At 43.8% G+C, this 72,089-nt stretch overlaps 1 protein-coding gene across 1 annotated transcript; it reads left to right on the top strand.

Annotated features, from left to right (window-relative positions):
- The first annotated feature begins 26,080 nt into the window (after positions 1 to 26,080).
- On the top strand, positions 26,081 to 46,939 carry LOC126203607 (endocuticle structural glycoprotein SgAbd-9-like). The gene is made up of 3 exons (XM_049937975.1): positions 26,081 to 26,134; positions 42,591 to 42,712; positions 46,561 to 46,939. Exons 1-3 carry the CDS (start codon positions 26,120 to 26,122, stop codon positions 46,760 to 46,762), a joined length of 339 nt encoding a protein of 112 aa, XP_049793932.1. The 5' UTR covers positions 26,081 to 26,119; the 3' UTR covers positions 46,763 to 46,939.
- The last annotated feature ends 25,150 nt before the right edge of the window (positions 46,940 to 72,089 follow it).

Here is a 72,089-nt window from a genome sequence, read left to right as displayed (position 1 = left end):
AACAACAAATGGTAATGGCAATGATAAAAAGTAATAAACATATGAACACAGCAATAAAAACTGATACCATTACAAGTATAGCATTTCAGCCACGTCAGGACCAGAATGAGAGAGAAATAGATGCTTAACAAAAGTAAAACGAAGAACAGCGCTAGTTAACCATTTATGTTTACGAATAATGTTCTTTCAAGTAAACATACGAGTCACAGAAATATAGAAACACACTGCAAAATGGATTATGTAGACTACTCTTCTTTGTAAGTGAAAGATGGGATCTGAAGAAATGAAGTATGGTCCGCCTACAGGTAACAGGATACTGAATGTTGTGGAAAATGACCAAAACAAGGTAGAAGGAAAAAAATGGCTCTGAGCATTATGGGACTCAACTGCTGAGGTCATACGTCCCCTAGAACTTCGAAATGCTTAAACCTAACCAACCTAAGGACATCACACACATCCATGCCCGAGGCAGGATTCGAACCTGTGACCGTAGCGGTCGTGCGGTTCCAGATTGAAGCGCCTTGAACCGCTCGGCCACCAGCGGCCGACTTGTGACGTTACCATGCGTTTTATAAAGAGAACAATTTACAGCTCAGTGGAGAAACAAAGACTGACAAAATAAAATAATATATTTTTCAGTTACCTGACACACAAAAATATAAACTTCGTTAAAATGCTTTGTCAAGAATCACTGTTAAGAAAGAAACGATAATCATTAGGAAAGATATTGAACGATGCTGTTGTTCATTTAGGTCAGACCACAAATAAGCAATGAAAGGTAAATTAGGGTTTCTGTCCCAGCCATGCAATCCATTTGACTTATTTACTTGAGTAACATGTTGAAAAAATACTGCGCCCTCTTGACACTGCCACTAGCACCATGTGACGTGATGAGCTGTGTGCCCAGACACGTGGTGTTTCTGTTGACGAAACAGGAACGCTGCGGCAGCCACTGTGATGTAGAAACAGCACTCGGTCTTGACCATCATCACATCACTCGACTACCCAAAAACTGATTCCCATTCTCAAATCCAATGGAGCTAGTGAAATCTGCGTTACCCGACTTCTTATCGTCACAAAAACACCCTTCCCATACACCTCCAGACTCGAAAGCATTCATGAAATGAGTTTTTCGAAAAGTATATAAATCACTTCTGCATCTTGTGACCTAAAACATGGGCATTGTTACTGCCCACAGTGTTGTATTCCGGGACCTGCTGACAGCAGGCCCTTCTTCAGAACTGGTCTTCTGTATTTTCGAATCGCTGCTCAAATGATTTGATGCTCTAAAGCAAGTCAGAGCTTTATAGGTGTCTAACTTACGGTGTGACCAACACTCGGTATAACGCTTTAAGAAATATCTGAGGCCGGAAACAATGAGAAAAGTTCGAAAACATTTCAGTGCGTCATCAACGAATGGGTTGAAACTAAAATTAATGATGGGCGCAAGCGAAACGCTATCTAACCTAACCAGGTATTCTTTCAGTTACACGTTGGAAGTAGTTCCCATATGAGTACATTGATGCTTTTGTATCAGTATCATATTGTGGTCTATCAGGAACTAAATTCGACGGAAACTGGTCCAACTTCAAGGCACTACATCAAATTCTCCCCACGCTTGATATGGTCAACTTGCTCCTCTTAATATTATTTTCTTTCACAGGGTCTGGTGTGTGCTGCAAATTGAAAGGCTCGTTCAGAGGTTCTGAGCGCTTTTATAAGCACAATTTTCTTATTTCATTACGGTAACCATTACATAAAGATGTTATTTCTCTTTCCTTGTTGTATAGCCTTTAATAAAAGGGTAATGAGCAGCAGTAAAATTAAGTAATGGTATGCAGAGGGTATTAGGTCAGTAAATGAGATAATGGTAGTCTTAGGCGTGGTTTCCTATGTGGGCAGCAAAATAACTGCTGCGGCAGAAGTAAGAAGGATATGAAATGTTGTCTGGAAATAGAAACAATAGCTTTATTGAAAAAGAAAACCTGCTACATCCAAAAATGAATTCAGATATCAAGGCGTATACTCCGAAAGAATTTCTCCCTGTTTCTGCTGTTATTTGATGATGTAGGTAAGCACGAACAGTGGTAATACATGGGCTTTAACCATGATACGAGTCACAGACGTGGGAATATTACTCAAGGGGTTAACAATTAGGTTTCCTGCTCTTTTTAGACATGTAGTCATACCGCCCTATCTGTCATTCGGACTGCATTGTATCCGCATCGTTCGTGAAGAATTCCTGTTAAGGAAACAGAATCTTCTTGCCACTAACGTAGTCAAGGGCTCACAACGTCGTACGCCTTTCTTGGCAACTGTGTTGGTATGAGAATGATTTGCAGTTGTGGGACTACATTGTATCTGCTACATCCATTTAATATTTTCTTGTCATATCGATCAAATATTGTCAATAATTATCACAGAAGGAGTGGTTTTGGGTTAGGAAACGTATTTCAGTTCAAAATTGTCGCTTCATGCAAAAGGTGGTCGTACTCTTCACGTTTCACGTTTGGAGCTGTATATGTCAACTACGACTATGGTAAGGGTAGTATTTACTACTGTGCGAACAAGGCACTGCTGCGGTAAAGTGCTCAATTTATAAAACTGTAGCTGTTTGTTTCATTAGTTCCAGTTTTTCTGCAGAAGCTTGATCTTATCAATTCCTTCCGCTATTGCTCTTTTTTAAGTTCTAATGCCTAAGGGACCAAACTGCTAGGGTCATCAGTCCCTAGACGTAGAAACTACTTATACTAACTTAAACTAACTTATTCGAAGGACAACACACACATCCATGCACGGGGGAGGACTCGAACCTCCGGCAGAAGCAGCCGTGAAATCTGTAACACGTCGCTCTAGACCGCGCGGCAACACCGCGCGGCAACTACTATTCTCAAGGTCAAAACTGAGAGACTATTCTTAACCCTCCGTATCGTATGTGTTTCGAAAACCTCTCAGGATTTGCGACAGTAGTAATCTTCACGAATGCCAATTAACAACAACAACAAAACAAGACTAAGTCCCTGAAGATACTAGAATTATCAGTCAGGAACCCGAATTTGTGTCGTTCACATCATCTCGGTGTCAAACAAGACGGTAACAGTCAGTGAAGCAATAAACGAGAATATTATTGATGTATTAACTATGGCAGCTATATCCTAGTCACGTATAACAAATTTCACTGAAGCTGATGAGTATAAGTACACAATTCATTGGTAGATTTCAGCGGTGTAATGTGCTATCGGGTTGGCGTCTGGCAGCGCAGCTTCACTAGGGCTGACAGAAAAAGGCTGTGGACAGCTGTGAGGTCTTTCTGATCTGTCCAATGCCTTCCTCGTATTGCTACTATTTTTGGTACTTGGCAGACGTTTTGAAAGGGTTTGGCACGCCTGTGGTCATTCACTCTCTTTCAGGACTGGAACCGAAGGACCATGCTCAATTCCCAAAATACTGTCTTTTTATATTAACGAGTAATCTGGATAGTCGTATCACGTTCATGTGCCATCTACATCGCAAATTCAATATTGCGATCCTAGGACCTAACCTGCAATACGTTTTGTGTTTCATAATCGGAACTATCTGCATTAACCGTCATCAGAGCAATGTCACGGGACAGAATGCAGCAGTGCCTTGGTAACTACTTGGGGACCTGCTTGAGTCGTGTTCTAAGTAAAGGGTAGTTGCTGGTTCACATTGTATGATACTAGCGAGAAGTACCGACTTTTCCTTTTTCTCTGCAAACATCCTGAACTAAATTCAGTAACAAAATGCTAAGAATGTATTTGCATTGTGCCAACTCAAAGATCAACCTATTTTTATAGATTTTTATATTCACAGCCATTCTCATTCTGCATTGGAATAAACTTCATTCATTATTTGCTTGTTCTTGTTACGATTATTGTTGTCATTCTCTCACTTTCAAGAGTTTTCACATTCCTATTTAGTATCGATACACATAAAGAGTAGGTAGGAAAGAAGGGTCTGCTTCAAGTATTCCAAGCAATAAAACACATAAAACAACGCAGGAAGGGTTCGAACAACTACTTTCATGCAGAGACACGCATTCGGAGTCTGTTCATCGTTACGGGGCCAAACAAGAGAGTAACATTACTGAAACAATGATCAGGCTACTTAGTATATAATAGAGCATACAGATTTCAAGGAGGAAACGTATGAAGACGCAGACTTCCTCGTTATCAATATGTACGGCATATCATTCGTGTTAACGAAAGTAATATCCCGCTTTACCTCTTCTTACATCTCACATGAAGTGAACGCCACGAGGAATCGAATATTTGTTGACTGCGTCTCTTCTTGCTTCCATCCTTACCAACATATTTCTTCATTCTCGTGATAATCATGACATTCTATATGTATGCTGCAAAAGATTGCACGTGAACAAATTCGACATCGACGTGCAAAGAGTTTGATATCTTACATTATTTTCAATTCAAATAAGCTTCCGATGTATTTTTACTTCGTTTGTATTTTCAGATGATTTTGAACGTTACGGTAAATTATTTCACGTGCTTTAGGTTGAATGAGAAACATTGAATCATCCGTTTTGCTTTCCCTACGTTGAAATGATATAAATTCGGCGTCAACAGCCTTCTTCCACGCCGGAAGCTGAAACTTGTATCATTCTGGGTTAATGATAATTGAATGTCTCAAATGTATACATAGCCCACAAGTCGACGTCAGAAACCATCATGGAAGAACGCCGCATAAAAACCAAACGTGCGCGCGCGTCTCCACTCTGAAGAACCGCATCGGACAATCACGACAAGCATTTCGCTGAGAGCTGACTCGTAAGACAGCCGAGAATTGGCAGCGTCGTAGCAAGTATTTGTCAACACTGTGATAGTGCATTTACTTCTGGATGTAGGTCGGCATTACGTCCCTAAATTCACTAGACATTCGTTTTCCACATCGAAGACTCATACGATATAATCCACTGTAAGATGAGACACTTAGAAAGTATATTTAATTTCTGGACTCCAAGAACGGCGTTCTTCACATAAGTAGCACCTGTTTGTGTGTTTAAGGTTGCGTTTTGAGGCTCAGGCAACATCGCACTGACTATAGTCCACCTGTTGCCACTAGGATTTCGTGCTCGTACTATAAGACATAGTAGTTCCAATCTCGGTGGAAGCCACTGACTACAACCTTTTATTTTTCATTTTAATTAATGGAGTTGCTAACTGCTAGTAAAAATTCCTTATACTAAATCTGAAGAATGCCTTTAAACATCAATCTTCGTAGATTTCGACTTAGTAAATTATGTTAATATCACAGATGTCTGCTTCGCAAATGCCAAGGTGCTTCACTGTGAAATAGTTCCTGAAAAGATTCAAACCGACTGTCAACGATACGAATTTGAGCTTTGTTCGTCATATAGGTCTAACATGTCAGGAGGTTGTTTATGAAGTGCACATGTTGATTAATATAGTTCCTCTGTTCTAAATTTTTGCAATAGCATTTAACTGTAGACGTTTACTGACACCGGCGTTAGCAATTCCTTTCCGTTCTCTGAAACCTCCAAAACGATAAATTTTTCTGGTTTAAATCTGATGACCTTAACTATCACTTCCGATCAACATTAAATACTTGATGAATCCATACATGGAACTCCAAATGTGCAGTGTTCCTGCACTGCTACAGAGCATGCATTGCAAGGTATTCACACAGTTTATCGCATAGACTTACCATAAGGAATGAAACAAGAACTATAATACACTTTACACCACAGACGCTCACTCTGGCTTGACGAAAACATCCGAACGCTGACCAAAAGTAGCACAAATAATTGGGTTTGAAAGGAAAAGAAACGAGGTATGAAGCACTTATAAATGCGTCGATTGTAGTGAGGTCGTTTAACTTCGTCCCAGTCTATAAAATTAATTTCTGGCCATACTCAACTCTTGCCGATTAATGTAATATAATACCCGCCTACTAATCACGACATCTGTCTCCGTTGCTTTCGAGCGTGAATGGAAATCGTAGAAATTTTCTGTGGGGCAACATTTAATAATAAAGCGTTTTAAATCATCAAAAGCGATGAGCGGTGGCAGGCGATTTCGATAAAGAACGGGGGAGTGCAGCCCCACTGCTGTCGCCACGGCCGCTGCCGGTAGCCAGCAAATGGATCCCGTGGCTTTGCCGCATACGGCGTCCAGAGGAGGACAGTCTGCAGGAAATCTGCCGCAAAATTGTTACTGGATAAAATTGTGATATCGGTGTGTCAGAAAGCGAAATAGATTGAATCTGCCCTACCATTACGTTCACGTCTTCAGCATTCAGACATAAGAGGCTATAAAAATATTTTATGCCAGCTGCTCTCGATTCTCTGACATTATGAACAGAAACGACGCACGCTACCGCTAGACCACAGGCGTAATCGACCTACGGTTTCTCTATCATGGGACAAGTTTTCCTCCAGGAAGTGTTGCAGTCTACAGTGTTGCCAGATTGGGCAGATAACCGGACTTAGAGAATTAGCGAGTTGGCCAGTTTATTTGTCCAATGTCGCGATTGGCGCGGACTTAGCCTCTGAAGCGGCCGGCCGCCGGTCAAATTTTATGTCGAAGAGTGTGCATCTACTACTGTCTCCCTTGGAAGGCAGCCTTCATTGGTCAAAACAGATGGAACGCGGAAGGCGTCATAACCGGGCTCTAAGATGGACGAGGAAGAACAGTGCAACGAAGTCTTGTGAGCTTGTTTCGGGTGCTCAGTCTTGTGTGAGGCTCTGCTTCGTTGTAAAGAGTGAGAAGATCATTTGCAATTTTGTGGCGACGAACATACTGAAGTCGTATCTTCAATTTTCTGAGGGTAGCACAGTGCACTTCAGAGTTGACGGAGGACACAAACAGAATAACCCGTTGTGTCCCAGAACACCATCGGCATGACTTTACCGGTTCAGGGCGCGGCTTTGAACTATTCCTTCGGAGGAGAGGTGGTGTGCCGCCAATCCATGGATTGCCCTTTTGTTTCCGGTGTAAAGAGATGAACTCATGTTCATCAGCCGAGATGACGTTTGCCTCGTAATGTCCAAGCATTTCCGCACAGATAATATTTCGTTGCTCTTTATTGTCTTCTACTAGACAGCGAGAAACCTAGCGGGTACACACCTCTGAATACCCCCACTGCTGGAAGGGTGTGCCAGCAGTTCCAAAAGCGCCGTTCAATTGAGGTGTCTGATTGTGATCCGTGGATCATCTCGAGTGAAAGTATCTTCACGTTCACAAGTCACACCGGTGTGCGGCCGGCCAGTGTGTGGGAGACTTCTTTGGGATGGTGACAGACGCCTCGACAATGACTCGCCGTGCTTTTTTTCACTGACAGGTCTCTCTAGATATTCTTCAAGGGCCTATGTAAATCTGCGTTGCTCTAGCTTTTCGTGACAGCTCTCAGTTTGGAAAACATCTCCGTTACAGACGCCATTTGGAATCTTTCGTATAGCTCCGCCACCTATCAGAACCTCATGAAACTACTGCTGCTGAAATTATTATCTACAGCAAATTCTGCATTTTTTTTCAACTGAAAGTGGCTGGGAAGAAAATGTATTGAATTGTTTACTGAACGGCCTCGTATCACGCTCCTTTCATCAATTGAAGAAGTTTTAGAGAAGATAAATATTAGTGGCCTTTATGACCAACTGAAAAGAAGGAATTGAACAAAATAAATCAGGTTTGCGAGTGGTACTTGCATCTCCACAGCACTCAGTAGCTGTTAATGTTAGGCGACATGAACTGAGCTAGGATTTAGAAAAAAAACTGAATGATCGTAAGGCATTGTTGGCCGGGATGTCCCATACGGGTTCGGCCGCCAAGTGCAGGTATTATTCCAGTCGGCGCCACACTGGGTGACTTGCGGCCGGTTATGAACATGAGATGATGATGAGGACAACACAACACCCAGTCGCCGAGCGAAGAAAACCTCCAACACGTTAAGTACAACATCGGGGGACTTGCGCGCCGGTGATGAGGATGAGATGACGAAGACAGCACGACACACAGACCACGAGCGGAGAAAATCTCCAACCAGGCCGGGAATCGAAGCCGGGCCCAGTACATGGGAGGTTAGAACATTAACACCCAGCTAAGCAGGTGGACGGCGTGCAATGAATAACGTTGACACAAACGTTAAAAGGATGAAACTAATCATGTCTTAATTCGTGCGAGATGGCAGGATGGGGTCGGTGATGAAAGGAGGGAAGACAAAATTGACATCTTCAAATATTTCATCTAACAGATTGGCTAATACTTTGGAAGGACAACGCAAACTACCGAGGGTTCGAAATCCAGTATACAATTATTTGAATTCAGTAAGCTTCACGAACAGTGGTCACCGATGGTTTTCTGGTGTATTTAAAATGTTTATGAAATCAGTACAGCACTTGAACGCAAACCCCTTCAGGGAGACAAATGGTTTTATATATCGCATCTCTGATATTAAAAACGGAAGTACCAGAACCATGGTATATGTATAATATGTATTTTCGATTGAAACTATCGTTTGAATGTACTTTGATTGTAACTAATATTGATAATAATAGCGGACATTAACAATGGTGTTCATTGTAAATACTTCATATCATAGATGGGGATGATGTCTAAGAAACTGGTGAAGACAAGATTTGCGCTTGCTTCTTAGATCGTAACAATAGAATTATAAACTTCAGAAGAAGCATCGTAGAAATAATCGACTTTCCTCTCATTTTCCTGACAGTGGAAGACTGCTCATAATACTCATTAATGCATGTACTATTCAAAGACTGATTAACGTAAAATCTTTACCTGAAATGAATGTAATACATTCCAAAATATTATTAAACATTTTCGGTTTACGAAAGGACTGTTTCTACTACTCATAATCATACTGAAGTTTGAAAAACTATATTTGGATTTTATGAAAATGACATCATGAATCAAATAATTGGAATTGCTCTTTTAGGAATCCACAACGGTGATGCTCGAGACTAAATTTGTTGCTACTAAACACAGTGCAGTCCATAAAGAACCTGAGCAGGTGTGATTGTCAGTATTTTTTGTTACTTGGATGTGCTTGAAAGAGTTTCTTCTGACTCTCAAGATAGGAAAGAGATACACGTAGCGAAACAAACATTGGCGATGAGAGAAAGGAAACAAAAGACACCTTGTTATTCTACGGGTGCTAATGAATACAGTTGACGTCAGATATTGTGTTCGTTGATGTCATCTCTGGCTTCATCTTACACTGAGTCATATCAGCATTAGACGCATTATGTTGCATAGATGTACTCTTCACTAAATTACGAAATAATTTTCAAAATTTTTTATCCATTGTGTATTTTTGATTGACAAGCTCCTGAGTACAGAATGTTACAGCTGTATGTCACAACAGAAACGGTAACTAAAAAGAATGTTGTCACCAGTTTTACATAACGATGTTTCAATTCACACTTTATCCGTTGAATTAAAATTTTCATTCTTTATAAGTGCTACGTTTCCCACAATAGGACCATTACCTTCAAAACGTTTAAACGATGACTTTACTTTTACATAATGAACTACTTTCAGACTGTATTTATTGGACGCTGTGCGTTAATTCTTCACCTCATCTGATTTCAGAAATCTCACGAGAGAGCTATGACTCAAATATTTCGAAGAAACTTTCGCATGTTTAATATTTACTACGTTAACATTCTCATCATCATCTTTCAGTTTTTGTCTTTCCTTACACTGCATTAAGTCTTGGTGTGCAGTAGGTTTTCCTTAATGATCATCTATGAATGTCTACTAAATTTTAAAATTTCCTTGCCTCAGAAAGACCTTCGCGAAAACCAGTGACATCACTCTATCATAATAAGTATTGTATTGTACTGTATGTTAACCGGGGGCCTAGAAACGACAGAGAGGATCCGCTCCCGCCGCAGCCGCAGTGGTCCACAACCCCACGACGACTACCGCAGTCCACTTCACCCCTCCGCCACCCCACACTGAACCCAGGGTTATTGGGCGGTTCGGCCCCCGGTGGACCCCACCAGGGATCGTCTCATACCAGACGAGTGTAACACCAATGTTTGCGTGGTAGTGTAATGGTGGTGTACATGTACGTGGAGAACTTGTTTGCGCAGCAATCGTCGATATACTGTAGCTGCGGCGGAATAGGGGGGACCAGCCCGCATTCGCCGAGGCAGATGGAAAACCGACTAAAAACCGTCCACAGACTGGCCGGTTCACCGGACCTCGACACAAGCCCGCCGGGCGGGTTCGTGAAGGGCGCCAGGCGCTCCTTCCCAATTAACAGGGCGGGCATCAGAATAAGTAATTTAATGATTAAGAAACCCCGATTATACTTATTTGGATTTCCTGAGATTCTTTCTTGCTGTTTTCTTATTGAGAAGACTGCATCAAAATCACTCCCCCTCCTCCACTATCTGATCTACACCTCCATATCTAGTGTCCACAACTCTACTCAGATAACCATTACATTTATAAAAAATTAGTAATGAAGTAACAATTACCAATACTTATAGATAATTACAGTACAGTACGTTGCCCATACAATAACACTATTGCAACGGCGGGTGTCACTGGTCGTAATACTCTTCTCAGCTTAGATGGTTATCTACTAATATTCAAATTACTATTTCATTTTGTCACAGTATATATAGAAGTACGGTTTTAGCGGTCTGTTTTTATTGTTTGATCATTTACATGAGGATTCCAGTGGTAACCACACCTAATGGAGCACATTCAACGCATCCTAAGGGAAAGTAAAGAGGATTTCCGAACACCCTTTATCACTTTTTTCATCCTTAAATTATTTCACTGTATTGTGGGCAGTTTCATTAAAGTCGATGGACTAATTCACAGGGGATGGTACGTTTACGTCAAACCTTTTCTTTCACTCGATAAGGAAATGTTATTTAGTCTATCTACTACCATGTAAGGAAATTCATATTGAAAATTTGAGTAAGTACCGAATATTTTCAGTAAGTAGTGGCTGAATCCAAATCTTACCGATATGAATATATGTATCTCGCTTTCCACAGGTTTGCGCAGTAGGTTCTGTGCTGCTGTTGGAGTGTACAACTTATCTGTTGTCTCTGCGATAATCGTTTTTGATAAAGCTTGTCGCAACTTAAGGCCGGCCGAAGTGGCCGTGCGGTTAAAGGCGCTGCAGTCTGGAACCGCAAGACCGCTACGGTCGCAGGTTCGAATCCTGCCTCGGGCATGGATGTTTGTGATGTCCTTAGGTTAGTTAGGTTTAACTAGTTCTAAGTTCTAGGGGACTAATGACCTCAGCAGTTGAGTCCCATAGTGCTCAGAGCCATTTGAACCAACCATTTTTGTCGCAACTTAAATCATGTTCATATAATGACTTAGAGACGGAAGAATTCCTGCCGCAGCGTACAGACACAATTCCAGGTAGTGAATCAGTCACGCAGTAATACATCATGACGTTTTATTCCTTAGTAATGTGTGGATTCTGAATCCCCTTCAGAGAGTGATGTGATTCATAATGAAATGTAATGAAAAATCCACATCGAATTCTGGTGAGTAGGATACGAGAATTAATGTAAGTAGCTTCTCCATGTCTTCATTTTTGTCGTGCGTACTGTGACATAATTTCTACCATAATCATGTACGCATCCAAAGAGGATTAAGCCAGATTTAAACCGATCGTTTTTGTGCACATTTCTTTAAGAAGATGGATACTCAAATACTTATTATAAAGATAGCTGTATTTAGCATCTTGCTTTTCTCATCATATACACAAATCTAAAACACAACTTGAAGAAGTCCAAACAGGAGAACGGAGAATCACAGTACAAAAATAAGAACGGTCCGGTAATATGAGTTCAGTACCGTGGAGAAGTTAATGGTCCAGCGTTGAAATTTGCGGAATGGTTGCACTTCTGTCACTTTAAATCATTTGAGCGGTTCTCTTTAGTCGTCGTTGGTCCCATTCTTGCAGGATCTTTATCCAGCCGCAGCGATGTTGGAGATTTGGTGTTTTACCGCATTCCTGATATTCACGGTACACTCGTATAGTGGTCGTATGGGAAAATCCCCACTTCATCGCTACCTCGGAGTTGTTATATCTCAACGCTCGTGCGCCGACTATAAAACCACGTTCAAACTCACTGAAATTTTGATAACCTGCCATTGTAGCAGCAGTAACCGATCAACAACTGTGTCAGACACTTGTCTTACTTAGGCGATACCGACCGCAGTGTCGTATTATATCTTTGTGTTTGGATACGCATGCTGTACTAGTTTCTCTGGCACTTCAGTGTATTTTGTGTGGTCGCTTGTAATGGGTATCGGTAGTGGGGCAGAGCTATTTCCGGCACGAATGATTCGTGAGCTGTAATTATACACTAGGCTTTGTCGACCTCGAAAAGGCGTTTGACAATGTAAAATGGTGCAATATATTCGAAATTCTGAGCATAATACGGATAAGCTATTTGGAGAGACGGGTAATACACAATATGTACAAGAGCCAATAGGGAATAATAAGAGTGGGCGACTACGAACGGGTGCTCAGAGGCTCTTTCTTCGCTACCGTTCAGTCAGCACATTGAAGAGACGATGATGGAAATAAAAGAAAGGTTCAGGAGTGGAAGTACGATTCAAGGCGAGAGGATCTTAACGGTACGATTTGCTGATGACATTGCTATCCTGAGTGAAAGTGAAGAAGAAGTAGATGATGAGGTGGATGGAATACACAGTCTAATGAGTACAGGATATGAATTGAGAATAAATCGACGAAAGACGTATCTAATGGGAAGTAGCAGATATGAGAACAGCGAGAAGCTTCACATCTGGTTTGATGGTTTACGAAGCAAATGAAGTGAAGGTTGGTTGGTTGGTTGGTTGGTTTCGGGGAAGGAGACAGACAGCGTGGTCATCGGTCTCATCGGATTAGGGAAGGATGGGGAAGGAAGTCGGCCGTGCCCTTTCAGAGGAACCATCCCGGCATTTGCCTGGAGTGATTTAGGAAAATCACGGAAAACCTAAATCAGGATGGCCGGACGCGGGGTTGAACCGTCGTCCTCCCGAATGCGAGTCCAGTGTCTTACCACTGCGCCACCTCGCTCGGTGAAGTGAAGGATTTCAACTACCTAGGCAGGGAAATATCCAAAGACGATTGGAGCAAGGAGGACAACAAAAGCAGACTAGCATTCGCAAAAAGGGCATTTCTGGCCAAGAGAAGTCTACTACCATTAAACATAGGCCTTCATTTGAGGGAGAAATTTCTGAGAATGTACATTTGGGGCACTGCTTTGTATGGCAGTGACGCATGGACTGCAGGAAAACCGGAAGTAAAGAAAATCGAAGCATTTGTGATATGGTGTTACAGATGAATGTTGAAAATTAGGAGGATTTATAAGGTAAGAAATGGGAAGGTTCTGACACATTCGGGGAGGAATGGAATATGTGTAAAACACCAACAACAAGATTGGACACGATGATAGTGCATCTGTTAAGACATCAGGGGATGATTTCCATGGTAGTAGAGGGCGCTGACCAGGATGATAGGGCATCCGTTAAGACATCAGAGCATGATTTCCGTGGTAGTAGAGGGCACTGAGCAGGATGAAAGGGCATCTGTTAAGACATCAGGGAATGATTTTCATGGTAGTAGACGGCACTGAACTAGATAATAGGGCATCTGTTAAGACATCAGGGGACAATTTCCATGGTAGTAGGCAGCGCTGAGTAGGATGAAAGGGCAACTGTTAAGACATAAGGGGACGATTTACATGGTAATAGATGGTGCTGAGTAGGATGATAGGGCATTTGTTAAGACATCAGGCGATGATTTCAGTGGTAGTAAACGGTGTTGAGTAGGATGATAGGGTATGTGTTAAGACATCAGGGAGTGATTTCCATGGTAGTAGAGGACGCTGAGCAGGATGATAGGGCATCTCTTAAGACATCAGGAGATGATTTCCATGGTAACAGAGGGCACTGGCTGGATGAAAGGGCATCTGGTAAGACATCAGGGGATGAATTCAGTGGTAGTAGGTGGAGCTGAGCAGGATGAAAGGGCATCTGTTAAGACATCAGAGGATGATTTTCATGGTAGTAGACGGCACTGAACCAGATAATACGGCATCTGTTAAGACATTAGGGGATGGATTTCCATGGTAGTAGAGGTCGCTGAGCAGGATGATAGGGCATGTGTTAAGACATCAGGGGATCATTTCAATGGTAGTAGAGGGCGCTGAGCAGGATGGTAGGGCATCTGTTAAGAGTTCAGTGGATGAATTCGGTGGTAGTAGAGGGCGGTGAGCAGGATGTAAGGGCATCTGTTATGGCATCAGGGGAAGACCTCCATGGTAGTAGAGGGCGCTGATCAGGATGACAGGGCATCCGTTAAGACATCAGGGGATAATTTCTATGGTAGTAGAGGGCGCTGAGCAGGATGAAAGTGCATTTGTTAAGACATCAGAGGATGATTTTCATGGTAGTAGAGGGCGCTGAGCAGGATGAAAGGACATCTGTTAAGACATCAGGGGAAGACCTCCATGGTAGTAGAGGGCGCTGATCAGGATGACAGGGCATCTGTTAAGACCTCAAAGGATGATTTTCATGTTAGTAGATGGCGCTGAGAAGGATGATAGGGCATCTGTGAAGACATCAGGGTATGAATTCGGTGGTAGTAGGTGGAGCTGAGCAGGATCAAAGGGCGTCTGTTAAAACATCCGGGGATGATCTCCATGGTAGCAGAGGACGCTGAAAAAGGATGATAGGGCATCTGTTAAGACATAAGGGGTTGATTTCCATGGTTGTAGGCAGCGCTGAGCAGGATGATAGGGCGCATGTTAAGACACCAGAGGATGATTTTCATGGTAGTAGAGGGCACTGACGAGGATGATGGGGCATCTGTAAGACATCAGGACATGATTTCCATGGTAGTGGAGGGCACTGACTAGGATGAAAGTGCATCGGGTAAGACATCAGAGGATGATTTTCATGGTAGTAGATTGCGCCGAAAATGATGATTTCAGTGGTAGGAGACGTTGCTGAGTAGGATGATAGTGCATGTGTAAAGACATCAGGGGATGATTTCCATGGTAGTTGACAGCACTGAACCAGATGATAGGGCATCTGTTATGATATCAGGGGATGATTTCCATTGTAGTAGAAGGCGCTGAGCAGGACGATGGGGCATCTGTTAAGACATCAGTGGATGATTTCCATGGTAGTAGAGGATACTGAGCAGGATGACAGTGCATGTGTTAAGACATCAGTGGATGATTTTCATGGTGGTATACGGCACTGATCCAGATAATAGTGCATCTGTTAAGTCATCAGGGGTCAATTTTTATGGTAGTAGATGGCGCTGAGAAGGATGATAGGGCATCTGTTAAGACATCAGGGGATTACTTCCATGGTAGTAGGCAGCCCTGAGCAAGATGATAGGGCATCTGTTAAGACATCAGGGGATGAATTCGGTGGTAGAAGTGGGCTCTGAGCAGGATGAAAGGGCATGTGTTAGGACATCTGTGGATGATTTCCATGGTAGTAGAGGGTGCTGAGCAGGAAGATAGGGCATCTGTTAAGACATCAGGGGATGATTTCGTGGTAGTAGAGGGCGCTGAGCAGGATGAAAGGGCATTTGTTAAGACATCAGTGAATGATTTTCATGGTAGTAGAGGGCGCTGAACAGGATGATAGGGCATCTGTAAGACATCATGGCATGATTTCCATGGTAGTGGAGGGCACTGAGCAGGATGAAAGTGTATCGGTTAAGACATCAGTGGATGATTTTCATGGTAGTAGATGGCGCTGAGAAGGATGATAGAGCATCTGTTAAGACATCAGGGGATGAATTCGGTAGTAGTAGACGGCGCTGAGAAGGATGATAGGGCATCTGTTAAGACATCAGGGGATTAGTGCCATGGTAGTAGGCGGCGCTGAGGGGGATGATAGGGCATCTGTTAAGACATCAGGGTATGATTTCCATGGTAGTAGAGGGCGCTGAGCAAGAGGATAGGACATCTGTAAGACATCAGGCGATGATTTCCATGGTAGTGGAGGGCACTGAGCAGGATGAAAGTGCATCTGTTAAGACATCAGAGTATGATTTTCATGGTAGTAGATGGCGCTGGGAAGGTTGATAGGGCATCTGTTAAGACATCAGGGTATGATTTCCATGGTAGTAGGCAGCACTGAGTGGGATGATAGGGCATCTGTTAAGATATCAGGGGATGATTACCATGGTAGTAGAGAACACTGAACCAGATTATAGGGCATGTGTTAAGATATCAGGGGATGATTTCCATGTTAGTAGAGGGCGTTGAGCAGGATGATAGGGCATCTTTAAGACTTCAGTGCATGATTTCCATGGAAGTAGAGGGCACTGAGCAGGATGAAAGGGCATCCGTTAAGACATCAGAGGATGATTTTCATGGTAGTAGACAGCACTGTTCCAGATAATACTGCATCTGTTAAGTCATCAGGGGATATTTTCCATGGTAGTAGGCAGCGCTGCGTAGGATTATAGGGCAACTGTTAAGACATAAGGGCAATATTTACATGGTAGTCGACGGTGCTGAGTACGATGATACGGCATGTGTTAAGACATCAGGGGATGCCTTCCATGGTAGTAGACAGCACTGATCTAGATAATAGTGCATCTGTTAGGACATCAGGGGACAATTTCCATGGTAGTAGGCAGCGCTGAGTAGGATGAAAGGGCAACTGTTAAGACATAAGGGGAATATTTACATGGTAGTAGACAGTGCCGAGTAGGATGATAGGGCATGTGTTAAGGCATCAGAGGATGATTTTCATGGTGGTATAGGGCGCTGAGCAGGATGAAAGGGCCTCTGTTAAGTCATCAGGGGATGATTTCCATAGTAGTAGAGGATGCTGAGCAGGGGGAAAGGGCATCTGTTAAGACATCAGGGGATGTCTTACATGGTACTAAAGGGAGCTGTAAAGGTCAAAATCGGTAGAGGAAGAGAGAGACTGTAATACACCCATCGAATAACTGTTGATGTGGATTGTAAGTTCTACTCTGAGGTGAAAAGTGGTATAGGGCGCTGAGCAGGATGAAAGGGCCTCTGTTAAGTCATCAGGGGATGATTTCCATAGTAGTAGAGGATGCTGAGCAGGGTGAAAGGGCATCTGTTAAGACATCAGGGGATGTCTTACATGGTACTAAAGGGAGCTGTAAAGGTCAAAATCGGTAGAGGAAGAGAGAGACTGTAATACACCCATCGAATAACTGTTGATGTGGATTGTAAGTTCTACTCTGAGGTGAAAAGTTTGCCCCTGGAGAGGAATTTGTGGATCGCCGCATCAAACCAGACAGAAGACTGATGACTCAAAAAGAAATAAAGTGGTCACCCTTTCACCCAACGACCCCTCTCCTCTCTTTTGTCACGCCTCCTTTGTAAACCAATAGTATTACAGAAACGTCCCAGGCTAGTCTCCTTTTGGCTTTGGCGTATTGACATATGGGCAGCTGGCCGTTGTGGCCCACGGGTTCTATGCACTTCATTCTGGAACCGCACGACTGCTACTGTTGTCGGTTCGAATCCTGCCTCGGGCATGGATGTGTGATGTCCTTAGGTTAATTAGGTTTACGTAGTTCTAAGTACCAGGGGACTGATGACCTGAGATGTTAAGTCCCATAGTGCTCAGATCCATGTGAACCATATTTGGGCATACATTCATACTGAATTATGATCTTTCAGCCCCTCTTCCTCTCGACCACTAGGTCTGTTACTAATATAATTTATTATCTAATTATTATAATTTAAGTTCCAAATTGTTGTATGAGAGCGCCCCTATGACGTTTCTGTGGCCATTACCCAGTGTGAAAACAGTGGGGAAATTAAAAAGGCCAATGTTTTTGACATTTGTACACTAATATCACATTAAAAAATTGCTCTACAATTGGCATGAAATTAGAAAAATACAAGGTAGCCCACTGGTTTTATGCTATGGTCTGCTATGTCTTACAATCGCCAGTATCAGACATATAGCAGAGACTTTAATATGCCTTTACACGTATTCAGCTGTTGCACTCGTGTAAAAGACGTGTTGTTAACATCAATCAAGGAATTGGTGGTTTATTTAATGTTTAAACAGTTAGGGATTTATTATTTATAGTTTGAACAATTACTATCCGCCACGCACCACTCGTTGGTTCTAGCGCTGTATGCTGGGAGCGGCTGTCTTGTAGGCTCACACCAGCAGTCTATTCTCAAGTCCTGTCCCACCAAAGACAGGAAGGAACTGAACAAGTAAGTGAAAGCCTATCGAAGTTAGAAGTGGGAGTCAAATGAAAACCGAACATCTGCCACAATGGGATCATGGAATGCGTCCATACAAAATTTACCATATTTATGGAACTGGGAGACGGTAATCCCGATTCCAACGGATGTCCTTACGTGTCTTCCTTCGGGTCACCAAAGACATGAAAATCCCACTGGGTTAAAGATACGGGCTGTACGGAGGATGTTCTGGTGTTTACCAGGCAGATGACTGACACATAGCGTTCCTCCGAGTGACAGTGTGGCTGCAGCATTTCTGGGCCTTTCTATTTGATTGTGCGTCACAGTTACTGTAGAGTGTCATCGCAGCACTGCACATTGTTTGTGGTTCTGTGTTCGAGGAACTCCACGAGCAGAGGACCCTTCTATTCGAAAGTCATCATGACCTTAGCGGAACTCGTTTAGACAGCTTTGGCTTTCGTTGATGTGGGTTATTTCTACTGTTGGCTTTGCCGTTTAGCCCCCAGGCTGTTGGAATGCTGTTGGACAGAATCATCCTGTTGCATGATAACACCTGCTCCCACAGTGCAAATCAGGCGACGGCTACGCTTAAGTAATTTGGTTGGGAAACACTTCGGGATACTCCATACAACCCAGATCTTTCACAAAGTGATTTTCACATCTTTGGTGACCTGCAGAAAGATACATATAGACGTCGGTTTCAGTCTGACAGGAAGTGCAATAGCGGATACGTGTGAGATCCGTCAGCAGGCGGCTTTGAACTACGAAATAGGAACTGATGGCCTCGTTTCCAGTGGATAAATGTGTTAACGAGTGTGGTGATTGCTTTATAAAGGAAACCTTCCATGGTGGAGTCGTGGCGGGTGTTGACTCTCATTTGACTGCCCTCCTATGTGCCACGTCAGTGATTTACCTTTAATGCCTATTTTTCAGAATGAAATCGATGCATATTCCGATAGAACCTAAGCCTTATCAAAGACACAGATGCATCTTACCAATCGAACTCCAGAACCACCAGCTGCGTGACGTGCGTCGACGCAGTCAGATGAGCCTAACCTTAAACTCCTAGAGCGCCAGAAGTACCTCATGTCGATGTCCTTCAGCATCTGCGTTACATCAATGCAAGGTTTTGTAAGTCCAGAGCGAGAGCGAGAAGTGCGCAATGGAAGCCGAGACTGGAGATAATTGTATTCCAAGAGTGGGAACAGTGGGAACCTCGAGACTCTTCTCGCTTCCCCACTGCAGACTTCAGTATTACAATTTCATTCGTCTTCCTCCGCAGATCGGAAGACTAACTTCCAAGCTTTTGTCTAATGGAAAATTTAACAACGAAGTCACATTTCACCTACAGTAAGTTTCTGAATGAACCGATACACGGTTTTCACATGCACTGAGAAGTAGGCATCCAGAAGTTTTACCTTACTTGGTGTCAAAGTGTCGCCATCTGCCCCCACAAAGCAGAATATCCTGGAATTGCCCAAAGTGGCTTCTCATGCCATGTAGAAAGATTGTTTCTACAAAAATAATTTTGAACCAGCACTTCAACAATGGACACTTTCGTGAAAACTGCTTTCGTGTTATGTGCGTCCAGAGATCATTATCAAGAACTATTTTCTAACCCAAACGATTCCTCTGAAATAATTATCTGGCTCACTCCAAACGCAGTCAGTGTCCTCCTTCCTCATATCTTGAGTTTTTCCCGTATCCACAAGCATAGTTACTAACACTGGACTGCCCCGTCATTTGCGTCATTACGACGCTTTCTAACGCATCGCTAAGTTGACTCCGGGGCTGCGAACCTTTGATGGAAGAGAAATCTCCCATTCAGGGCAGCCGCTAGCTAAATAGTGACCAATTTCTCCCTCCTGGTCGTTTAAATTGTTCACAGAGAGCTGCCGAAACTAGCATGCAGTTGGCATGCTAAAAGCATGCACTACCTGTAATAGAATTTACAGAAATTGAAATGAAGGAGGTGAAGTGGAACTGTGAGTGGATCACGTAAGTACTTATCGTTCTCCATGAGTCAGTTTGACATCAAAAGTACAATTTAATTACATCCTAAAGAAGCATATAGACATTTAGAAATGAAGTGAAAATAAAAGGAAGCGGTCCAGCCCAATGCTGACCCTCTTAACTGTCACCGTCTAATGACACATTTGCGAAATGGTGCTGCAGAAGAATCTTGAGAATTCTCCGAAAAATCGGCGAAGAAAGGAATATATGGAACCACTGACAGGAAGATGGAACACTATGTTAGGATATCTGTTAAGACGTCCATGGTACTAAAGGGCGCTTTAGAGGGAGGAAGACAGGGACTGAGATGCATCTAACAAATAATAGAGGACGTATGTTGCAGGTGCTAGTTGGATAAAAAGCTTGGCACAGAAGAGAAATTCATGGCGGGCTGCGTTAAACGAGTCAAATTACTGATGATACAAAAAAAAAGAAAAGAAATGAGTAACGTTCCTGAAACCGAATCGCTCCGGCCTCAGGGCGTCATTGTGGCTGTGAAGCCAAGTGATTAGTTTTAGATTCACCTTTTCAACAGTCTTACTGGACGAGATCAGTAGGCTTGTGGGTCGGTAGTTTTGTGGAAGAGACTGGTCTTTTCCTAGCTTCAAGAACATCTGATTCCTTCCTGAATTTGTGTCGAAGGCGGTGATAAAACACAGGGGTTAAAAGTTGATCTATAACTTGTGCAGAAACTAGAATGCGTTACAAAGGCGGATGACGTGAAAGTGAAGCAGTAGCTGAGAAGAATTGTAGCTAGAAGAGAGTTGTAGCTCCTCTTCGATGTAGTTCAGTCGGTACGTTGAACTAACAGGAGAGTGGACCAAGGAAAAACTTCGAAAAGGAATCAAAGTTCAGGGACAAGAAATACAAACATTGAGGATTATCGACGAGCCCAAAATTCGTCAGAGACGACAAAAAAGTGTAAGATCAGTTGAACGGCAACGCTGTGGGTGGTTGCGACACAGCTATGACGTCGCAGGCGCTACTGCGCATGTGCACCAAGTCCTGCAGCGGCTGTCTGTTTCAAGGTCACGCGCTCGAGCTCAGAGAAATTCTCAGAGCTACAACACAGATTGTTATCTTTAGTTTAAACAAATCTCACAGTAGATAAGGAAAGGATAGCTTATTTTATTTCAGTTTCTGTAATTAAATGTAATATCAACAACCACTTCAATGTCTGCACAGTCTGCTTGGCCTTTAAACCACACAACGACTGACTCACAATTTATTTTACGATGATTCCTGGCCCTCACAACAGATGGTATATTGGAGGTGAAATACGACCAGCCCATATCCCGGTTGTACACCTCGTTTACTTGAAAAGTGCGATAAGCAATAATAACTGTTAAAGGTCTCCAGTCCTGGAACTGCGTTCACAGTATCTCATGGATACCACACAATAGCAGCAGACACCCAAACCTTATCATGTTGACATGCATTATTCTTTGTACATGTGAAGTTGAGAACACATCCGCAAAACACGAACGGCCCTTGCAAGACAACTTTACACTCCCACATTAGTAGCAGTGGTAAGTTCTTTATTTTCAGTGGCCTTATAGACGGTCAGGCGAGAACGCGTAAATCTCCCCATGTAGCATGACACGTCTGCTCGCCGTCCAGTGCTGTTGCACTGACGCTGTCTAAACGAATTCATTACAACGGCAACTTATGTAAATTTAGGGTAACAACAGATTGTCATGGAAATGTATCAGGCCACCTGAGAGAATTAGAGAGGGAAATGAGACAGTAAAAGTGATCGATGAGTTTTTCAAGTTGGAAAGTGAAATAGACGACAATGGCCAAAGCTAGGAATGTATAAAATGCAGACAGAAAGTGGTGGGAGAAACATCCTGAAAAAACAGAAATTTGTTATCACCGAAAATAAATTTAAAAGTTACGTAGTTTTTCTGAAGGTATTTGCATGGAGTCTAGCCTTGTACAGAAGTGAAATATGGGCGAGAAACCGTTCAGACAAGAAGAGAAGCTTTTGAAATTCGTTGCTATTCCGGAATTCTGATGATTAGATCGAGAGGTCGAATATCAAACGAAGAAGTACTAAATCAGACTGGGGAAAAATTAATTTATAGCATGATAAGCCATTTTAAGGGCCGGAGACAGTTGTTGTTAAGGTAATTGTTATAAATATTTTAGCATACAACCACCAATACTAAGAAAATAATCCTCAGCAACGCATTTCGGGAGTCGAGCTCCCATCATCTGGCTATCTATGTTACACCTACATAACATGCACTTCAAAAGCACTTAAGATGAAAATATGAAAATGAATAAAATTATTCGGACATAAAGTCCTCGTGTTACTTTAAAAATGGCAACACTGTATTCCTTGTTCCGCTCATCTATGTTACCACACATCCTCTAAGCGTTGTTTCCTCAAGGCGGTGAAATACTGGTCACTTTAGCTCCTCTCGGTGCATTGCTGGTTCGTAGACACTCGGATCTGACAGACTGCATTGAGCCATCAGCCGTTCCACAACATTCCGAAGTTGTTACAAAGGGCGTGGAGAGACAGAACACTAATGGTTATATGTAACAAGTTGTTCACATTTATCATACTAAAGCCAACCTTATAAAAGATCAGAAAAAACGTAGGAATTACTATTCTCACCAGTTTGTGTATCGTATATTATCAAACTTAAAGCAATGTATTGCTATTTTAAAGTTCTCAAGCGGATCTAGCTCTCTGCCTTTCTTATTCACACTTATCATCTTCAAGTGCTCTTCTATACCTTCCAGTGGGTGACCTGTAACATCGGCATGCCGTACTTGCCGCACCTTTCAGTGGGTGACTTGTCTCACATATATATATTTGGTAACACTGGTACGCCATAGTTGCCGTACCTTTTCGTGGGTGACCTGTCTCATATATATATTTAGTAACCACTGGTACGCCGTAGTTGCCCAGTCTAAAGGTGTCTGCATGCTCCATATATCTTGTCGAAAATTTCCCACCTGTTTGTCCTATATGTTTATCTCTACATGTTGCATACTGCGTTCTGTAAATTCCTGCACTTTCATATCTACTTATCCTGTTGCAAACTTCAAGCTTTAAATTAATCTGACTATGAGTGTAACTGTCAACGTCAACTGGAAGTTGTATGTCCGAAAAAATGTTCACCCGTTTCTGTGAAATTTTCTCAAAATATGGTAAAGCGGCAAACTTTTTATCCCTTACTAATTCCTCTCTCATTTTCTTATGGAAGCTACGACGTACCATTTTTACGTAGTACCCGTTATTTACGTCTGTCTGTTTAACGATGTCAAAAAATTTTACCTATCTGCTGCACTCACTGAAACATTATTGGCTCTGTTTATTGATCTTCTACACACCGCTTCTTTGTAAATTTCTAGATGACAGGAATATTTGAGAATCAAAGAATCTGCTGCAAATCGATTCCTGAACATGTTGAAGGCTGGCGATGTGAGTTGTGTGAGATGGCTGAGGCTTACAAGGAACTCCTTTAGTGCGAGGTCGCAAATTCAGTCTTTGATAAGGCTCACTTAAAAGTGTTGTGTTAACGATTATGAGAAGAAAAACATCAACTGCACTACGGCTTATCATGTGCATCAGTAGAGCGACAGAAAGTAAATGTACAGAAGGTGTTGAGATCAGCCTTTTATTGGATGTATGTACTGAACTTCACAACATGGACATCGTCGACATTCAATAAATGTTCACAATAAACCATTAATTCTCACCATGAACACCGAACGAAAAATGGCGCGCCATGGGTAACAAGGTCCGCTTATCAAGATCGAAGGTGAACTCTTTGGGAGTTACAAACCGTGTAGGACGTTCAGCTAGAAACCCATTCGTAAGGAAAACATATAGAATCATACTGGTGTAACGAGGTGATGAGAACTGGTGAAACGTGATAGCATGCAACAGAATGCGAAACAGTCTGTCATGAAGCTTATAGTGATACTCGCTGTCCTTTAATGAGTAACCGGCCGCTGTGGCCGAGCGGTTCTAGGCCCTTCAGTCCGGAACCGCGCTGCTGCTACGGTCGCAGGTTCGAATCCTGCCTCGGACGTGGATGTGTGTGATGTCCTTAGGTTAGTTATTTTTAATTCGTTCTAAGTTTAGGGGACTGACGACCTCAGATGTTGTCCCATAGTGCTTAGAGCCTTTTGAACCATTTTTACTCGTCGACTAAGCAGTTCAAATACGCTCCGTAGCCTCATGCTGTGTTGACTATTGCATAACTCCAGTCCCACCCCCTGTTGCCGTTAGCAGCCAATATCTGGGCCATCGAATACCGTAAACATCATTGGCCTTTTGCAAACTCGCATTCAATAGGCTGTTTGTAAATTTTTAGGACCCGTATACATATTTAAGAACTAGCGACGCATGAAAATCGAAGGTGAATCCCTTGGGAGTTACAAGTTGTACAGGACGTTCAGCCACTCATCGACTCTTAAAAAAAGCGTATACATTGGTATTGGTGTAACAGGATCATGAGAACCGATGAAAAGTGATGTCATGCAACGGAATGTGAAAATTTCGCAGAGTGGAAATGAAGTGAAACATAAAACAATAGCTTTTCTGCGAGATGAGTCAGAGGAATGAGTGGCATCGATTACGCTCGACTGAGCGGGCAATGTACACTATGTATCAAAAGTATTCGGACATCCCCAAGAACATACCTTTTTCATATTAGGTGCATATTAGGCGAAGTGTGCTGCCACCTACTGCCAGGTACTCCATATCAGCGACCTCAGTATTTATTAGACATCGCGAGAGATCAGAATGGGGCGCTCAGCGGAACTCACAGACTTCGAACGTGGTCAGGTGATTGGGTGTCATTTGTGTCACACGTCTGTACGCGAAATTTCCACACTCCGAAACATCCCTAGGTGCAGTGTTTCCGATGTGATAGTGATGTGGAAACGAAAGGGGCAAGTACAAAACAAAAGCATAGAGGTTGACCTCGTCTGTTGAAAACTGGCTCCAAGCACTATGGGACTTAACATCTGAGGTCAACAGTCCCCTAGACTTAGAACTACTTAAACCTAACTAACCGAAGGTCATCACACACATCCATTCCCGAGGCAGGATTCTAACGTGCGATCGTAGCAGCAGCGCGCTTCCGGACTGAAGCGCCTAGAACCGCTCGGTCACAGCGGCCGGCTCGTCTGTTGACTGACAGAGACCGCCAACGGTTGAAGAGAGTCGTAATGTGTAATAGGCGGACATGTACCCAGACCATCACACAGGAATTACAAACAGCATCAGACTACACTGCGATTTTATTGCGTAAGTAAAGCAGGTGAAGGGATTGGTTGATACCACGAATTTTGAGAGATGAGGGAATCGTCAGATTGGCAGTGGAACGAAGTGTGGAGTGTAAATAGGTCCATGTGAAAACCAAGGCTTGACCACGGTACGGTAAGACGGTTCACATGGATGCAAGCTGCATTAATCACGCAGATAAGAAGAGGGTTGCACACGATATGCAAGCTAAACTAGTCTTCGGACTGAAAACTAGAACGCAGGCATCTGACTATTTTCACATTGGCACTCGTACCTTCAAATAATATATCGCAGCTGACACAACACTGTTCTACTGTTCTCTCTCCTGAGCTTATCTCCCATGCATACAACGCAACATCGCCCAAAACTGTGACCTTGGGTACGTACGCATCTCTCTCCTGGCCAATCTGCACAGTGAATTCGTCCGCCAATAACGCAGTTTCGAGAAGCAGCAGCGGTGTTTCGTCTACAACAGAGCTGCGTCATGAAAACCTTCACAGAGCGACCCTATAAAAGAAGCCCCGTGAACCGGTGCTGCTCATACCAGTAACTGCCTTACACTCGTCGACACGTCCTGCCACGTTGCACGGATAATGAGCACTCCAGCGGTAAACTTTCTCCTCTGCTTCCAGTTCTTTTTATTTTATTTTATTTTATTTTATTTTATTTTATTTTATTTTATTTTATTTATTTATTTATTTATTTTTGCACAGGTAATCTCGCGCTTACTCTCAGGATATTTCGGCTGTATCCAGTGCTACATAGCACAGCACAAAAATACGTAACCTTTAACACCACTCACGCATTGATCTTAATTCTGTTCCAACTGGCCGACTGCTGCCTGTAAGGTACTGCCAGGCGCAATGTATGATCGTGGGACATGTGATCAAAATGTCGCCAGGCTTCCAACAGTTATAGCCAGTAAATGTGTCCTGATGATGCCCCTGCTTCTTCATTCAAGCAGTTCCACATTTAGTGTCACGGGACTTAGTAGATTCCATTACAGGGGTTCCTACCTCAAAGAAATGTCAGAAGTTAGCGGGAATCGAATCCGAGTCCTTCCGTACCGAAGGCAGCGACACTAATCATTCGGATACAGAAGTATCCAGCACAAAAATGTAAAATTAATAGATTCTTTGTTTTAGTATTGTAGTGAAGGGCCCATTGTAATCATTAAATACGTTGACGTAATTATTTTATATGGACTCATTCGAATGAATCTTTCAGTGCACAACTGATCGGTGTTCAGCACTATAACTTCGCACTCACACGAGTGGCGCCCGTAAAACGCTTAACAATTCAACTGGTAAAATCCAAAAGAGTGTTACAAGAATTGTTAAAGAAATTCTGGTATTTCATATTACGTTATTAGAGTCTTCATTAGTATGAAGTCGAGGTGCAAACTAAATAAGCCTATAACGAAAACATCTAGAACTGATCGTAACTAGAATTGTTATCAACTTAAGTAACGCTAACAGAAAAAGTGTTCATCGTGCAATTCTCGGCTGGTAGGTTTTGGTGCGTACTGCAGGTCCGTGAGTCGGCCCCACACGTCATTAAGGGGTCGCTGGTCTAATGATGGCTACTCTTGACTGAAACGGGTTACCAAAATCAACAATGAATATTCGATGCGATCTATACCGAATGTTTTGTTATGCTGTTAAATACGGTCGCTGTCACTCCAATAAGGCTTCAAAAATTAGAAAACTTAAGAGCCTATTAGAAACTTTTATTTTAATGCTTGCTGTTTGAGAAATAATTTAATCAAATATTACTTAATGATTAATTATGAATGAGTAAATTTTGCTTACTTGTTACATTCCTTTTGCTATCTTCAATTTGCCTTACAAGCATGCTTGCTTATAGCTACGACATGTAATTTTCGAAACTGTAGTAGAAAATTTTGCATGAACTTGAATTCCTAGTTGCTCGAGTTGCGGCCAGCAGTTTAAACGTTCACATATAATGCCTTAATAAATCCTGTTCTTTTCACTTTCTACACTCATAACTTTAAAAACATCGAAAATTGTATAGCAAATAAGACGCAATTAAATTAAATAGCTTAAATGCTGTGTATGAGACGTTTTTTTTCTAATATTGCTCTAAAAAGTTGTCTTTGTGTGTTCGCTATCACGAAATTTAGCCTGCTAGTGAGCTCACGACAGGTTCACCCGAGGGATGCCTATAGATCCGAAATACGGTCCTGCTAGTACAACCGCCGCGCGGGATTAGACGAGCGGTCTCAGCGCTGCAGTCATGGACTGTGCGGCTGGTCCCGGCGGAGGATCGGGTCCTCTCTCGGGCATGGGTGTGTGTGCTTGTCCTTAAGATAATTTAGGTTAAGTAGTGTGTAAGCTTAGGGACTGATGACCTTAGCAGTTAAGTGCCATAAGATTTCACAAACATTTCAATATTTTTTTGCTAGTACAACCAGCTTATGCTCCTTTAAAAATGTGGTTATAATACCTCCTGGTAAGTTGAAACTGTGTGACGGACCGGAAATAGAGGCCTCGAACATTTGCCTTTCGCCGACTGAGCTATCTCCTGTCTTATTTTTAACTCAGTTTTTCCAAACGAAAGTTTCTGGTATGTGACGACAGTATTTCTCCCTTCAGTTAATTGTGTGTTTCTTGTAGATATGAAAATAATAAAGAAAAGGACATAGATTAAATGTAAGGTATCTTAAGTAACCGACCTTTCTTCTTGTTAGACTTGCAGCTTTGTCTTAAAGTAAAACAGAATTTCATCTTCACAGGCAGTAAATTAACACATTTTGTTTTCCAGTAGGATAAAATAACACATTTTAAAGTGGAAAACTTTAAAAAGAAGCTTTCAAAGTGTAAAAATTTTAAAATGAAGGGAAATGTTAAATTAACGTCCTCATAACACGTTTGACAACTAAACATTTTCAAATAAAGCTTAAAGCAATTGATCACAACAATACAAGGAAGAAAACTGTAAATGACAACTGAATATTCTAGCGTATGTGCAACTCCCATTACAAATTTTCGTGGTTTTGAGGTCTTAACCTAAAACACTTCTGCGGCTGCGTGAACTTTGTGTATGTACTAAATGTGGAAGTCTTATATTTTATAAATTAGTGGAAACGAGGTTCTGTTACATTGTCTATACTACCTTGTCTTCGTTCGTGATGGTATATAACTGCGTGTATGCATGGTTTGCATTTTGTTCCCAGTATCGAATTTGTTAGTATTTTACACCATTCTTTCCTTAGGAAGTCCTGGACACCTTTACCTGTTACTTCATTCTTTGGTATTACGTTTGATATGGAGACAAACAGATTCCATATTCTCAGATTCCTGGAAAATTTTTGACGCGGTACCGCACAGGTAGCTCGAAGTGAAGGAACCCGTAAGATTGTCCTCGATGGCGAGCGTTCATCAAAGACAAGATTATCGTCAGGAGTATCCCAGTGAAGTGTGACAGGACCGCTGCTATTTTCGGTACACATAAATCACCTGCCGGACGGGATGGACAGCAATCATCGGTTGTTTTCTGATGATATTTTGTGGAGGTTGGAAGATGTCGAAGGTGAGTGACTGTAGAATGATACGAGAAAGACAAAACTTCTGGTTGGTGTAATGAATGAGAGCTAGGTCTAAATGTAGAAAAATGCACGTTAATGCGTATGAGTAAGTAAACAAGCCCGTAATGTTCGAATACAGTCTGTAGTGTCGAATTACTAGTGTCCTGACTGATACAGTCACGTCGTTTAAATATCTGAGAGCAATGTTGCAAAGCGATATGAAATGGAACGTAAATGTCAGGATTGTGGTAGGAGAGGCGAATGGTCGGTTTCGGTTTATTGGGAGACTTTTAGGAAAGGGTGATTCGTCTGTAAATGAGACCTCATATATGACGCTAGTACGACCTACTCTTGAGCGCAGCTCGAATGTTAGGGATCTGCACGAGGTCAGATTCCAGAAGACATCGAATCAATTCAGAGGTGGGCTGCTGGTTTTGTTGCCGGTAGATACGAACAACACTCAAGTGTTACAGAGATACTTCGAGAACTGAAATGGGAAGGAAGGGAAGATTAAGGTTAACATCCCGTTGAGAACGAGATCATTAGAGACGGAGCATAAGCCCTGATTGTGTCAAGGATGGGGAAGGAGATCGGCCGTACCCTTCCAAACGAACTATCCCGGCATTTGACTTCAGCGATTTAGGGAAATCACGGAAAACCTAATTATGGGTGGTCGAGCGCGAGTATGAACCTCGTGCTCGCGAATGTGAGTCCAGTGTGCTAACCACTACGCCACCTCGATCTCTATTCCAAACAGGAATCCCTGGAAGGAAGGCGACGTTATTTTGAAGGGACGCTATTGAGGAAATTTAGAGAACCGGAATTTGAAGCTGATGACAGAACGATCCTAATGCCATCAACATACACTTCGTGTAAGGAACACGAGGGTAAGATACAAGAAATTGTTGATGATTCGGAGACATATAGACATTAGATTTTCCCTCCCTCTATCTGCGAGTGGAGCGGAAAAGGAAACGACCATATTGCTGTCACAGGGAACCCTCCCCCACCTCGCGGGTTATGTAGGTGTGTAGGTGCAGGAGTAATTACAAATGAACCATGTTAATGTTCTCACTTTTGCAAACGGGCTAACGGAAGGGCTCAAGCGTTTAAGTAAATGAGATTCTTGTTCGATAGGTCTTGTGCCTTTCCGTATAGTAGTTTTCCACATTGTACATTTTCATATGTCTTTGGTTTTCGAAAATCCCACCATTTTGTGTAAGACGATGTATTCACTAAAGTTAAGTCAATACGTTCGCTTGAACAGTGATTGGAGACAGATCACCGTATGCCTCCTCCTATCTTCGAACTGACTTTCTCAGTTATCGGGGAACCTAATATTGCGCCTGGATTCCTAACCACAGTGCCACACCCAAATTTTCACATGTACTATGCTTTTTTTCCGGGATTATGAATTTACATGTGAAAGAAAAACATCCAGGATCAGTTAGGAAGTGAGGATATGAGCTCTTGTAATTGCAGTATGACACTTATCCATTCCATCACCGAACCACGCGTCGCAATTCACGTAAGACGAATACTACACAATTTGTGACCAACATCTTTGTGCTTCTCAGTGCAGTACTTCATCGGCAGATAAAAGGAAATATGTGCTGATGTTTGATTACTTTTGGCATTATAGTACATTCTTAGATTCACTAATGGCTCATGCGAGACACCAAGGATAACGACCCATCTAAAATTCTGTGTGACACGAGGCGTTAACCCAAATTGGAAAATAGCAGCACTGCGAAGGTCAATAAGCCTATCGGTAACCTTTACAGCTCAGTTCAGTACATACAAGGTTTCAATGCAACGGTTGGGAATAACAAGCGCTTTGATAGCGATATATCGGACAATGAACAGCATACAGAGACTTCAGACTCGAGAACCCAGAAATCTGTTGTGCACGTTCAGCGGCCAGTAAACCGAAATAAGGAAAAGTCGATTAATCTGCTGGGTGGTTCTTCGATATCTACCTACTTCACGAAAAACATTTAACGTGGTCGTCTTGCGATTTATTACTGGTAGTCTTAATAAGAATTCTACTTCTCAGTGTTTGAGATAGCACTTTGATAGTCATGTCACTAAACTTGGTAAAGTATATTCTTACATATGAATTAATGGGGTGATAATTTGTTTGTGCTCGGTCTGGATGTACCACGAAGCTAAAGAATTTCCCTGTGACTATGACATATGTTTCAAATTGTTAGAAATTTATGTGTATTACACACATCAAAACCTACGAACAGAAATCAGTTCAATTCTGAAATGAAGACTTCTAGCAAGCGCTTCTGAAAAGCTAGTGAGTATATATATATATATATATATATATATATATATATATATATATATATATATACGAGGGCGGTTCAGAAAGTAACCTCCGATTGGTCACAGTGCGGGTTGTGGGGGGAGTAGCGACGCCATCTGTGCGTTCACGCACTCAACAGGTCAGTCGGCATCAAGCCGTGGTCGAGTGAACGTCGTACCTGCGCTAGTTTAGTTTTTGTTGCAGTTTGAAATGTGTGCTGCAATAGAAAACCCCGCCAAATGTGAAGTGCGTGCTGTCATAAGGTTTTTTACAGCCAAAGGATATTCTGCAGCAGCTATTCATCGTGAGCTTTGTGCCGTGTACGGACCAAGAGTTATGAGTGAAGGAGTTGTCCGTGAATGGGTACGTTTATTTAAAAGTGGACGAGAAAACGTTCATGATGAAGAGAGGAGTGGTAGACCATCATTGGCGACTGACGAACTCGTTCAGACAGTTGATGCAAAAGTTCGTGAAAATCGACGTTTCTCAATGTCGGAGTTGTCTACTGGTTTTCCACAGATTTCTAAGACTCTCTTGTACGAGATAGTGACAGCAAGATTGGGTTACCGTAAGTTCTGTGCGGTCACAGGCTGGCTCCAGGCACAAGCGGGTGATTTTTATGCAGAAGGAATTTCAAAGCTTGTGAAGAGATACGATAAGTGCCTCAATCGCTATGGAGACTATGTAGAAAAATAGTGCAAAGATGTAGTTGTAAGATGTATATATTAAAATATTTTTATTTAACTTGGTGTATTTTTTTAAATCAACCGGAGGTTACTTTCTGAACGGCCCTCGTATATATATATATATATATATATATATATATATATATATATATATATATATATATATATATATGTCTGGTGCTGACGTTGATAATAATTTAATTCGGCGCTCATTTCGACGAGGAAAACATAACTTGGCATATTGCTCTACATTAATGTCATTTGGAATTCCATGCAGACAAGGTATGCTAACAACAGACTCGCGGTCTATTTACTGTCTTACGATGACTTATCTTAAGAAAGTGACAACATTATGGAAACAATAGCAGCGGCCACCAACAGCTGAACACCATCCAGAGGTACTCAACTAAGCTGAAAACAAATGCAATTAAATTTTCATTGACAACTCCTGTTATTCCAATACTACATTCTGAAACACCACAATTATTAAACTTGAATTTAGTTTAAGATTAATGTGAAAATAATTACGTAATATGTCTTTATCTTGCCTCATTTCCACTGAGAAAATTCTATATATTTGTAGATATAAATACGTGTCCTACATCGTAGCCACAAGTAGGTAATACATGTTGACGATCTGCTCAATATGTTGCTGGTACACCTCCGCAGAGCAATACAGTGGTCATTCTGTGTGGCATGGATACAGTAAGTGCTTGGTAGCAGTGGCGGCTCATGCAAAATAACACCAATGTGCTGTAATGTAGCGGCCAGTAGTCTTTTGAATTTCTGGTTCGCGTTCGAACTGCAATGGCGTAATTTTAGTAAGATATTCACAGTATGCCGTAGCACATTAGCCTCTGGTAACCGACCACCACTGCTTTGTAAATTTCTGGAGTGGTGGCACGAGATGTCTATGTGCACATAAGGCAATTATCGTTTATTACATGTCCGTACTTTTAGTGCGCAGAGCTTGTGGCCAGTAAAGTCCCAGGAGAGATCCAACCGCTTCATACGGTGAGAATTTCTTTGCCAAGGACTCTATTCAGTTCACTATAATGCTCCTCAAAAACCAGTATAGCACGGTAGGTATCCCACTCGATCATGCCATTGCCATCGAGGAAGGCATTAATAGTGAATAAATGCAGCTGATCCACAGTAATCATGAAGTAGTCCATAGCTGCCGTTTTGCCTTCTATTACTACCACAGGCCCAACGGAATCCCAGGTGAATACCCCCAACAACATAAAACTGCTCCCATCCATCCACTTCTCTGTGGCGCAGTGCATGTTTCGGGCACCTGTTCCCCTGCATGTCGATATAAGCGCACAAACAACAAACCTGAAGTAACTGGAAACGTAGTTCGTCCGACCGGTTGACGCGTTTCCGTTGAACTACGGTACAATCTCGAAGATCTCATGCGAACTGAAATTGTAAATGTGGACATCGCTGGATCAACATGGAAAAGCCTAGACGTGGTCGAATGTCAAATTCATAGTTCTACATTGTGCACTAGACGTTTGCTCTGTAACACATTTGTGTGCGTCAACACTGTGCTCTATCGTCATATCTGCCACAGATCGCCGCTCATCCTGCTATACGCAGAGGACAAGTATTCGGTCCCGAAGTTCTGCCTTGCCAACTCATCGTTTAATCGCCCATCAATAATTTTCCCAAGCTGCTCACACCGATAGCGCGCAAGAAAGCGATCTGCCGTTCCTGATGCCCATTCCTTGCCCTTACCCATGAGGCCCATGTTAAAGTCACGTATGTCAGTGAACTTCCCCATTTGCGGCTCGTATCCTCGATAGAATGACTCCTCACTTGCCTCTGTTCAGGATGTGTACTGGGTAATTATAATTAAAGTTCCAATTTCTAAGCCGGACGGGGAGGCCGAGCGGTTCTAGGCGCTACAGTCTGGAACCGCGTGACCGCTACAGTCGCAGGTTCGAATCCTCCCTCGGGCATGGATGTGTGTGATGTCCTCCGGTTAGTTAGGTTCAAGTAGTTCTACGTTCTAGGGGACTGATGACCTCAGAAGTTAAGTCTCATAGTGCTCAGAGCCATTTGAACCATTTGAATCATTCAAATTTCTAAACGTTGTGAAAAACAAACTACTTCTCAGATTGACGTCATATTTTAACTGAAAATTATCGAAGAAGGGGGAAACATTGTGGAAACAAGAAAGGTAACGAAAATATCCCACTAGTTGGCACTGTAACCGTCATAACGAAAATGGCTTCCGGTACAAATGACAGGTGAATCGCAATGCGACGCCTACGGTGTGAGTTGGGCATTAAACCAACCGTACTGTGAAATGTGCATGATGTATCAAGTTTGACATTCAATTGTTGCGTACTGATATTTAGATAAGATCATCCACACGACAAGGCGGTACAAATGTCGGATGGTAAAAATCGGGTTTAAATTGTCATGAGGCTAAAAACGCATAATAGGCAAGAACGACATTTTGAAATGTTAAACATTGTTATAGGCTGAAGTCCAGCAAACGTTCGTTAACGTAATTACAGAATATAAGTATAGCCACCTCGGCTGTATAAAATTGTGTCAGATTTGATATGTTCAACTTCTATTGCTGTCCCCCGTTTTCTGTCACAGTTTGAAATCGAGGAAGAGCAAGTGCGACAGCAGATCTGAGTATCTCAAGGGAGGCGTTCAGGATGCGTTGCGCAACAGGAGCCTTCAGTTCAGGTACGTTTATCTTTCAGATAATCCCACAGCCAGAAGTGACACGGATTAAGAACAGGTGATCTGGACGGTCAGGCTGTAGGGAAATGACGGCTGATAATTTCATCATTTCCAAAATGCCTCTGCAGGAGCAGCTTCACTGGGTATGCAATGTGCAGAGGAGAGCGTCCTGCATAAAAATGGCCCTACCCACACATCCACCCAAAGGACGTCTCTCCTCGACAAAATATGGCCTTAAGATAAACGATGCCGTGGACCCGCACCACACAGTCACCTTTTCAGGACAAATCCGTACCGGATGATGTGCGAGCGGATTTTCCGTTGTCCACATTCCGCAAGTTTGTATACTGACATGTCCCTGGAGATGGAAATGGGTTCCGACTGTCTATAGAATCTTCTGTGGCTACTCATTGTCCACTTCCACGCAAGCAAGGAATTCTGGGGTGAACGTTTGTCTTACTGCCAGCTGACCATGAAGCAACTCCTGAACATAGGTAATTTTGTATGGATGGCAGTGCAGGATGTTTCGTAGAATTTTATGCGCTGTGCTCACAGGAATGTACAAATTTCGGGCAAATCCCTGTGCACTGCACGTTAGCACACCTCCGCTCGGCCCCTCCTACAGTGCTGTGGCCACATCTTCTACTGACATCGCATCGGTTGTTTTCGTCTTTGAGCCACATCGCACTTCAAAAGAACCTCTTTTCGAATACTTAAGCTTCCAGAACTTCTGCAGAGCTGTTGGCGCACAGTCACCATTCTTGTAAAAGAGCTTTACCAGCAGCGCGCGATCCTGCGTTCATGCCGAGCGTCTCAGACCAAAACTCAGGAGCAGCCGTGTAGATCGCGCCGTTTGCTCTGCATAGACTACAGCTTATAGTGCCATGTTGTGGTAGAATAATCTTTAATTGTTTTTGTCCAGAGAGTTTCATTGTCCTTAGATAATATTTCGTTCAAATTTAACGTCATTCTGAGCACTGATTCTCTTTTTACGGCGTTCTGACGTCGCCTTGTACTTCCTTCAACGCGTGACCTGCTACAACATAACCAGATGGCATGCAATTTCAGGCTATGTGGCGGTCATAGTGTTTTGGCTCTTCAGTGTATTACTCGTAGAATACGCAAATAACTAACCCAAACTAAATTTCAGCAAGTTTGTCGGACAAGACAGATTCCTTGTGAATCTAAAAAAGGAAAATGCGTGTGCGAGTTACTGCCTCTTGGATGACGTAAATAAACTAATTGAAACTCATCAGATTCCGCAAACTAGTCGGTAGAGATCATTAATTACTTTAGCAACTACAACACATGAAGCGTGGTCGAAAATGTGGCTCTCGGAAATCAGAAATCAAACATTATTCATCAGTGAATAAAGAGTCAGTCAGCTTTGACAGAGTTTGTTGTTATTAGCTTCAAATGCCCGGGTGATCAAGTTTCGCAGTTGTTCGATATTCGTCCAGTTCCTTTTGAAGCGAAGTCTTGTTGTAGAATTATGTGGGTGCTAGAAATTACAAGACTCTGGAGAACATAACACGAATGTACACGATTGGCTTTTAAAATCACAATACTACGGAGGGTAGCAAATAGTGAAATATTGCTTATTATGTGTATTCAGTATACTAGGAAAAATATATTATATTTGTGGGTGGTTTGAGAATATGAACGGAACAAAATTTAACCCATAGAGCTTCCGGCTCTGGCAGCAACACTGTCTCTAACCTGAGTAGTCATCGAGCCCAACTGAACGCGGATCACAAATGCGGTTATGTCATCTGTGGCGACTGGAGAGCTATGACTTGTTAATCTCTCGCCAGCCCGTCGTCAGGTGTTTTCTGCAGGTAAGATATGGGAAGAATGTGCCGGCCAGGGCAAACTTCGAATACCCTACGTACAGAGGTAGGTTGAGAGAACACGGGCAATGTGGAAACTTCAGTTACTATGTTGCAGGATTGTGCAATGAATCTCTTCTAGATTTAGCACACCCGCCGGGCTTGACACCCGTACTGACCAAGCTACCGGTCATCGGTTGTGCGAATCAGGGATGTTGTGTATCCAAATGGCTCGGGCCCACTATGGTACTTATCTTCTAAGGTCATCAGTCCCCTAGAGCTTAGAACTACTTAAACCTAATTAACCTAAGGACATCACACACATCCATGCCAGAGGCAGGATTCGAAACTGCGACCGTAGCCGTCGCGCGGTTCCAGATTGTAGCGAACCCCAGCCGACTGTGCATCCAACCTTGGGCCTGGGCCCTTAACAATTCGCCGCCGCCCGCTGTGGCCGAGCGGTTCTAGGCGCTTCAGTCCGGAACCGCGCTGTTGCTACGGTCGCAGGTTCGAATCATGCCTTGGGCATGGATGTGTGTAACATCCTTAGGTTAGTTGGTTTTAAGTAGTTCTAAGTCTACGGGACTGATGACCTCAGATGTTAAGTCCCATACTGCTAAGAGCCATTTGAACCATTTTGAACAATTCGATGAACACGAATGCAATCTGATGACATGCGTTCTCCTAGTCTGGAATGTTTACCGTAATGCTATATGCAGTGCTGAGACTCGTCTGAAGACAGAGCGTTTTACCACACCTACGTCTAGTATTGTGTTTGTGAGCACCATTTTCGTGTCGTCGGCGCATCTCGTTCTGCAGTCACCTCAGTGGGGGCAGCAACAATAGTCATTACGCTGACACCCCCTGGTGCTCCAGCCGTCGTTGTTCTGGCCGTGTAGATTTTTAACGTACTGGCTAACAAGCTTATGTCGTATTTTAACGTATGTGACACGGCTGCACGAACATATACGACCGAGAAAGCAACGCGTATGCCGTTTACGGAGCTAGTAGTTTTGGGTCGTTGTTTTCCTGCATTAAGTTGACTGGATTTTCTCCTGAATACAGCTTTTACATACTCACATTACAGTCGTTGGAGCAACTTCGCGGAACGATAAACTGCATGCGGTAATCTTCCTTCATGTTCATTAAGCAATGTGATGCTGGTATTACAGCGTTGTGAGTTTTAAAGACCATCAGTGTATTTGCAAAGGCGACAATTTTTTATAAGCATGCAAAAGACAGCATTCGGTTGCTCAAAGGGGCAACGCTGTACGATATGCGAGAGTGCAGATCAGTTGTTTGGTAAATAGCATGAGGAAAGTTGGTGACAATAATTAAAACTTTGCTGTGGAATGAATACTTTACTAAGTATGAGTAGTTTACTAAGTTTTCAATGCTTATAAGTGAATTTTTTTAGTAACGCAATGAACACCTGCGATAAAAAATTTGCTATTGTTTTCAAATTGAGTGCACAAACGGACACGTGTTTGCTTCGTAGCGTGTGCATAGCGCCTTGTACAATCAGTCGTCTCAAATACTTTATTCGTATTTGTAAAGTCTTGAGTCTTGTGTAACTGCCGTACGATTAATATTAGGTAATAATAATCATCTCACGGTTCCTCTGAGATACATAGTCATTATTATCTCGTCACAGTTCTCTGTTGTGAGTAGATCAAACGTCAGTTCACGAAGCCTCTCTCATTTTTTTCTTGTTGTTGCATATTTTAGCATCAGCTGAAAATGAGCTTCACCTTTCACGTTCTGCAGCCTTATTCTATACTCTTGAATGATCAGTACTGTAATGCAATTACCAATGACTGTTAGTACTGGAGAAGACGATTAGCAAAACTCCCGGAAACATTCCTATTGTTTCGTACTTAATTTACTAACAAGATATATTTCATTTAGCCACGTAGGGTTATAATGAAATTATTCCTGAACGATTTATGTTCCTTCTTTGCAAATAGTGGTTTTATGACACTGTAAAGTATCGTTAACATTTGCACCTAAATAAAAGACACTCTTTGTTTCCAAGAGCTTTTCTTATGGGACAGCCGCAACTGTGTAAGACCATTTTGTATAATGAAGAAACCGCGCAACAGTTGCTTAGTCAACAATCTTCTTTTGTGTACACGACTGGTTTCGGAACATTTAAATTTCATTATTTGGTGTAAAACATAAAATCGCTTTCTCATCTGAGGGCATCGTCACCCCAATGTTGTCATGAGTGCAAAAGGTTCCACATCTGAAGGATAAAAGGTTCATAAATTCCATAAGAACCACATCCAGTACCTTCAAAATTTCACAAACCTTATCTGACACCTTCCAAATTTCAGGGGTTCGAGTTCTGCACACAGTTCTAATCTGCTAGAAAGCTTCATATCAGCGCCCACTTGGATGCAGAGTGAAAATTTCATTTTGGAAACAAACTACCAGGCTGTGGCTAGCCATGTCCCCACAGTATCCCTTCGTCTAGGAGTGCTAATCCTGCAATGTATGCAGGAGAAGTTCTGCGAGTATTCGAGCAAAGGAGATAAGGTGCTGGATAATTCGTTAGTCGTGCTCACGTAGCTCAGCTGTTAGACCACTTTCCCGTGAAATTCAAAGTTCTCGGTTTCGAGTCCTAATCCAGCACACAGTTTTAAACTATTCGTATCAGTGCACATTCCGCTGCAGAGTGAAAAATTCCTTCTGGAATATTAATGTTGGACCTTAATATTTTTACCATCACGCTGTCACAGAATTTCACGTAAACTGTGGCAAGGTATACAATATTGTTTTCTTCTTTCACGTTTACCTGATAGGAAACAACTTTTCATGCGCATTTTGCTCAAAACGTATTCAGGATATTTACCTGAGTCGTAGTTATCCACATCATCCACGAATTTCTTCAGAGCTTCCCTGTAAAGCATTTTCCTGGTAAGAGCACCACATATGTTACCACTACTGGCTTCCATGTTATCGACACTTCACCGTATTTAAATGCACACATCACACAAAGTTGCTATTAAGCCCTCGGTGCATGGGACGAGGCAGCTAACGTTGATATGCATTCAGGTGGGATTTACAATTTCACTAGAAGCACACAGCGCCGTTGGCACGCGGCACTAGCTGGTTATCACTTTCGTCACTGTGAGAGTGTTAACGCGTCCTGATACGCATTATCTTAGTTGTTACGGAAGTGTAGTGCGCCCCGCTTGGGTTTCCCTGTAGTGCTATTGACATCTAAATGCGTCCTGAGCAGCCGACCTCTCACTGCTGGGGATGAGTTACTTCCATATTTCGGTGAATAAAAAAGCTTCATGAATTTAATAAAACACAAGTGCCTTATGGCATGCTATCTTTTCAAAAAGCATCATTCCCATATCTCCAGTAGTTTAAGAGATATGATGATTTTTGTGACCACATAATTCGTGGTGTCCAAGGGCGTGAATAGGTGCGTCATTCAGATATAAAAACCCATAACGGAGAATAAAAAGAGACACTTTTCTGCTCTTAATTGTTAATGAAATTTCGATATCGTGTCTACATTCCATTTCCTGCAATGTCTGGGCTGAAGTTAACCATATGCAAAGTAAACACAATGGGTTTTTACCTCTGTGAAACCGTTAAAATTTCGGGGTATGATTTACTTAACTTGATGCTGCACAGTAACTATGGCATACAATGATAAGAAATGTAGTCCTTTACGAAGCAATGAGATGCGTGAAAATCAGTTTTTTTTTTTCACTTAATAGTTTTCGAAAAATCGGATGATAAGTGCATAATATAGGCTGGAACGCCATCTCTCAAAACAGGCACCACCATTTAGCGAGCAGTAAAGCCATAACAAAGGAGATAAGGTACTGGATCAGCACAGAATGTGAAGGTCACGTCTGTACCAGTGAAAGAATCAACGTGACATTGTGCTGTGAGAGGTAGATGTGCTGTCTAGGGCGCCGTGTCACGTTTCGTGCAGCTCCCCCCCGTCAGAGGTTCGAGTCCTCCTGAGGACATGGGTATGTCGTTGTCCTTGACATACGTTAGTTTAAGTAGTTAGATTAAGTAGTGTGTAAGGTTAGGGACTGATGACCTCTGCAGTTTGGTTCCTTAATACTTACCACAAATTTCCAATTTCCATTGTACTCTGTGTTCTCCAGCAGCAGTTGTCAGCTATACTTGTCTTCTAAAATCATGCAGTTCCTTCCTACCAACTGTAGCTGGCCTTGTTGTCCTCCCCCCTCCTCAGAGCCCCCTTTTCCTCTCCCCTCCTTCTCCCAGAGCGGATTTCCTCCTTCCTCCTCTGAGTCTCTGCACCACCTCCTCGACAGTTTCCCTCCCACGTCCTTCCCTCCCCGGCCCCCTTTGGGGAGCCCACCCGCCCATATTCCCCCCCCCCCTTACCCCAACTAGCACCGCCACTCCCCCCTTTCTTCGCTTCTCCCTCGCCTCCATCCACCTGGCAGATCCTCTCAGATTGTTCAGCTTCGTCGGAGTGCTACGTCAGTGTTGTGTTTGGTGCTATTCTCCCGTAACGTCAAGAGCTGTGATTTTAATCATGTGCTGGACCTATACATAGTGTTTCTGTCAGTAATTGTTATGTGCTACGCCACCCATTGCTACTGTTACGCTCCAGCCGTACTTTGCCTTGTGTTTCTTTACTCATCACAGTGAGTGCTTTTTGTCTTAAGTTTTTAGATTTTTATCACAATTTTTACAGTCACCCCCTTTTTTACGCTCTTTTTCATTATGTTCCCCCTTTCATATGTATGCTTCGCCGTATTTCCTCCTTTATGTTGTTTTAAATGTCTCCATGTTCTGTAATCACTGTCTCTCAGCTGAAGAGCGGTGCCTACACTGCTGCCAGCACGCCCCGTATGGGGCATTGAAACACAATAAATAAGTTAAAAAATCATACAGTTCGTTCATGAAAATGGATGCGCATAGAATTCTTGCATTAGCTCTATTAAAACGCACATTTCCTTTCTTGACCGTTTGCTGGTCATGCTGTTCCGTCTGTGGTAAGCACAAATAGAACTTCAGTATCCGCAAAGCTGTAATAAGACAAAAACTAAAGATACATGTCCACTCACTAAGGACATCAGCTTACAGAAGTTCGCCAAATAGGACAATCATCATACTGACATGGAGTGCACTATTTGTGTAACATCAAATACTACAGAAATTATTTCTATTAATTTCATAGGAAAGTTCCACAAGCTTTTAGGAAATACGAAGGTGAAAGAAAAGTTATGTATATAGCGCGATGCGTACCCTCCTCTGATCCACCGTCGGATCCGTAATGTGATGCCTTAATCAACTACACTACGCTGATGCTCTGTGAGTATTTTATGTTATAATGTTATTAATTGACACGTAACTGTAAGAAATCCTAAAAAGAAGGACACGTGTTCATGATTCTTCAATGAGCAGTTGCCTTTAAAACGACTCACTGTCTTAACACGCGACCTATAACGCGAAGAAACTAAGAAAATTGTTTATCTATCAATATGACGCTTGTTGCAGTAAATCGTACCGTTCCAATAACGATTCATTCTAGAAACATTAAATATGTTGGGAAATAGAAACGGTACACATCATATTCTCAGGTTACAACGTATAACCTCTACCGAATACGAAAAATACAGCATTGCGTCTTGCTTTCTGCTTGTGACATAGCGTTCTCTTGTTTCCTATTGGTCCTACTTCACGTGGCACTTTGACGATATATCGCAGATTTTGTTTGCGTTTCACGTGACGAAATGGCTCCTCAATGTCAAATAGCAGGAAGAGACGTCGCTAAAATCAAAGAGCGCCACGTGAGCGTTAGCTAATTGGTGCCATGTGGCGACAGCCTTAGCGAGAATCTGACATTATGGATAGAGCTGTCATTTCTCGGTTTATTGTGGAACTACGAGATATGAGTAAAACAAGTACCATGTTTTCATGCATTAAAATTTTACCACTGATTACTAAAATGCGGGTTTATTTGTTTTGTTGCAGCTGTTCCTGGTTACTATAATGCTTCATACCGTCATGTCGGCACCACAACAGATCAGTTCCCAACAAGCTACCGTTTTGGAACAATTCAACAACTTCAATGGCATCGGTCCCTGGCGCTGGAGGTAGTTTCACATGTATAGTGAAATACGTAGGCCGTATAGAGCTTGGTCGAAGATAATTCGTCAGAATATTACCCTCCTTTTGCCACACCCATTCCTGTGAGCAGACTGGATAGTCTCTCTGAAATACACTGCCTGCTAAAAAAACTTAAGCAATTGTTCGGAAGTCAATGTAGCTTCATACACGTAGATACCATTTGAGAGATTCGTGTTAGAAATTTCTGTGACGGGTAGAACGTTGACCAGAGTGGCGTAGTGTGGTTTGTGTTAAGTGTTGTTATCAAGCGTGTGCAGAGTCGGATATTGAAGATCACTCTGAAGGACATGGAGAAGCCGGATACTCGTGTGGGATAGTGTTATCAGACCCCAAAAGAATTTTGAGGGCTCCTCATTGTGTATCTTCATGAGGCCGGCTGATGGCACTGTGCAGTATCCATATCTGAGGGGCGTTCGGATGTGACAGGAGCCTGATGTTAGACTTCATGAGAATGAAGGGTGGAACCCCTGTAAGATGGCTCTTTTATGATGATGTCATTGGATGTGTTAGTATTTGTAAAGAAAAGTAATTGTTTTCTTTGATAAGTTCCTTCCTAACTGAAATTTCAGTACTAAGTTTGAGTCACTATGGACCCACTTTCCCTGGGTCCACTGTAGCTAGTTTTTAACAGTATTTTTTTATCTGCTGCGGAGTCTTGCCGTGTTGCTGTTTCAAGCAGTACTTCATTTGGCAGATGAGATTCATATTTTGTGATTGTTTCGTTCCCTTTTTGCAGTGTAGGTTCTGTCAGTTTTTTTTTTTTATTTTACCAGGGTCATATCACAGTGTAGAAATTTTCGTGTGTTTCAGGTTATGTTCTTATGCAGGTCAGCATTACAGTTTTCTCTGTGCAGTTACGAATTTTAAAACAGTTTGCACTCGCCAAGTCCACTGAGTGTGAAATTACTGGTTTACTTATTTCCTTGCTTATGAATGAGATCGGTGCTCACACACACAGGATTCTTTTTTGTTTCTTGTAAGGGAAGTGGTTTTTGAGTGAAATAGCACATTTAGGTTGACAGTTCACATTCCCAGGTTTGTATTTCCGGTAAGACACACACAAGTAAAGGTTACTCACTTACAGCCTTCCACGGCCCCACTGACATGATGATCAATACAAAAGGTCTATTGCCATCTTTGCGTAGGGGTTAGTGTTCACTAAGGGAGGCGTTCGCAGGATGTGGGTATTGTGAGGTTTGGATGCGTCTGGTTATGATTAACCATTAACAAGCGCTCACCTGGAGATATATTGGGTCGAAAATTGATTGAAGGGTAGCGGTTTGAAGGATAGGGGCGAGGGGAGGGGGGGGGGGGCGGACGGAGTGGCCGAGCGGTTCTAGGCGCTACAGTCTGGAACCACGCGACCGCTACGGTCGCATGTTCGAATCCTGCCTCGGGCATGTATGTGTGTGTTGTCCTTAGGTTAGTTAGGTTTAAGTAGTTCTAAGTTGGGGGGCCTGATGACCTCAAGATGCTAAGTCCCATAGTGCTCAGAGCCATTTGAACCATTTTTTTTTGGGGGTGGGGAGGGGGAGTGGCATGGTAAGAGGCAAGGGAAAAAAAGAGCTTTGCGATAGTCGTGTCGGGTAATAAGTCTACTAACGGATTGCTTGCTATCTGCACAGATCATGCAATGGTTAGACAAGTTAGTGGTGTGTATCATGCAGACGGAAGCCTCCGACGTTGAGAGGTATTGTTATTTGGCGGCTGCAGCCGGGTACCGGCGTCAGCTTCTCGACCAGAATCAGCATACCTCTAACAATTCAGACCATCGTCGGCTAATGTCAAATAGGTCATACACCGGATGTATAGTGTAGCACGCTGTACGCTCGTAGACTGTTTATTTGAGGGTTAGTGTGCGAGTTTATCGGCTTCCCTGCTGTTGCCTGTTGGTCGGCTGTGATAGCAGCCGGCATGTACAGTCCGTATTGCAGATGTGCAGGAGCTCGAGAACGTGAGGGAAGGCGTACTTATGTTAAGACTGCAGTCGACGACTAGAAGCCACTAATAGGCCGCGGGTCGCATTCTACTTCCGGAATAGATCCCTGTACATATTTGATAGCTGGCTGACTGGACCTAGGGCCATCATGAACGGAAAAGGAACGAGGGGCACATCACCACCACTATCCGGAATGAATCCAAGACCTCCAGGGCTGGAGTTTGCTGCCAGGACACCGCGGGCGCCATGATAAGGTGCACTATCATTGCCTGCATAACAACATGCTTATACAGAACTTGGAATAAATCTTATCTTCTGGCACAGTCTGCTGGGATCACTTGTTGAGCTACTGTTTCACTGTCATCACATAACTAGGGCTGCCGAGTACTTTCCCTCCACAGGGAGCTCCCTCTCAGGAGCCTCAACAACCAGAAAACTCCATAAAGAGCAGACGGGCAAATAGAAAGCGTTATTTCTCCGCTTTTAACAGTAAGTGATTTTCATGGTCAGTTTCAGCAAATTATGCATAGTTCACCATGTTCTCTCATCCAATTTTTCTCCGAGTCCGCCATCGGATTTTCTTCGAACTGAGTTCTCGTATTCCGCACATTTACTACAAATTTTCATGCAGGCTGCCATGCTTTTCCTTCTGCCTCACCAAATTTCTACAACATAATATCAGATAAACATAAAAATGCTTAAAGTAGTAATGTACACTGAAGTGCGAAAGAAACTGGTATAGGCATGCGTATTCAAATGCAGAGATACGTAAACAGACAAAATACAGCGCTGCGATCGGCAAAGTCTATTTAGACAAGTGCCTGACGCAGTTGTTACATAGATTACTGCTGCTACGAAGGCAGGTTATCAAGATTTAAATGAGTTTGAGATTGAATCGAGCGGATCGACATGTACAGGTATGGAGACAACCTCATGAACCCACGGTCGCTGCATATCGTCAGGGGACTGTTCAAGCTGTGGGGCGTGTGCTGTTGGAGTGATATGGGACCCATGATGCATCTAGATACGACTCTGACATGTGACGCAAGCACCCTGTCTGATCACCTGCATCTGTTCACGTCCATTGTGTATTCAGATGGACTTGGGCAATTCCAGTATGGCAATGCGACACCCCACACGTCCAGAATTGCTACAGAGTAGTCCGGGAACACTCTTCTGAGTTCCTACACTTCCGCTGGCCACCAAACTCCCCCGACATGAGCATTATTTAGCATATCTGGGATACCTTGCAACATGCTGTTCAGAGGAGATTTCCATCCTCAGGTACTCTTACGGATTTATGGACAGCCTTGCAGGACTCATGGAGTCAGTTCCCTCGAGCACTACTTCAGGCTTTAGTCGAGTCCATGCCATGTCTTGCTGTGGCACTTCTGCGTGCTCGCAGGGGTCCTCCACCATATTAGGCAGGTGTACCAGTTTCTTTGGCTCTTTAGCGTACGAATGATTAGATACTCCATCCCTTCCAAATGTTTGTAATGAGACTGCAACTGGTCGAGTGCACGTGGTAGTTCGACATAAGAGTACACAATTGTGCTAGGCCATGTCACACCAATAGGGTCGGTAGTGTTACTAACTTGATGTTTGGTCATGTATTATTATTGAGGATCTAGAAAGGTATAGCACAATGGTTCGCGATAATAGATATGTTTTCAGCGGTCCCTATATTATATTTATCTCAAGACGTAGAACGAGGGAATATTTTCCTAACTTATTCCAGCGTTGAGTTGCCCGTTTCATTATGGCACACTCCCTATATGCATCTGCCAGTGTTAAACTCCTTGTTCAATCTTCCTATGCAACTAGGTTATTCCTTTATTTTGCTCAGCTTAATAAGTGAACTTGTTTCATTTTCAGCTTCACTCTGAGTGACGGTAGCAGGCGAGATGAGAGTGGGGCCGTGGAGGACGGAGACCCGTCGGTGAGCGGTTCCTACAAGTGGAAGGACCCGGAAGGGTCGGTCCACCAGGTGCACTACGTTGCCGACAGAGAGGGGTACAGAACGGTGCCGGAGTTAGGCCTGGGAACGAACGCAACACTCACGCTGGTCGGAAAATGATCCCTGGGCCATCATTGCAGAAACATTACTCACGGACGCGTCAGGCAGCCTGACGTAAAAGGTCACTGGATAAAAGCTGCGGAATAGTCTAGTGTAATACTCCTTCACTAAGAAATTAACAGAAACCCTCAACTCACAGGTAGTATCTAGTACTATACGAATAAACAGTGAATATTAGCAGCTGTGGCTGTGTTTAACCGCTGAGTGGGTGAAGTCTTCTGTAGTTTCCTTCTTTATCAATCGAAATATTGCCACTTATTCATTCATTCATTCGTTGCCAGTGTTTCAAGGTACTGCAGCGTTCCGACCCTTCCGTAACTAATTAACCAGTTAGGACAGATATGGAATGCTCCAGCCGTGACACTCTACGGCGTGGGACACGCTAACATCGCATGATGTTCTTTGAGAATCGTTGCTTGTGGAGAGATACGTTGAGTATTTCGAGAGAAAACACTCAACAGCCGTGCGGTCTGAGGCGTCTTGTCACGGTTCGTGGGGCTCCGCCCGTGGGAGGTTCGAGTCCTCCCTCGGGCATGGGTGTCTGTGTTGTCCTTAGCGTAAGTTAGTTTAAGTTTAGATTAAGTAGTGCGTAAGCCTAGGGACCGATGACCTCCGCTGTTTGGTCCCATAGGCCTTACCACAAATTTCCAATTTTCCAAAATACACCAGTATTTTCTCCAGATGCTCTGGTAGCCTGATTGGGGAGATTTATGCTTACCTCGTCTCTTCCATAGGTGTCTCGTTGTCATCACTTGATTTCTTCTGCGTCAGATGCAGATGCTACCATGCATCCATGTAACAGTGAATCTTGGGAGTGGTGAATGGAAATATTTCGACACTAAGATATAAAATTTCAAATTACTATGACGCTACCTGACTTCTTTTATTATTATTATTATTATTATTATTATTATTATTATTATTATTATTATTTCAATTTCAGTCAGGAAAAAATGTTATAGTGGACCTTTTCTCAGAGCCAGTCTAGCATACATGGTGTATCAAAAAGTATCATCCGATTTTAAAAAAATCGTAACTATTACGTTATTTCAGATAAGTGCATGAACAGCGTACTATTGGAAAGAGTAAACTCTCGAGTTTTACATAGTTCCCGATAGGTAGGAGCAGCGTGATCCCACTTCCGTTCTTCTAAAAATGGTGTCGGGGCAACGGAAAGAGTTTTGTGTTCTAAGTTTTGTGTAGTGTGGCTCAGTAATAACTGCTCATCGTGACTTTCTTACCAGGTATGGTGTGGATCCGCCTACAGTACAGAACTTTAGACGATGGCATGAACAATTCCAGTAAACAAGTTGTTTGTGTAAAGGCCAACCGCCGGGTCGTCGCCTACTGTGTGACACAGACGTCGAACGCATCCTCCATAGTTTCACAAGGGGCCCGCAGAAATCCGTTCGCCCTACAGCTCAACATGTGTTGCGTCGACATTTACACACGAGGCCATGCAAAATTCTGCTATTACAAGCTCTTCTTGAAAGTGACAAAAAACATGTGGCGTTCTGTAATTTCGTTCTTGGCAAGATTGAGGATGACAGGTTTCTTCCACGCTTAGTGTTTAGTGACGAGGCAACATTCCATTTCAATGGAAAGTTGAACCGCCATAATGTGAGTATATAGGGTACGAAACAATCACATGAAGTTGTACAACATGAGGGACCCTCCTAAACTTAATGTGTTTCGTGCAGTCTCGCGAGAAAAGGTATATGGTCCAGTTTTCTTTGCCGAGAAAACTTACAGAAAGCACATGTCGCGATATGCTTTCTTTCCCCATTCTTGGGGACTGATTCGAGCGACTTCATTTACCAACAGCATGGGGCACCACCACACTGGCGTCTGGAAGTGCGGGAGTTTTTAAATCAAAAATTTAGTGATCGATGGATCGGTCACACTGGCCAAAATGATTCGGCCTCACATTACTGGCCTCCGAGGTCACAGGACCTGGGTGTATGTGATTATTCCTTGTAGGGGTTTATGAAAGACTCTGTTTATGTGCCAATAACAGTGAATGAACTGAGACATTGTATAATGGCAGCTATGGAAGTTGTAACTCAAGACATGTTCGCTGCATCGTAGGAACAACGTTAATACCGCACTGGCATATGCCGTGCATCTCAAGGGGGGCATATTGAACACCCTTGAAAAACTATGATAAAAACTTTGAGTTTCCCGTTCATTAAAAAACAAAATTCATTTTAAATATTCATTATTTTCAGAAATACAGACATCCCAAATCGGATGATTCTTTTTGATGCACCATTTATAATTATCGGTGGATCTTTTGGCTAATCCAGTAGATGGCTAAAGGACACACAGCCAAAATATTAGAAGGAGCAGAATTCATTTGGCCACAAACCCGAAATTTAATGGAGCACTCAATGCGCCGCCAAAATATGAAGATGTCAATAATTATCAGTTATGGAGCACCATAATAATACGTAACAATCGTCATAACAAGAGTTTGTTGACGATGCCGAGGGCTCGCCTTTCGGATAATTGGTCCCAGACATATTTACAAACTTTTGCCGCGGCTAGATTGACTTTTAACTTATCACGAATACGTCGCTAGTGTAAAAGACTGCACTAGAACGACTGACGAGTTAGCCTGACTGTTTCGTGCCTGCCCTCTTATCCCGCGCTCGTGATTGGTCAGTGCAGTCCGTCAGTTACATATGACATTAAATGAAAACTTTAACTAAGCTAAATATGGGACGGTAAATTTACTGAAATCGTAACTAAAAAGCAGTCAACAAAGATAACGAGATAAATATAAATTATATAAAGCGTGCGCGCTAATGGTAATATGTGAACCACAGCTTTATATGCACACTTCGGCAGGGCCCAGGTTCGTTCTCAAGCTGTCTTCTCCTCCTTTCTGGGTTGTCCAAGTTACGCCCATTGTGCATCTCCATCTGCACCAGCGATCATGATGGACTTTCCATGGCACCAGAAATCCAGCACGGTAGCCAGCCCGTTGTGGCGGGGTCGTCATGTACCCTCTAGGTTGTAGCCCCCTGACAACACAGGGATCGTACTGCCGATACCTGAGCTGCACCCTCCCCACGTCGGCCAAGGAGTAGATGCCCGTCTCCTTGGGGCATCAGGACTCCCGGCAATGGTCATCCTGCCAGGTGGCCCTTGCTGCGGCTGGGTGGCGCCCGTGGGGAGAGCCCCTGGTCGGAGTGGGTGGTATCGGGGCGGACGTTTCGCAGATGAAACGTCAACACGTATCAGGTCGCTCTGCGGCCGAGTCTTTCAAAAGAAAAGGTAACGTTTCTAGTTCTAGTTCTGGTTCTCCTGCCCTTTCCCCCTTGGCCACTCCATGGGAGGAGGGACAGGCTCGCCGGCTTGGGGCGAAGTACTTCCCCCACTATTTGGTTTGTTCTCTAACCGATGGGGGGACATTCGCCACCTCCAAGCCCATGTTCTTTGTTCAGCACATTGAGGACATCTTCGGGGAAATCGAGGCTCTCAGCAAGATGCGTTCAGGGTCCGTTCTTATCAAGACCACCTCCGCCACACAGTCGGCGGCGCTCCAGGCGTGCGACCGCCTAGGGGACATCCCAGTATCCATTGTCCCACATCTGGCACTACATAGAACGCAGGGGGTTATTTTTCATCGTGACCTCCTGCTACAATCTGATGAGGAGCTCAGGGCCAACCTGGAGCGCCGAGGCGTGCATTTCGTCCGGCGAGTCCAGCGCGGCCCCAAAGACCGTCGCATCGACACCAGGGCCTTTATCCTCGCCTTCGAGGGGGACGTTCTCCCGGAGAAGGTAAAGGTGATGTGCTACCGGTGTGACGTGCGACCTTACGTCCCGCCTCCTATACGCTGTTTTAGGTGTTTGCGCTTTTGGCACATGTCGTCACGGTGTGAGGCTGAGCCCCTTTGTGGCGATTGTGGACGTCCTCTTCGTGAGGAACATACATGCACCCCACCACCTCGGTGCATTAATTGTCCTGGCGTCCACTCGCCTAGATCCTTAGACTGCCCCGCATATCAGAAGGAGAAGATACAAGAAATCAAAACTTTGGATCGGCTCTCTTATTCTGAGGCCAGGAAGAAGTATGACCGCCTCCATCCCGTGCCATTGACCACTTCGTTTGCCTCAGTTGTGTCCACTCCTTCCGCGGTATCCTCACCCATATCCTGTCCCCCCTCCGCCTCCTCCGCCCATCAGGGGGCTCTGCCTCCGCCTCCCAAATCCCTCCCTTCCAAATCCTCCTCCCCCGTGGCCCCCACCCCCTCTGCCCCAGGGGCCACCCTTCCTCCTCCTCCTCCTGCCCCCACGCCACCTGAGAAGCGATCCTCTTCTCAGGCGTCCATCGGGGAAACGTTCCGGACCCCAGCTTCCGAGGTCCGGCGTTCCAAAACGGACCCCACGCGTGGGGACCTTCTTCGGGTCCAGCCCACCATCCCTGTGCCTCCTCGGCCTTCCAAGAAGGCCTCCAAGAAGAAGTTTCTATCCCCTTCTCCACCCCGGCGCGTTTCGTCTGACGCTCCATCCGTGAGTCGCTGCTCCCGGCCGTCCTCAGTTTCGCCGGGACGCTCTGCTGCCAGGCGCTCAGCTGGCCTTTCGTCGGCAAACGATGCTGCCCCTCCTACACAAGCAGGGGCAGCTGGCGACGAGTTGATGGAACCGGATCCGCCTCCCGTCGGTTGTAGCGTTGTTCCCTCGCAACCTGGCCCTCCGCGGCCGTCGAGGTGACCAGCTCTTCCCCCGTCTCGTTCCCCCAACTTTTTGACTAGCGATGGCGTTGTTTCATTGGAACATAAGAGGTATTCGATCTAATCGGGAGGAATTACAACTGCTCCTCCACCTGCACTGTCCGCTCGTCCTTGGTCTCCAGGAAACCAAGTTGCGCCCGACTGACCGTATTGCCTTTACCCACTATACCTCGGAGCAGTATGACCTCACCCCTGTGGACGGTGTCCCAGCTCATGGTGGGGTCATGTTGCTCGTTTAGGACGATGTCTATTACCATCCCATCCCATTGATCACCCCACTCCAAGCAATAGCTGTCCGCATTACTCTTTCTGCTTTTACTTTTCAGTTTGTACCATCTACACTCCACTGTCATCTGCTGTTAGTCGGGCTGACATGATGCACCTGATCGTTCAGCTTCCCCCGCCGTTTTTATTGTTTGGCGACTTCAATGCCCATCATCCCCTTTGGGGCTCTCCTGCATCCTGTCAAAGAGGCTCACTCTTGGCGGATGTCTTCAACCATCTCAATCTTGTCTGCCTCAATACTGGCGCCCCGACTTTCCTCTCGGACTCTACTCATACCTACTCCCACTTGGACCTCGCGATCTGTTCTACCACTCTTGCCCGTCGGTTCGAGTGGTATGTCCTTTCTGACACCTATTCGAGCGACCACTTCCCCTGTGTCGTTCGTCTCCTGCACCACACCCCATCCCCACGTCCTTCGAGCTGGAACATACTGAAAGCTGACTGGGGACTTTACTCCTCCCTGGCGACCTTTCCGGACCACGATTTTCCCAGTTGTGACAGTCAGGTCGAATACCTCACGGCTGTTATCATCAATGCTGCCGAACGTTCCATTCCTCGTACTACTTCTTCTTCACGTCGCGTTTCCGTCCCCTGGTGGAACGAGGCTTGTAGGGACGCTATCCGTGCTCGACGACGTGCTTTACGCACCTTTCGCCGCCATCCTACGTTGGCGAATTGTATTGAATACAAACGACTCCGAGTGCAATGCCGTAGAGTCATCAAAGACAGCAAAAAAGCTCGTTGGGCCTCTTTCACCAGCTCCTTTAACAGTTTTACTCCCTCTTCCGTCGTTTGGGGTAGCCTGCGCCGGCTGTCGGGCATTAAGGCCCACTCCTCGGTACCTGGCCTGACCTCAGGTAATGAGGTCCTTGTTGATCCTGTGGCTGTCTCCAACGCCTTTGGCCGCTTTTTCGCGGAGGTTTCAAGCTCCGCCCATTACCATCCTGCCTTCCTTCCCAGGAAAGAGGCAGAAGAGGCTCGGCGACCTTCCTTCCACTCGCTGAATCTGGAAACTTATAATGCCCCCTTTACTATGCGGGAACTCGAACGTGCGCTTGCACTGTCCCGGTCCTCTGCTCCGGGGCCAGATGCCATTCACGTTCAGATGCTGGCACACCTTTCTCCGGCAGGCAAAAGCTTCCTTCTTCGTACCTACAATCGCGTCTGGACCGAAGGTCAAGTCCCCATGCGTTGGCGTGACGCCGTTGTTGTTCCTATACCCAAACCCGGGAAGGATAGACACCTTCCTTCTAGTTACCGCCCCATTTCTCTTACAAGCTGTGTCTGTAAGGTGATGGAGCGCATGGTTAATGCTCGATTAATCTGGATTCTTGAATCTCGACGGCTACTTACTAATGTCCAAAGCGGCTTTCGTCGCCGCCGCTCCGCTGTTGACCACCTTGTGGCCTTGTCGACATTCATCATGAACAACTTTTTGCGAAGGCGCCAAACGGTAGCCGTGTTCTTCGACTTGGAGAAGGCTTATGATACCTGTTGGAGAGGAGGTATCCTCCACACTATGCACAGGTGGGGCCTCCGCGGTCGCCTGCCCCTTTTTATTGATTCCTTTTTATCGGATCGAAAGTTTAGGGTACGTGTGGGTTCCGTATTGTCCGACGTCTTCCTCCAGAAGAACGGAGTGCCTCAGGGCTCCGTCTTGAGCGTAGCCCTTTTTGCCATCGCGATCAATCCAATTATGGATTGCATTCCACCTAATGTCTCAGGCTCTCTCTTTGTCGATGACTTCGCGATCTACTGCAGTGCCCAGAGAACATGCCTCCTGGAGCGCTGCCTTCAGCGTTGTCTAGACAGCCTCTACTCATGGAGCGTGGCAAATGGCTTCCGGTTCTCTGAAGAGAAGACGGTTTGTATCAACTTTTGGCGATATAAAGCGTTCCTTCCGCCATCCTTACATCTCGGTCCCGTTGTTCTCCCATTCGTGGACACAACTAAGTTTCTAGGGCTCACGTTGGACAGGAAACTGTGTTGGTCTCCACATGTCTCTTATTTGGCAGCCCGTTGTACACGTTCCCTTAATGTCCTCAGAGTTCTTAGCGGTTCATCTTGGGGAGCGGATCGCACTGTCCTGCTTCACTTGTATCGGTCCATAGTCCGATCGAAGCTGGATTATGGGAGCTTCGTCGACTCGTCCGCTCGGCCATCCCTCTTACGCCAGCTCAACTCCATCCACCATCGGGGGATACGTCTTGCGACCGGAGCCTTCTACACTAGTCCTGTCGAGAGTCTTTATGCTGAAGCTGCCGAGTTACCATTGACCTACCGGCGCGACGTACTGCTGTGTCGGTATGCCTGCCGGCTGTTGTCTATGCCCGACCACCCCTCTTACGAGTCCTTCTTCGCCGATTCTCTCGACCGTCAGTACGGGTTGTATGTGTCTGCCCTGCTGCCCCCCGGAGTCCGCTTCCGTCGCCTGCTTCGACAATTGGATTTTACCCTCCCTACCACCTACAGAGAGGGTGAGAGCCCGACACCACCTTGGCTCCAGGCTCCGGTTCATATTTACCTCGACCTCAGCTCACTCCCGAAGGAGGGTACTCCGGCTGCAGTGTATTGCTCACGGTTTGTCGAACTTCGTGCTCGACTTGCCGGTCACGCCTTTATTTACACCGATGGCTCCAAAACTGACGACGGTGTCGGCTGTGCCTTTGTCGTCGGGGCCGCCACCTTTAAATACCGGCTCCTCGACCAATGTTCCAGCTTTACGGCCGAGCTTTTTGCTCTCCATCAGGCCGTTCAGTATGCCCGCCGCCACCGCCATTCATCGTATGTACTCTGCTCTGACTCACTCAGTGCTCTTCAGAGCCTTGGAGCTCCCTATCCGGTCCATCCCTTGATTCAACGGATACAGCAGTCCCTCCATTCTTTCGCTGATAATGGTGGTTCTGTCAGCTTTGTGTGGGTTCCCGGACATGTAGGAGTGCCTGGGAATGAGGCTGCGGATGCTGCAGCCAAGGCTGCAGTCCTCCTGCCTCGGCCAGCCTCCCATTGTGTCCCGTCATCTGACGTTCGTGGGGATGTATGTAAGAGGCTTGTGTCGTTGTGGTGGGATGCTTGGTCATCCCTCCAAGGAAACAAGCTCCGGGCAGTAAAACCGCTCCCAACTGCTTGGACAACATCCTCCCGACCATCTCGGCGCGAGGAGGTCCTTCTGACCAGGTTGCGGATTGGGCAATGCCGGTTTAGCCACCGCAACCTGCTCTCCGATGACCCAGCCCCGCAGTGCCCTTGTGGTCAGTCATTAACAGTGCGCCATGTTTTATTGTCGTGTCCCCGTTTTAGTCAATTTCGTGTTGTCCTGTCCCTGCCATCTACTTTACCGGATGTTTTAGCTGATGACGCTCGAGCAGCTGCTCGTATTCTGCGTTTTATAACTTTAACTGGCTTGTCCAAGGACATTTAACCTTTTTACTTATTTTATCTGCATCTTTGTCAGGTCCTTCTGGTGTCCCCCCCATCCCCTTGAGTTTTACCAGAGTCCATGTGCTCTCACAACAGTGACTGGGCGCTAATGACCTCAGCAGTTGAGCGCCCTTAAACCCAAACCAAAAAAAAAAAAAAAAAATCTCCTCCTTTCATTTGTAGGGCGGTGCATTCTACTGATAACGCCTGCTCGTTAACTCACAGCAGCGGGAATCTTCATACACTGTATCGTAATATACACTATTGGCCATTAAAATTGCTACATCACGAAGATGACGTGCTACAGACGCTAAATTTAACCGACTGGATGAAGATGCTGTGATATGCAAATGATTAGCTTTTTAGAGCATTCACACAAGGTTGGCGCCGGTGGTGCCACCTACAACGTGCTGACATGAGGAAAATTTCCAACCGATTTCTCATACACAAACAGCAGTTGAACGGCGTTGCCCGGTAAAACGTTGTTGTGATGCCTCGTGTGAGGAGGAGAAATGCGTACCATCACGTTTCCGACTTTGATAAAGGTCGGATTTTAGCCTATCGCGATTACGGTTTATCGTATCGCGACATTCCTTCTCGCGTTCGTCGAGATCCAATGACTGTTAGCAGAATATGGAATCAGTGGGTTCAGGAGGGTAATACGGAACGCCGTGCTGGATCCCAATGGCCTCGTATCACTAGCAGTCGAGATGACAGACATCTTATCCACATGGCTGTAACGGATCGTGCAGCCACGTCTCGATCTCTGAGTCAACAGATGGAGACCTTTGCAAGACAACAACCATTTCACGAACAGTTCGACGACGTTTGCAGCAGCATGGACTATCAGCTCGGAAACTATGGCTGCGGTTACCCTTGACGCTGCATCACGGACAGGAGCGCCTGCAATGGTGTACTCAACGACGAACCTGGGTACACGAATGGCAAGACGTAATTTTTTCGGATGAATCCCGGTTCTGTTTACAGCATCATGATGGTCCCATCCGTGTTTGGTGACGTCGCGGTGAACGCACTTTTGAAGCGTGTATTCGTCATCGCCATACTGGCGTATCATCCTGCGTGATGGTATGGGGCGGCATTGGTTACACGTCTCGGTCACCTCATTTTCTCATTGACGGCACTTTGAGCAGTGGACGTTACATTTCAGATGTGTTACTACCCATGGCTCTACCCTTCATTCGATCCGTGCGAAACCCTACATTTCAGCAGGATAATGCACGACCGCATGATACAGAAAATGTTCTACTGCTGCCCTGGCCAGCACATTCTCCAGATCTCTCACCAATTGAAAATGTCTAGTCAATAGTGGCCGAGAAACAATGCGCCAGTCACTACTCTTGATGAACTGTGGTATCGTGTTGGATCTGCATGGGCAGCTGTACCTGTACACGCCATCCAAGCTCTGTTTGACTCAAAGCCCAGGCGTATCAAGGCCGTTATCACGGCCTGAGGTGGTTGTTTCGGGTACTGATTCCTCAGGATCTATGCACCCAAATTGCGTGAAAATGTAATCACATGTCAATTCTAGTATCGTATGTTTGTCCAATAAATACCCGTTTATCATCTGCATTTCTTCTTGGTGTAGCAGTTTTAATGGCCAGTAGTGTATGATAAAACGTGGTCTAAAATGGGGTATAAATGCCACAGAACCTTTAAGCAGAAGAATGTTTGGAATATGGGACGAGTCTATATTAAATTTTTGAAAAATGCAATGATACAATAACGCAGTCTAGCTGCTCGTTGCATGCTACTCGTCGCTTAATACTTATTTGGTTACAATGACATTTCTTAAAGAAGATATTTGCCCACATTTAGGACATTGAGTCCTATTCACAGTGCTTTACTACTTGTCATGCAGCTTTACCACACTTTATTAGGAACAAAACACAAAGCGGTTATTGCGTAAATAATTTAGTAGAATACCAAGATCCTTAAAAGAGCTTGTTAAATGTGTAAAATCGTCGGCGAGCCTACAACATTCTTAGTGCTCGTTTCTACCGAATAAACACTGTTTACCTTTAGGATACTGCCCAAGAATGCAATGCCGTGAGAGATAAGAAATAAAGATATGCAAAATATGTCAATTCTCTAGGCTTAGGTCAACACATTGATAATCGCTTGTAAGGGTATTACATAATTACATCTTCACTGGTTTATCTAAGAGTTGATCTCTTTTTAACGTGTCACTTAATTGTACTTCAAATAATTTTACAAAGTGTGTTTCGATTATCGTACTAAAATTAACTCCTACTTCTGCTGATAACATTGTTCGTTTGACATCGGATTAGTTTTTGTGATATTAGGTGGTAACAGGTAGTCATTGGTCTAACAGAGGGACGTATTCTAGGCCCATTACTGTTCAATGTTTACACAGTGGACACGGAAATCAAGCTTGCAAGAGATATTGAAGTGCTTTAGTATGCTAATGATGTAAGTACAATAACTTCTACTGCCAACCTTGAAACATCGAGGAGAGTAATGAGTTCATCAATGTCACAATTAGAGAAATGATTGTCATATAAAGGCTTACAGCTTTCCTTTCTCGAGACGGCTATTGTTATCTTTGGCAGGTGAAGTATTCCACAGGGATTAAACACAGACGAGAGTAACTGCACACTTTTTCTATCCGAAGAGTCAGAACACAATTCTAAAAATGATAATGGAATCACGCCTCTCTTAGCGAAGATCCAGTCTTGTCTCAACTTGTTGCGCTCTGTATCAAGAGTATGGCGGCCATCGGATCACAATATTCTGCTGTTACCATACAGTAATTCTAAAATCGACTAAGCTAACATGTTGTTCTGCAGAGGTAACAGGAAATCAATTTCGAAACTAGAAAAATATTCATTTTAGCTTCATCAGGACTTGCCTTCTACGCCAACAAATGCACTATTAGCGGAAGCTGCAGAACTGCCCAACGCCTCACGATGAAATATTATTTCTTATAAGACTTCCTGCGATTGAACACTAGCTGATGCAAAAAAATCGGTAGACTGTCTCAAGGAAAAATTAACGGAGAACACAGGCTGCCCAGATATCACAATAATGGTCTCGTTTCACATGTTTAAGAGATATTTCATCTAATCTCCGAAGAACGCTACTTTGTGCTACTTCTGATTACCAATGTAAAGGAATGACTTCAGAGGTCGTCATGGTCCCCATTTCAGCAATACCATTCGCGGGAGCAGAGCAGTTAGTAAAAACCTGTATCGAAACTTAATTATCTCTCCAAAGCCAGAGGTAATGATAGAGTGGGTTTCTAGTTCTTGGGTCCTACCACGGGTTACCTGGAACTCCTCACTGAAATTTCTAGTTTTCCTGCGGAAGCAGCAACTATACGTGCAACTTTACATTACCTGCATCGATCGCAGTACAAGACATTGGATTTTAACGGCTTGTAGACGCTTACTCCAAGATACGCAGGCCTTCTCAAGAAAAATAATCCACAGGATATGGAAATTATTCGTATGGCAAATGGTTCAAATGGCTCTGAGCACTATGGGACTCAACTGCTGAGGTCATTAGTCCCCTAGAACTTAGAACTAGTTAAACCTAACTAACCTAAGGACATCACAAACATCCAGGCCCGAGGCAGGATTCGAACCTGCGACCGTAGCGGTCTTGCGGTTCCAGACTGCAGCGCCTTTAACCGCACGGCCACTTCGGCCGGCTAATTATTCGTATGAAAGCCGCCAAAACTTAATAAATAAATCCAGAAGGACAAGGGAAGTTGAATATTTATCGTTAGTATGCGAGTAGTGACAATTTCAACCAAATATTCCCCCGAAGCCATTGTGACACACAATTAAGCTGAATAAAAATTCATGAATGCCATAATCCACATGGGACTCAATTACGGATCATTCCGCAGACATCATCACCGAATACGTAAGTTCGAGATAATCATGTGAAGGTGTGGAGAAATATTAAGAAATATAAATCACATGGTTGTTCGAAAGTAAATGTAAAAATATGCATCTCTTAGTTGTAAGTCGATTGTAGGCCTTTTAAGCTATGATCTCAGCTACATCTACAAAGTTTGTGGTTGGGTCCTTGATATGAATACATTATAATTTTTAACAGCCTTGGAAAGTTATAGTTTTGCGGTAATCACGAGCATTTTCTCATCACAGTGCGAACGTGGAAGAAATACACTGAAGCGCCACAGAAACTGGTATACAGGTAGGCATGCGTGTTCAAACACAAGAATATGTAAACAGGCAGAATATGGGGCTGCCATTGGCAACGCCCATACAAAACAAGTGTCTGGCGCAGTTGTTACATTGGTTATCAAGATTTAAATGAGTTTGAATACGGTGATACAGTCGGCGCACCTGTGATGGGACACAGCATCTCTGAGGTAGCGATGAACTGGGGGTTTCCCCGTACCACCATTTCACGAATGTGCGGTGACCATCAGGAATCCGGTAAAACGTCAAATCTCCGACATCCCTGCAACCGGAAAAAGATTCTGCAAGAGCGGGACCAACGACGACTCAAGAGAATCGTTCAACGTAACAGAAGTGCAACCCTTTCCGCTAATTGCTGCAGATTTCAATGCTTGGCCATCAACAAGTGTCAGTACGCGAACCATTCAACGGAACATCATCGTTACAGATTTTCGAGCCGAAGGTCCACTCATGTACCCTTCATGACTGCACGGCACAAAGCATTACGCCTCACCAGGGCCCGTCAACATCGACGTTGGACTGTTGATGACGGGAAAAATGTTACCTGGACGGACGCGTCTCGTTCCAGATTGCATCGAGCGGATGGACGTGGACGTGTACGGGTATGGAGACAACTTCATGAATCCATCGACCCTGCATGTTAGCAGGTGGCTGATGAAGCTGGTGGAGGCTCTGTAATGGTGTGGGGCGTTTGCAGTTTGGAGTGGTATGGGATCCCTCCTACATCTAGATGCGACTCTGACAGGTGACACAGACGCACGCATCCGTTGGAATACCTGCATCCATCTATGTCCATTGTGCATTCCGACGGACCTGGACAATTCCAGCAGGATAATGCGACACCCAACACGTCCAGAATTACTACATGCAGGGTCCAGGAACACTATTCTGAGTTTAAACACCTTACCTGGCCACCAAACTCCCCACTCATGAACATTATCTAGCATATCTGGAATACCTTGCAACGTGATGGTCAGAAGAGATCTCCTCCCCTCGTACTTCTACGGATTTAAGGATAATTCTGCAGAATTGATGGTGTCCATTCCCTCCAGCACTACGTTAGTCATTAGCTGAGTCCATGCGGCACTTCCGCGTGCTCTCGGGGACTCTACATTGTATTAGGCAGGTGTACCAGTTTCTTTGGCTCTTTAGTGTACATTTGATAGACACTAAATTGTAACATCATGAGCGAGGCATGCAACAAATGCCATACTGCCCTAAGATGCAAATAATTAGCGTTTCAAAAGCAACCACATAAAGTGTCTAGGAGTTTCTCAGTGAGAGATTATATTTGAATATTGATTTTTCTGTAAAGAGTTCGTGGTACACGTCTGCTAGCACATGTCGGATTTCGACAGTGTCAGGATCACGGACCACGAAGACTTCTGGTTACCGTTTCATGATGTTGCTTGTTGCATTGGTCAGGATCCAATGACTGTAGTGCAAATATGGAATCAATAACTTCACGAGGACGACATTCACTATAATGGAGTATCTAAGGGTCATAGTGCACGAGGGGCAGGAACAAATGCAACACACACTGCTACCATAACAATCATATAAATAACAATAAGAGAAGAAAAATTACATTTGCTTCTGGAAAAATTCCAGTAATGAAAACTGATATTCTCAGTGAAGTCTCTAACTAATTTAAACGAGAACTACCATTTGATCCACATATTTAGCAGGCCACAGCATGTTCATTTTACGGAAGCATAATCTCCAGCTCTGATACTCGATTACACATATCGTCGGTACCTACATAAGCTGCGTGCCATTGTATACCATGCACACTAAAATGAGCTGTTCGTCAAGGCACTGAAGAACCAAGGGATGTGGACTGGCTGCTGTGTCACTCCCTGCCATTTGGAGTCATGCGGGCATGGTATCGAGAGTCATGTGGTCAGCATACCACTATCGGTGCCGTGTAGCCGAATTATCAGACCTTGGAACCGCTCATTGAAGTAGAGCTACTCAGTTGCCGTCATGAGGCTGATTACTCCCTGTTCCACTCCTCCTACTACGGAAAAATTTTTGGCAGTACTGAAATTCGAAACCAGCTCCTCGCAGCATACCAGCATACACTGACTACTCAGTTACAGAAGTTGACTGCAACATGCGGTACCTGCGTAGTGGCGAGAGCGAGGAGGAAGTGGAAAGTTGCTGGGCCGAAAGACTTTACACATTTTACCAAAAAATGATTTATTAAGCGAAGACTGGATTTTAATTTTAAAGCTAAAAACCCAGGTTTTCCTCAAATTTAAACATCGCATACCCTTACTTCATATTAAATCTTCTAGACACCATACTGCAAGAATAACAATTTAACAGTTCGATGGCAACGCACATGAATTCAAGCTGAAACTACGAGTCTTACAGACTGACTGTAACTCAAGAAAAGGTTTCAAAACTGACATCATTTTCACAGAGTCTAGGTAATCATTACATAACCTATGTTAGGAAACGAAATTGCGCTTTTGAAAATTTCGATGTAACGCAATTTCAGTAGAATAAACTTTCAGTTAGCACATAAATTGTTAAAACTGGTAGAAGGCGTTACAGCAAAGTGCACTCCAGTGAACAGATTTTTAGAAGAATTACAGTAATTGTATAACTTCAGCCAGTGAACACTTCAAAATTTAAGCTTAGATACACAAATACAAGTGACGTAAATTTCAGACAGATTTTTCAGGAACTGACGCACCTCACTGGAAATATTGACAGTTCCTAGAAAAGAGTAGTGCTGGCTTAGAATTAAAAAGCGATTTTTATGAACTAGGTAATAAGTACTTTAACTACCTAATGATTAACAATGAGTAGCTTACAGCACGACAAATTGCTACCAAGATTATTTAAGAGCCTGGCTCACAAGCCCCATTATGAAACGGTTGCTTACTAGGTTTTTTACAAAGCATCAGGCACCAAAGTGACCTTTACAGTAAGTTAACAAAGAAGACTGTTTGGGTAAAAATACCAGAAACATAGATTTGTGACCACCAGCAACTAACGTGACGAAAATACGAGTATAAGGGATGGCACTTACACACTTGTTACATGTAACTGCTGTCGATTCGAATGTTAACAGAGCACGACTAACGTGAGGTCACAGCACTGTTCAAACGTTGACTTGAAGATAAACGAAAATCGTGTTTCAGATGTAACCACAGCGCGGGAACATCGTGAATAGTATAAAAATTTTCGCCGCTCTCTGCAGCACTCTATAGAAGAAAGCCACCGACAAATAGCTTAGCTGTCTCGACCACCTAGAATTAACTCAGTGACGACAGGATGCTAGGGTAAGGATAATTGACAAGACTCCCGCAACACTCTTCCATAATGTCACCAGCCCATTGCTGGTGGATCAAGTATCAGCCCTGCGTGTTATATGCATACCACATTTATTGCAACGAAATGAATAGTAAACAGTTGCTGTGATAGAAAATACAAGAAGATCATATTGGCTTTTGTTGTTGGGGTACGAGTGCCCTGGGGCAGCTAAATTCCGCTCTGATACTCCTAAAGGAGGTTCGGGCTTTTGACAAAATTAAATACTTTTCTTAGAACTACACACTTTCATTAATAACTTCCCTGTCATACGAGTGCCACAGGAGTTCACAGCTCTTTTCACATAACGAGCCAAAATCTTGAAATAGTTATGTGAATAACAAATTCTTCATAACAAGTCTAGTACATTGCCAACAGAGTCCGTAACTTAACCACAACTCAGAACAACTACTGTCTGCCAGATTTGGTGCCACCATACTACTAAAGACAATAATGTATGAAATATGACTTCTATCATGTTACATAGACATTAAAATGTCAACAGTAACATCTATTTAGGTATATTTAAATGTTGAATTCCATGTTTACCTGCCGAATATGAAATGTTTTTATATTTATAATTATAATTTTACCGAAGTCTAGTTTTAGTGAACTTAAGTATTTCAGGATGACTAACTTTTTCGGAGTTACTGTGATGTTGTCTTCTGCGTATATACAAAATTCTCAAATAAGATTCTGATCTGACCAAGGAACACTAGTAACTGAAAGTCATAGAGGAAAAAAACTAATTCCTCAGCAAAACCGAGATCCGCACGAAATTGTACGAAACAGTGCAGGTTGTTTCAGTTGAGAAAGCGGATATTGAAGGATTCAGTAAAGATCAGAGCACCTCATCCAAGGGTCGTTCCAGTGGGAACATGACAGGTATATTCTTCATTAAGGGTCCGGCCGACCACGTCTGACCACCAGAAGCGCAGACTGCCTCGTTGTGACCCAAATACATCGCAACCCTTTCACATCTGCGCCTGTCATCTCAACACAAGTAATGGAGTCCGCACAACATGGTGTGTGTCTTCCCACACTGCTGCTCGGACACCAGCAACAGCCGGACTAGGGTATTACTGTCCCACGCGTAGACTTTCGTTAATATCACAACACTGACAGCTGTGTTTGGAGGGCTTCCGTCACTGGAAAACAGAGTGTTTACGAATGGCGTCCTAGTATGTCATCTGTGAACTCCAGATCCACACTATCAAGAATGATCTTCGGGAGAGCATTCTGGTATGACTTCAGGTCACGACTAGTAGTGATTGAGGTCACTCTGACGGCCGAGCGGTACGTCATGGACACACTGCGCCCTCATGAGTTACCACTCGTATTACAGTATTTGAGTGCCATCTTTTAACAGGACATTGCTGTCTCTGTGAAGTGTGAACTGTCTGCGTGGTGTCGAGATACTTCGGTATCGAACAAGATTCCCAGTTCTGTTCCCATTAAAAATTGTGTGTGACCAGACCGGGGGTCAACTCCATCCAAGTTCCAGTATCCACGATGAAATAACTACAACTGTTGCTAGCTGGCCTATGTATAGGATGCAGCGCCTTTGTGAGACATTTAGCGACCTAACCAGTGCATGCATTCCGGCCAGAAGGATATGCAGAGCCGTGGCCTCATACCACCAATTTTGCATCCTTTGAAGTATATCGTATTCTCTCGCAACCCGTGAACTTTAATGTTCAGTTAGCCTCCTACTCTGTGTGCTTCACTTTTTGCACTAGTTATAGTATACTGTTGTTCTATAATACCAACTACCTTCTATTTAGTTACAGTAGTACGACATACACTGAAGAGCCAAACAAACTGGTACATCTGGCTAATATCGCATAGGGCCCCCATGAGCACGCAGAAGTGCCGCAACATGATGTGGAATGGACTCGACTAATGTCTGAAGTAGTGCTGGAGGGAACTGACACCTTGAATCGTGCAGGGCTGTCCGTAAACCGCTAAGAGTACGACGGTGCGGAGATCTCTTCTGAACAGCACGTTCCAAGGCATCCCGGGTATGGTCAATAATGTTTATATTTGGGGAGTTTGATGACCAGCGGAAGTGTTTAAACTCAGTCACTCTGTAGCAATTCTGGACGTGTTGAGTGTCGCATTGTCCTGTTGGAATTGTCCAAGTCCATCGGAATGCACAATTGACATGAATGGATGCACGTATTCAGACAAGACGCTTACGTACGTGTCACCTGTCAGACTCGTATCTAGACGTGTCAGGGATCCCATATCACTCCACTAGCACACGCCCCACACTATTACAGAGTCTCCACCAGCTTGAACAATCCCCTGCCGACATGCAACGTCCATGGATTCATGAGATTGTCTCCATACCCATACACCTCCACCCACTGGATAAAATTTGAAACGAGACTCATCCGATCGGGCAACATGCTTACAGTCTTCAACAGTAAAATGTCGGCGTTGACAGGTCCAGGAGAGGCGTCAAGCTTTGTGTCGTGCACTCATGAAGGGATCACGAATGGGCCTTCGGCTCCGAGAGCCCGTGTCGATGGTTTCGTTGAACGGTTTGCACACTGAAACATTTAGATAGCCCAGCATTGAAATTGCAGCATTTTGGAGAAGGGTTGCACATCTGTCACGTTTAACGATTCTCTTCAGTCGTCTTTGGTCCCACTGTTGCAGAATCTTTTTCCGGCGGCAGCGATGCCGGATACTTGATGTTTTACCGGTTTCCTAATATTCACAGCACATTGGTGAAATGGTCGTACGGGAAAATCCCCACATCATCGCTGCCACGGAGATGCTGTATTCCATCGCTCGTGCGCCGACTATAACACCATGTTCAAAATCAATTAAATTTTTATAACCTACCATTGTAGCAGCAGTAACCAATGTAACAACATCTCCCGACACTTGTTGCCTTATATATATAGGCGTTGCCGACTGCAGCGCCGTATTCTGCCTGTTTACATATCTGTATATTTGTATATGCATGCAATACCAGTTTCTTTGGAGCTTCAGTGTATATCGCAATGACAGTCTTGCACTATATAGGTACTGTCACATCCTGCTATCAGCTTGCACTAGGTGTCCACACGGTGCATCCTGTTTCCCAAAACTCTCTCGGACTCAGTCCACACTGAGACATCACTCTCTATTGTTGCTACAGTGGGTTCTTTGTTTATCCGCGTCCGTATGCGCTGCGAATAATATACCACCTGTGGCAAATTATTTCTTATAACTTATAGCCTAATTTGAATTAATGATAGTGATATTTTACCATGCATTTTCCTCTTTATTAGATTCAATCTTTACTGCACAAAGCATAAAAATTCAATATTCTTGAATAGCATGGTTAACCTCCTTTAATAAGTTGTTGGTTAATCTGTTTCAGAGCCGCAGAGTGTAGCTTACAAGAAATGCCTGTGAATTTGCATGTTTAAATCTTGCTGTTCCCCTTTGGCGGTATCTAGGTCGTTTTCAACAACTACTGATGCCTCGAGCGTCTTATTGCAATCACATGTGTGCTGGCTGTTGTTGCTCGTATTTTCTTTTGGCTGGTTTTTTGTGTTGCCAAATACAGTCTGATTTACGCTGAAACAGCTTTCCTCAAATCGGTTTCTTACTTCAAATAATCCACTGTTTCGAAGCAGTTTGCAAACAACATGATTACGCAACAGTTCTCTGTCTCCCCATATGCAGTATCTGTATATAGATTACGCTCGATGACAGCTTGCTCCTTGCCTGCCCACAAACACAAACGTCAATAGCCCTTCTATTTATCGTTTTCTGATAGGTGGATAGGAACCAAGTCCACTTGTAGAGTGAACCAATCCACATGACTGGTAATTATCACCCATTAACAACATATCCTCAACATTAGGAATTATTTAATACTCATGTCTCCCAGTGCTAACTCTTTCCCAGGCTCCTTACCACTGTGTTAATAACTTAATATTCATTATTTCCAAATCCCTGTCTGCATGTTCTCCTGCAATAGCTTGAAATTTCTCTCCGCCCTTATTTGTCAGCCAATGCATTGCACTTCTGTATTGTACTTTCCCAAGAATAATAAAAAGAGTCACTGTTATTATCGTTCGATGAGCAGCAGTTAATCTTATCACTATACCTCTTTGTATCCTTTGTAGTAGTAGTAGGACCGAGGTTTCGTCTGTGGGTGCAAACGCTGCCTGCACATTCCATGATGCCTGTGAAAATATATTCATGGTATATTCTTATAGAATAGAAAGACAGTTTCAGATTCTATGTCGATAACGAATTTTTATTTCTAGTTGGTTTTGTATGTGATAGACAGCCTCGACTTTCACCAAATGTGATTCTTCGATGTTTAAGGTATGTATAGATTCATTCCCAATTTTATTTTAAGATTTCTGGCGAACTATAAGCGTCCTGTAAACAAAATGTGAATTGCTTTTCGTGTAGCTACTGATGCCAATCATATAAAATGTGCAAATCATTTGTTCGTCCGTCTTCAATATCTTCTTTGGTTGCCACACACACAATTAGCCGGATGCCGCCTGCATATCTACATCTACATCTACATCCATAATCCGCAAGCCACCTGACGGTGTGTGGCGAAGGGTATCTTGAGTACCTCTATCGGTTCTCCCTTCTATTCCAGTCTCGTATTTTTCGTGGAAAGAAAGATTGTCGGTATGCCTCTGTCTGGGCTCTAATCTCTCTGATTTCATCCTCATGGTCTCTTCGCGAGATATACGTACGAGGGAGCAATATACTGCTTGACACCTCGATGAAGATATGCCGGCCGGAGTGGCCGTGCGGTTCTAGGCGCTACAGTCTGGGACCGAGCGACCGCTACGCTCGCAGGTTCGTATCCTGCCTCTGGCATGGATGTTTGTGATGTCCTTAGGTTAGTTAGGTTTAATTAGTTCTAAATCCTAGGCGACTGATGACCTTCGAAGTTAAGTCGCATAGTGCTCAGAACCATTTTTGATGAAGGTATGTTCTCGAAACTTCAACAAAAGCCCGTACAAAGCTACTGATTTTCTCTCTTGCAGAGTCTTCCACTGGAGTTTATCGTCTCCGTAACGCTTTCGGGATTACTAAATGATCCGGTAGAGAAGCGCGCTGCTCTCCGTTGGATCTTCTCTATCTCTTCTATCAACCCTATCTGGTACGGATCCCACACCGGTGAGCAGTATTCAAGCAGTGGGCGAACAAGTGTACCGTAACCTACTACCTTTGTTTTCGCACAGCATTTCTTCCAATGAATCTCACTCTGTCATCTGATTTACCGACGATTAATTTTATATGGTCATTCCATTATAAATCACTCCTAATGCCTACTCCAAGAAAATTTAAGGAATTAATTGCTTCCAGTTGCTGACCTGCTATATTGTAGCTAAATGATAAAGGATCTTTCTTTCTGTGTATTTGCAGCACATTACACTTGTCTACATTGAGACTCAATTCCCATTCCGAGCGCCATGTGTCAATTCGTTGCAGATCCTCCTGCATTTCAGTACAATTTTACATTGTTAAAACCTCTCGATATACTACCGCATCATCGGCGAAAAACCTCAGTGAACTTTCAGTGTTATCTACAAGTCCATATATATATATATATATATATATATATATATATATATATATATATATATATATATATATATATATATATCGTGTGAATAGCAACGGTCCTATGACACTCTCCTACTGCTCACCTGAAATCACTCTTACTTCGGAAGACTTCTCTCCATTGAGAATGACATGCAGCGTTCTGTTATCTAGGAACTGTTCAATCACACAATTGGTCTGATGGTCCATATGCTCTTACCTTCATCATTATACGACTGTGGGGAACTTTATCAAACGCCTTGCGGAAGTCAAGAAACACGGTATCTACCTGGGAAACCGTGTCTATGGCCCTCTGAGTCTCAGGACGAACAGCGCGAGCTGGGTTTCACACGATTTTCTTTTTAGAAGCCCATGTGGATTTCTACAGAGTAGATTTCTAGTCCCCAGAAAACTTATTATACTCGAACATAATATGTGTTCCAAAATTCTACAACTGATCTACGTTAGAGATATATGTCTATAGTTGCGCACATCTGTTCGACGTCCCTTCTTCAAAACGGGGATGACCTGTGCCCTTTTCCAATCTTCTGGAATGCTACGCTCTTCTAGAGACCTACGGTACACCGCTGCAAGTACGGGGGCAAGTTCCTTTTCATACGCTGTGTAAAATGGAACTGGTATCCCATCAGGTCCAGCGGCCTTTCTTCTTTTGAGCGATATTAATTGTTTTTCTATCCCTCTGTCATTTATTTCGATTATTTCGATATCTACCATTTTATCATCTGTGCAACAATGTAGACAAGGAACTACAGTGCAGTCTTCTTCTGTGAAATAGCTTTGGAAAAAAATAATTATTATTTCGGCCTTTAGTCTGTCATCCTCTGTTTCAGTGCCATTATGGTCACAAAGTGTCTGGACATTTTATTTTGATCCACCTACCACTTTGGCATAAGAAAAAAATTTCTTAGGATTTTCTGCCAAGTAAGTACACAGAACTTTAATTTCGAATTCGTTGAAAGCCTCTCGCATAGCCCTCCTCACACTACATTTCCGTTCGTGTAATTTTTGTTTGTCTACAAGGCTTTGGCTAAGTATATGTTTGCTGTGAAGTTCCCTTAGCTTCCGTAGCAGTTTTATAACTCGGTTGTTGTACCACGGTGGCTCTTTTCCATCTCTTATAATCTTGCTTAGCACATACTTACCTAATGCATATTGTACGATGGTTTTGAACTTTATCCACTGATCCTCAACACTATCTGTACTTGAGATAAAACTTTTGTGTTGAGCCGTCAAGTACTCAGAAATCTGCTTTCTGTCACTTTTACTAAACAGAAAAATCTTCCTACCAGTTTTAATATTTCTGTTCACGGCTGAAATCATAGATGCTGTAACCGCTTTATGATCGCTGATTCCCTGTTCGGCGTTAACTGTTTCAAATAGTTCGGGTCTGTTTGTCACCAGAAGGTCTAATACGTTATTGCCACGAGTCGGTTCCCTGTTTAACTGTTCAGCGTAGTTTTCAGATAACGCACTTAAAAAAAATTCACTGGATTCTTTGTTATAAAAGTTTGAGTCTCCCAGTCTATATCTGGTAAATTATAATCTCCAACCAAAACTATAACATGGTCGAGAAATCTACTCGAAATATTTTCCAAATTTTCCTTCAGGTGTTCTGCCACAACAGCTGCTGAGCCAGGGGGCCTATAGAGACATCCAATTACTATGTTTGAGCATGCTTTAACCGTGACCTTCATCCAAATTATTTCACATTTCGGATCTCCGCCAATTTCCTTCGATAATATTGCACTTTTATCGATATAAACACGCCTCCCCCGTCACTGTCCAGCATGTCTCTGCGGTGTACATTCCAATCTGAGTTTAGAATTTCAATACTCTTTACAGCCAACTTTCCATTGTGATCGTTTATTAACGAGAGCAGTTCTGGGACCTTTCTATAGACGCTCCTGCAGTTAACTATTACCACATTAATATTGTCATTCCCTGTTGCGTTTTTCCTACTGCTACCTTGTCGAGTCTCAGGAGGCGTCTTGTCGAGCCTAGGGAAGGAAACCCACATGTGCACTCCACGCGTACTCCGCTACCCTTGTAGCCGCTTCTTGCGTGTAGTGCACGCCTAACCTATTCAGGGGGACCCTATATTTCTCCACCTTATAGCGTAGGTCGAAAGATTTGCACCCCAGATCTCTGCACAATCGTCTGAGCCCGTGGTTTAAGCTTTACACTAGGCTCCAAACCACAGGACCGCGATCGGTTCTGGGAACGCCACTACAGATAGTTAGCTCAGATTCCACCCCGCGAGCGAGGCTTTCCGCCTTCACCAACTCCGCCAACCGCCTGTCTGAAGTGAGGATGACCTCTGAACCCAGACGGCAGGAGCCTTTGGTGCCGACATGAGCAACAATTTTCAGTGGGGTGCTCCCAGTGCTCTCTATCGCCGCCGGCAGGGCCTCCTCCACATCTCGGATGAGACACCCCGGAAATCAGACAGAGTGAACACTGGCCTCCTTCCCCGATCTTTCCACTATTTCCCTAAGGGGCTCCATCACCCGCCTAACATTTGAACATCAAATCACTAATAAACCGCTCCCCCCGTGTGCCTGCTCGGACCTTGCTCAAGGAGCGGCCACATGTCCACTCACAGGCAGAGCAGGCGATGCCACACGGGCAGTCTCCACATTGACCCTCCGCCTCACGCGACACGAACGTAGTTGAACCCGCCACTCCCCTTGGGGAAAGGGTGGCCCAATCGCGCCCGGTACACACGAAGATGTCTCGACTGCAGTGACCGTGGGTGAAGCATGTAATACTTTTGGGGTGTACCATGCGACGCACCAGACTCCCCACTGCCGCTAAGCTCCGAGGCAGCAGCCTGAAGACGGCTGACCATGTCCATGTGCACGTACAGCTGGCCTGCTCCTCCTGCGTCCGTACACAGCAGTCACACATTATATCCATCCTAAGAAATCAACAATTTGCTGTAGAGAGTTAAGTAATCAACTTTTAACTAGACTGCTAATTCACTAAAGGCGGTTGATAGCTGACTAAACTGTGGTTACTAGACACTTTTTGTTGGAAACAATGAAAATAAGCACTAACTGTCTCTGGACTGTATTCATAAACAAACACGAAATCTATGGAATACTATTACTAGTACCCGAAAATTAAAGCTTCCTAAAAGCAAAAGCAAACGGAAAAAGAAGTAAGAAAAGCACAGTTAATACTTAAATTTACGTAGCTTGCTGCACAGGAGATGTCAAGCAGGCGGCAATTAGTACTGGCACTATAGCTGACTAAAGGGACTCTCTCTGACTGTATTCAAAACAAACACGAAATCTATGGAGCACTATTACTAGTACTCGAAAATTAAAGCTCCTTAAAAGCAAAAACACACGGGAAAAAGGTGACAAGTAAGAAAAACATAGTTAATTTACGTAGTATATGTTGGATAGCCCCTGACTGCTGCTCTGCCAGAAGGTTTCTATCCTCATGTCCGAGAATATCGACCCACAGATTGAAATATGAGGACATACTTCAGCTAAGGTATTTTTTATGATTTTAGTTGGGGACGTAAGTCTTGCATACCGATCGCTGCAATAATTCGTTAGGCATTTGCACAGGACTACAGGACCTTCCAATTCAGGCAGCCTTAAGAACAAAGCTGGTCACCACAAGTTGTCAAACACTTCAGCGAAGTCGATCATTGCTCCCAAGGCATACCATTAGAGTTGCGAACAATGATAGGTGACTATTTTATGGATCTTTGATTTAACATTCTTTTCTCGTC

Source organism: Schistocerca nitens, chromosome 9 (genome assembly GCF_023898315.1).
Source record: "Schistocerca nitens isolate TAMUIC-IGC-003100 chromosome 9, iqSchNite1.1, whole genome shotgun sequence".
Classification (NCBI taxonomy): Eukaryota; Metazoa; Arthropoda; class Insecta; order Orthoptera; family Acrididae; genus Schistocerca; species Schistocerca nitens.
Note: the sequence above shows the minus strand (reverse complement) of the source record. Positions and strands in the feature narration are given on the sequence as shown.

Excerpts from the sequence above, each read along its gene's own strand:
- LOC126203607 (XM_049937975.1), top strand. Across the intron at positions 42,713-46,560 it reads ATCGGTCCCTGGCGCTGGAG|CTTCACTCTGAGTGACGGTA; the intron begins GTAGTTTCACAT and ends TTTCATTTTCAG.